The sequence below is a fragment of the Salmo salar genome, chromosome 28 (assembly GCF_965601325.2).
Source record: "Salmo salar chromosome 28, fSalSal1, whole genome shotgun sequence".
Classification (NCBI taxonomy): Eukaryota; Metazoa; Chordata; class Actinopteri; order Salmoniformes; family Salmonidae; genus Salmo; species Salmo salar.
This window is the reverse complement of record NC_138318.1, coordinates 9,362,697-9,434,785: the sequence shown is the minus strand read 5'-3', so window position 1 is coordinate 9,434,785 and position 72,089 is coordinate 9,362,697. Positions and strand designations below refer to the sequence as shown.

Here is a 72,089-nt window from a genome sequence, read left to right as displayed (position 1 = left end):
CATGACACCTACTGCACCCGATGTCACAGGAAGGCCAAAAAGATCATCAAGGACAACAACCACCCGAGCCACTGCCTGTTCACATCGCTACCATCCAGAAGGCGAGGTCAGTACAGGTCCATCAAAGCTGGGACCGAGAGACTGAAAAACAGCTTCTATCTCAAGGCCATCAGACTGCTAAACAGCAATCACTAACTCAGAGAGGCTTCTGCCTACATTGAAACCCAATCACTGGCCACTTTAATAAATGGATCACTAGTCATTTTAAGCAATGCCACTTTAAATAATGCCACTTTAATAATGTTTACATATCTTACATTACTCATATCATATGTATATACTGTATTTTATACCATCTATTGCACCTTGCCTATGCCACTCGGCCATCGCTCATCCATATATTTATATGTATATATTCTCATTCACCCCTTTAGATTTATGTGTATTAGGTAGTTGGGAAATTGTTAGATTACTTGTTAGATATTACTGCACTGTCAGAAAACAAGAAGCATCAGCATTTCGCTACACTTGCATTAACATCTGCTAACCATGTGTATGTGACTAATAACATTTGATTTGATTTGATCTTGGTTTTGATGAGCAAAACTCAGTAACACAAGATGCCCTTTCGACTGTGGCTGAACTGAGTGAACTCCAAACCCAGTGAACTTCCAACCCAGCACCCCTCTGGGAATACCACCCATCTCCCTCCTCCAGATGTGGGGCTCAAAGTTCAGAAACCACACCACAGTTTAGAAAAATGGTTTGTGTGTGTGTGTTGCAATTTTGCGACTAAGTGTGCAACAGAGACCATTCACAAAACAAGACCAACAGGATTCTTACAGAAACCTCTTGAGGTTTTCGCAAAACAACCTCATTGTCTTAAGTTCTTATGAGGGAGAGCCAAACACGAAGGAAATAAAAAATGTCCCTCAGAAGATCTAAGATCTGCAGCTGTCCATTTTACAGCTTCTTTACACATCTTCGAGTAAACCACCCTAAGTGATGAAGTAAAAAAAAAAGGCCCATCGCATCAAGGGCAACACTGTCAAGAGGTCATGCGTTTGACATCTCTACCTAATAATAGTTAACGTTCCAAGAATGTCAAGGACTCAAGGTTCACATACTCCTAATGAAAATGGACATTTATGGACCTCTATTTGACTCTGGGTCATCATCTGATCACTCAGCACACCCAAATAAAAGCCTTCTATATATGACTGCCCAATGGTGCACTCAGTCTGGCCCCTGGCCCTGAACAGACATACATAGATGAGAGCCATCCACCCAGAAGAGTGCACACAACACCTTCACCAATAAACCTGTGAACCCACACAGAAACCCCATACATATGAGATAGCCTGCCCTATGTCACCACTCATCATGGATTTAAAAGCTGTTTATTTATTTTAAGTTGGTAAAAAAAAACGAAGTAATAATCATATCTGTGAATGTCTTTGGTGGCCCACTTCATTATAATAGATTATAAGGCAACAAACAAAGGCCACTTTCTTTTGAAGTTAACGTTCTATTTAGTTACAGCTAAAGGACTGAGACTTGAGAATCAAGACAAGTTGCCTCAGAAGAAGACGGGCTGGCCATTTTAACAATGAATATGTGTCTGTGTGTGAGGCCAGGCCAGAATAATCTGCCTCGTGGTCAAGAGTCAAGGTCCCTTACCCGGTCTTCTCCCCTCTTTCCCTTAAGTCCCCATTCCATCAGTACTGCCTCCCCTCATTATTCAGGAGCCATTATCTCTTCACAAGGTCACAGCCATGCCAAAGGGCCTGCTATATATTGGCCCCTATTCTCTTTTGTCAAACCCATATGTGTTACAGCGGGGCCAGCGTTTTCATTCTGCCACAGAATTCCCTTTCACTATGTCCTGATTACTCGGGCTTTCTGACATAACACAACTAAGTGCATGGTATTACAAATCTGGATTGATCACTCAGGACTCTATAGCCAAATCCCACTGGGAACAGATGTAATTTCAACGTAAAGTTTTGATTTAAATTTGGTTGAGTTGTCAACTAATGTGAATTCAACGTGAAATCAACAAAAATGTCACCATGTCAAGTTGGGTGAAAAAAAAATACAATGTCCTTACGTTGATGACAAATCCAATCAGTTGTCCGCGTTGATCCAACGTCATCACGTAGAATTAACAACGTTAATTCAACCATATTTTGCACAGTGGGATATGTACATGTAGGTCTATATAGGGATGGGTTTCTGGAGCAGAATTAGGACTAAGCACAGGGGATATAGCTATGTACAGTGCCTTCAGAAAGTATTCACACCCCCTGACTTATTCCAAATGTTGTTGTGTTCCAGCCTGAATTCAAAATATTTTTTTTCTTACCCATCTACACAAAATACCCCATAATGACAGTGAAACATGTTTTTATAAATAGTGCCAAATGTAATGAAAAATAAATACAGAACGATTTATATAATTTATATATACTGAATAAAAATATAAACGCAACATGTAAAGTGCTGGTCCCATGTTTCCTGAGCTGAAATAAAAGATCACAAACATTTTCCATACTCATAAAAATCTTATTTCTCTCAAATGTTTTGCACAAGTTTGTTTACATCCCTGTTAGTGAGCATTTTATGCTTTGTCAATATAATCCATCCACCTGACAGGTGTGGCATTTCAAGAAGCTGATTAAACAGCATGATGCTTACACAGGTGCACCTTGTGCTGGGGACAATAAAAGACCACTCTAAAATGTGCAGTTTTGTCACACAACACAATGCCACAGATGTCTCAAGTTTTGAGGGAGTGTACAATTGGCATGCTGACTGTAGGAATGTCCACCAGAGCTGTTATCAGAGAATTGAATGTTTATTTCTCTAACATAAGCGGTTTCCATTGTCGTTTTAGAGAACTTAGCAGTACGTCCAACCTGCCTCACAACTGCAGACCACGTGTAACCACGCAAGCCCAGGACCTCCACATCCGGCTTCCTTACCTGCAGGAAATCGATTGATTTCCTTATATGAACTGTAACTCAGCAAAATATTTGAAATTGTTGCATGTTGCATTTATATTTTTGTTCAGTATGTATATTTATTCACATCCCTGAGTCAATACTTTGTATAAGCACCTTTGGCAGCATTTACAGGTGTGAGTCTTTGTGGGTAAGTCTCTAAGAGCTTTCCATGCCTGGATTGTGCAATATTTGCCCATTATTCTTCTCAAAATTCTTCAAGCTCTGTCAAGTTGGTTGTTGATGATTGCTAGACAACCCTTTTCAGGTCTTGCCATAGATTTTCAAGTAGATTTAAGTCAAAACTGTAACTCGGACACTCAGGAACATTCATTGTCTCTTGGTAAGCAACTCCAGTGTAGATCTGGCCTTGTGATTTAGATAATTGTCCTACTGAAAGGTGAATTAATCGCTCAGTGTCTGGTGGAAGCAGACTGAACCAGGTTTCATTGGATTTGCCCCAAACATAACACTTTGTATTCAGGACAAAAGTGAATTGCTTTGCAACATTTTGATCAGTATTACTTTAGTGCCTTGTTGCTATAAGGACGCTAGTTTTGAAATGTTTTTATTTTTGTACAGGCTTCCTATGTCAATTAGGTTAGTATTGTGGAGTAACTACGATGTTGTTGATCAATCCTCAGTTTTTTCCTATCACAGCCATTAAACTCTGTAACTGTTTTAAAGTCACCATTGGCCTCATGGTGAAATCCCTGAGTGGTTTCCTTTCTCTTCGGCAACTAAGTATGGAAGAAAGCCTGTATCTTTGTAGTGACTGGGTGTATTGATACACCATCCAAAGTGTAATTAATAACTTCACCATGCTCAGAGGCATATTCAATATCTGCTTTTTTTTTCTTCTTCCCATCACCATTTAGGGGTCCTTCTTTGTGAGGCATTGGAAAACCTCCCTGGTCTTTGTGGTTGAATCTGTGTTTGAAATTCACTGCTCGACTTTGGGACCTTACAGATAATCATAAAAAAAGAATGTTAAACACTATTATTGCAACTTATTGTGTGACTTATTAAAGCACCATTTGTACTCTTGAAATTATTTAGGCTTGCCATAACAAAGGGGTTGAATACTTATTGACCCAAAACACTTCAGCTTTTCATTTTTAATTCATTTGTAAAAAATAAAAAAATAAAATTCCACTTTGAGATTATGGGGTATTGTGCGTAGGCCAGTGACACAAAAATCTACATTTAATCAGTTTTATATTCAGGTTGCAACACAACAACATTTGGAAATATTCAAGGGGTGTGAATACTTTCTGAAGGCACTGTATGTCCTGAGTTAGGGTTAACCCTAACCCTAACCACACATTGGTTTTACTATCCTTGTGGCGACCAAACCACTGATTTCCATTCAAATTCCTATTTTCACTAACCCTAAACTTAACCCTAACCCTTAACCTAGCCCCAAACTCCTAACTCCTAACCCTAATTCCAACCCTAATTGTAACCCTAACCCTAAACCTAACTCCTAAGCCTAAAATAGTATTTTTTCCTGTGGTGGCCGGCTAAATGTTTTTTTCTGGTCCCCAAAAGGACAGTAATAAAAAAACACACACAAACACACACACACATTAATAAAAAGCAATCACATGGATGTTGGAGTCCCATATCTTAAATCACATTGACAAGTCTGGTTGGTTAATAATGAAAGAGCTGGTTTGGACTCAGTGAGAACGAAAATAGTTAAAAGGTTTTCATCAGAGATGCCAAACCCCAGCTTAAACTGTCTTTAGCACAATAAACCGGATTGAGATCAGATAACCCACAGCGGTGGAGATAAAGCATTTTAGCCTAACAACAGAGTAATAAGTATCTTTACAACCAGCCTATTAAACTCCATCTGGTCTTCTGGCGTGAGTTGACCACAGTCGCCTGCCCTGGTTGAAGGCACCATGTCATCTCAGACTGGCGTATGTAGAGGTCCTGTGTTCCAGTTCCACACTGTGGTCAACTGTTACATAAAAACAACGACACAGAGTGCTCTGGGCATGTGTTTAGAGGTTTCTCCAAACTTGACATTTCTTGGAGTTCCCTCTCTGTTATGTTAAAGCATACCGCTGATAATCAAGTCACTTAGGGAAAAGGATGTCTTTATATGGTCACAAAGAGAAGTCCCAGTCAGACTAGAAGTCACTCCACTCCATTACTGCAGGTCTGAGAACAGACGGCCCGCTCAGGCCCGGGGACAAGAGGGGAACAATGTATGCATTTAGCCCTCTGCCCTCGTATGCGAACCACTCTCTACTCTCGGCTGTTGAGTTAGCACGGAGAGGTCAGAGGAGGATAAACAATCCTAGTAGTGACGTTGCGGGGACCGTCACTAACCCCAATCCCCTCTACAAGAGAATGGGTAAGGGAAATGAGGGAGCATGGGGGCTTGGGGTGTGTGGAGTCACGTGACCGGTGGTCCCAATCCAGGAGTCCCGAGGGAAGGACTCCTCCCTACTGTTCAGTTACAGAGAGAATCTCAAAGAAGAGTCCCAATCCGCCTCTACCCAATGTCTCCTCGTACAAACCCCAAATAAGTGTAGCATTGTTCTGAAACAAAAAAAATGGAGATCATTGTCTAAATTACGAAAAGAATCACTGTATCAAGCTTTCAGAGTAAGCTAAACATATTGATGTGTGTGTGGATGACGTCTCCCCATGCTGCCTGGCAGGCTGCAGCTGAGGCGATCTCTTAAGGGTTAACCCACTCCTCCGGACACCCCATTGCGGCTGCCTTCCTCCCCCCTCCTCTCTCTCCACCCCCCCCCCCCCCCCCCCACCCACCCACCCCGCCTCTGCAGTTTAACTTCCCTAATCCATGTCTGCATCACTCCCACTGCATCCCCCGTCTCCCCTCCTCCACCCATCCCCCCAAAATCAACTCTTGTCTTCAGGTTACTCTCACTCCTCCATCAGGTGTTGTGGATATTGGAGAGGACACTTGGATGAACTGCTGGGGGTGGAGGAGAGGGATAGCATTTGGTTGCAGTGGAGATGAGGATGGGGAACATCTGTGGAACAGATAAAGGAGATGCTTTGCTCGTTTTCTCACGAGCCCTGGGTAGAACAAGGCCAAGCACAGTTCATCTCCCCATCTCAGCTCTCCCTCCTCAATGGCTGGTGTTTGCCTAAAGCCTTCAGGGGCTTCGGACCAGCCCCCAGCAGCCCCCACCAGCCCTCGACACACAGGACAAGAGCACAAGGAGGAAGTCAGCCCAGAGGTCTCATGTGTGATCAAAGTTAGCCCTTGTAAGCCTCATATTTGTACCAAACCTCAGTTATTTTCAAATGGCTTTCATTTCAGCTAGGTAAACAATATCCCGGCGTTCTCCTTTTTCAATCTCCCTCTCCAACCCTCCTGCAGTATTTCCAACCCCCTCACACTTTCCCCTATTACCATGGAGGGAAAGGGAAAGTTGAGAATCTAGATTCCTCCACAGGATAATTAATTTTCTGGGTATTAATGCTGATTTCAAAGGAGAGTGTGTTAGGAGAGTGTCCCCTCAGGGGACCTCACATCAAAACCTTGAATACTTCATGATGACAAGAAAGTCAGCCATATGGAGTGAGGGGGCTCCGCTCTTTGATTCTCTCTCCTTCCATGTTACCACATGTCAACCACATTGTTATTCCGGACTTATCTCATTGCTAATGAGATTTCCAGTCTGCTAAAAGCCATGTTTTTCTTTTCCTGTCTTATGAAACCCAACACCTTTTCCCTTTTCACTATGAAGGCCGTGAGATCAAGTGACCAAGAGTCCCTCTTTATCCCATCATTACGACGCCGACGCCATCAGAGGGAAACAGTAGAGGCTTTTCTCATATGAAACATATATGATATATTTTTGTTACAACCACAAAGAATGTATTAACACCCCTTGACTTTTTCCACATTTTGTTGTGTTACAGCCTGAATTTAGAATAGATGCAATGTAGATTTTTTTGTCACTGGCCTACATACTATACCCCATTATCTTGAAGTGGAATTATGTTTTTGAAAAATGTTACAAATTAATACATTAAAGCTGAAATGTCTTAAGTCAATAAGTATTCAACCACTTTGCTATGGCAAGCCTAAATAAGTTCAGGAATAAAAATTTACTTAACAAGCCACATAATAAGTTGCATGGACTCACTCTGTGTGCAATAATAGTGTTTAACGTGATATTTGAATGACTACCTCATCTCTGTACCCAACGCATACAATTATCTGTAAGGTCCCTCAGTCGAGCAGTGAATTTCAAACGAATTTCAAACACAGATTCAACCACAAAGACCAGGGAGGCTTTCCAATGCCTTGCGAAGAAGGGCACCTATTGGTAGATGGGTATAAATAAAAAAGCAGACATTGAATATCCCTTTGAGCATGGTGAAGTTATTAATTAGACTTTGGATGGTGTATCAATACACCCAGTCACTACAACGATACGTGTCCTCAGGGGATTTCGCCATGATGCCAATGGTGACTTTAAAACAGTTACAGAGTTTAATGGCTGTGATAGGAGGAAACTGAGGATGGATCAACAACATTGTAGTTACTCCACAACACTAACCTAATTGACAGAGTGAAAAGAAGGAAGTGCTATGCTTGGTGCAAATCCAATACAACACATTACTGAGTCCCACTCTCCATATTTTCAAGCACAGCGGTGGCTGCATCATGATATGGGTTTGCTTGTAATCGTTAAGGAAAACCCCAGAATGGAGCTAAGCACATGTAAAATCCTAGAGGGAAACCTTGTTCAGTCTCCTTTCCAACAGACACTGGGAGATGAATTCACCTTTCAGCAGGACAATAACTTAAAACACAAGGCCAAATCTACACCGGAGTTGATTACCAAGAAGACAGTGAATGTTTAGTGAATGAAAGTGGCAAAGTTAAACTTTTGACTTACATCTAATGAAAATCTATGGGAAGATGGGTGTCTAGCAAAGATCAACAACTAATTTGACAGAGCTTGAAGAATTTTGAAAATAATAATGTGCAAATGTTACACAATCCAGGTGTGGAAAGCTGTTCGAGGCTTACCCATAGACATACCCAGAAAGACTGCCAAAGGTGATTCTACCATGTATTGACTCAGGGGCTTGAATACTTATTAAATCAAGATATATTAGTGTTTTACAGTGCCTTCGGAAAGTATTCAGACCCTTTGACTTTTTCCACATTTTGTTACGTTACAGCCTTATTCTAAAATGTAGTAAAACATATTTTTTTGCACATTTATTACAAATAAAAAACAGAAATACCTTATTTACATAAGTATTCAGACCCTTTGATACTCGATATTGAGCTCAGGTGCATCCTGTTTCCATTGATCATCCTGTTTCTACAACTTGATTGGAGTCCAACCTGTGGTAAATTCAATTGATTGGAAATTACTTGGAAAGGCACACACCTGTCTATATAAGGTCTCACAGTTGACAGTGCATGTCAGAGCAAAAACCAAGTCATGAGGTCGAAGGAATTGTCCGTGGATCTCCGAGACAGGATTGTGTCAAGGCACAGATCTGGGGAAGGGTACCAAAACATGTCTGCAGCATTGAAGGTCCCCAAGAACAGTGTCCTCCATCATTCTTAAATGGAAGAAGTTTGGAACCACCAAAACTCTTCCTAGAGCTGGCCGGCCGCCCGGCCAAACTGAGCAATCGGGGGAGAGCTCCAGAGTCCCTCTGTTGAGATGGAAGAACCTTTCAGAAGGACAACCATCTCTGTAGCTCTCCACCAATCAGGCCTTTATGGTAGTGGGCAGATGGAAGGCACTCCTCAGTAAAAGGCACATGACAACCCACTTGGAGTTTGCTAAATGGCACCTAAAGTCTCTTAGACCATGAGAAACAAGATTCTCTTGTATGATGAAATCAAGATTGAACTCTTTGGCCTGAATGCCAAGTGTCAGGTCTGGAGGAAATCTGGCACCATCCATACGGTGAAGCATGGTGGTGGCAGAATCATGCTGTTGGGGATGTCTTTCAGTGGCAGGGACTGGGAGACAAGTCAGGATCGAGGCAAAGATGAACGGGGCAAAGTACAGAGAGATCCTTGATGAAAACCTGCTGCAGAGCACTCAGGACCTCAGACTGGGGCGAAGGTTCACCTTCCAACAGGACAACAACCCTAAGCACACAGCCAAAACAAAGCAGGAGTGGCTTTGGGACAAGTTTCTGAATGTCCTTGAGTGGCCCAGCAAGATCCCGGACTTGAACCCGATCGAACATCTCTGGAGAGCTCTGAAAATAGCTGTGTAGCAACACACCCCATCCAACCTGACAGAGCTTGAGATGATCTGTAGAGAGGAATGAGAGAAACTCCCCAAATACAGGTGTGCCAAGCTTGTAGCGTCATACCCAAGAAGACAGAGGCTGTAATCGCTGCACAAGGTGCTTCAACAAAGTACTGAGTAAAGGGTCTGAATACATATGTAAATGTGATTTTTCAGTTTTTTTAATTTTTTTATTAATTAGCAAACATTTTTTAAAACCTGTTTTTGCTTTGTCATTATGGGGTAATGTGTGTTGATTGATAAGGGAAAAAACGATTTAATCAATTTTAGAATAAGGTTGTAACGTAACAAAATGTGGAAAAAGTCAAGAGGTCTGAATACTTTCCGAATGCACTGTATTTTTCAATTTTTTCTTTACAAATAGTAGAATTGTTTTATTTCCACTTTGACATTACGAACTATTTTGTGTAGATCATTGACAAAAAATTACAATTCAATACATTTTGATCACACTTTGTAACACAACAAATTGTGGGAAATGTCAAGGGGTATGAATACTTTCTGAAGGCACTGTATGTGTCCATTATCCTATATGGAGGCAGTGATAGAGCAATCATGGGATCTGGCTCTTCATATAATCCTACACACCACCATCTCTCCTCCAGTTCTGACAGAGATGTTTGGGAGATAATCTGGGTAAGAATGGAGATTGTATGTTCTCCCTGGACCACAGAGGAGCCACACACTGGCGCCGGAGGGGATGGCTGCTCCCAACCAACTGTGCTATTTTCGTTTTTTCACAACTCATTTTGTACATAATGTTGCTTCTACCATCTCTTATGACAGAACATAGCTTCTAGACATCAGAACAGCGATTACTCACCTCGAACTGGACAAAGATTTTTTATTTAATGAGTCCGACGCGAAGGATATACTGCTTTGTCAAGACAAGGCCCAAATCCCCGTCATCAGCGTGAAGAAAAGACAGTATTATTGGCCAACGTGCAATCAATACAGGAAACCAAACTGGACGATCTACGATTAAGACTATACTACCAATGGGACATTGGCTTAACGACAACACGGATAATATAAAGCTGCCTGGCTTCTCCGTGCATCGGCAGGACAGAGCAGCTACGTCTGGTAAGACGAGGGGTGGGAGTGTGTGTCTATTTGTCAATAACTGCTGGTGCGCGATGTCTAATATTAAAGAAGTCTCAAGGTATTGCTCGCCTGAGGTAGAATATACTAGACCACACTATTTACCAAGATAATTTTTATCTATATTATTCGTAGCCGTCTATTTATCACCACAAAACGATGCTGACACTAAGACCGCACTCAATGAGCTGTATAAGGCCATAAGCAAACAAGAAAATGCTCATCTAGAAGCAGCGCTCCTAGTGGTCGGGGACTTTAATGCAGGCAAACTTAAATCCATTTGACCTAATTTCTACCAGCATGTCACATGTGCAACCAGAGGGAAAAAAACTCTAGACCACCTTTACTCCACACACAGAGATGCATACAAAGCTTCGCCCTCCATTTGTCAAATCTGAACATAATTATATCCTCCTGATTCCTGCTTACCAGCAAAAACTAAAGCAGGAAGTACCAGTGACTCGCTCAATACTGAAGTGGTCAGATGATGGGGATGCTACGCTACAGGACTGTTTTACTAGCACAGACTGAAATATGCTCCGGGATTCATCCAATGGCATTGAGGAGTATACCACCTAAGTCACCAGCTTCATCAATAAGTGCATCGATGACGTCGTCCTCACAGTGACCGTACGTACATATCCCAACCAGAAGCCATGGATTACAGTCAACAACTGCACCGAGCTAAAGGCTAGAGCTGCCGCTTTCAAGGAGTGGGACACTAATCCGGACACTTATAAAAACTCCCTCTATGCCCTCAGACGAACCATCAAACAGGCAAAGCATCAATACAGGACTAAGATTGAATCCTACTACGTCGGCTCCTACTACATTTTATGCTCGCTTCGAGGCAAGCAACACTGAAGCATGCATGAAAGCACCAGCTGTTCCAGACTGTGATTACGCTCTCCGTAGACAATGTGAGCAAGACCTTTAAACAGGTCAACATTCGCAAAGCCGAAGGGGCCAGATGGATTACCAGGACGTGTACTCAAAGCATACATGGACCAACTGGCAAGTGTCTTCACTGACCAAGTCTGTAATACCTACATGTTTCAAACAGACCACCATAGTCCCTGTGCCCAAGAAAGCGAAGGTAACCTGCCTAAATTATTACCGCCCCGTAGCACTCACGTCGGTAACCATGAAGTGCTTTGAAAGGCTGGTCATGGCTCACATCAATACCATCATGCCAGAAACTCTAGACCCACTCCAATTTGCATACCACCCCAACAGATCCAAAGATTAATAGATCTCAATCGCACTCCACACTGCTCTTTCCCACTTGGACAAAAGGAACACCTACGTGAGAATGCTGTTCATTGACTACAGCTCAGCATTCAACACCATAGTGCCCACAAAGCTCATCACTAAGCTAAGGACCCTGGGACTTAACCTCTAGAGGACCCCTTCCCGCTCTGATCCCGGTAACGGGATTTATTGACAAGATACCATGGCGGGAAATTCAAAACTGCAAGAATCTAATAATTTCAATTTCTCAAACAAACAACTATTTTTCACCATTTGAAAGATAAACATCTCCTAAATCCAACCACATTGTCCGATTTCAAAGAGGCTTTACGGCGAAAGCATAAAGTTAGGTTATGTTAGGAGAGTACATTGAAAATAGCTGTGTGTAATGTTTTGTCAATTCAAAGACAGGTGTCACCAAAAGCAGAAAACCAGCTACAATTATGCACTAACCTTTGACAATCTTCATCAGATGACACTCCTAGGACATTATGTTATACAATACATGCATTTTTTGTTCCATCAAGTTCCTATTTATATCCAAAAACAGCATTTTACAGTGGCGATGAAATTCAGAAATTTTTTTCCCTCAAATGCTTCCGGTGAATGAGCGTTACAATTTACAAAATTACTATTCGAAAACATTGGTAAATTATAATATTGTCATTCAAAGAATTATAGATTAACATCTCGTAAATGCTACCCATTGCCAGATTTCAAAATAACTTTACTGGGAAATCACACTTTGCAATAAACGGGGTGCTATGCTAAGAACAATAGGCTAGGATATACAGGTTAGCACCATCTTGTAACCATCTAATATCAATAATACTATTGTAAATAATCCCTTACCTTTGATTATCTTCATCAGAAGGCCCTTCCAGGAATCCCAGGTCCACAACAAATGTGGTTTCTTTCGACAAAGTTCATAATTTATGTCCAAATAACTCCAAGTTGTTCCATGTTGTTAGCACGTTCAGTAGGCTCTTCAAAATGTAGGGCGGGGGGGGGGGGGGGGGGGGGGAAAGCCACGACGAAAAGTTAAAAAAAATCTATTTATGTTCATTCAAACATGTCAAACGTTGTTTAGCATCAATCTTTAGGGCCATTTTTAACGTGAAACATCAGTAATATTTCAACCCGACCTCTCCTGTGTCTTGAAAAACGTTTTGAAAAATGTCTCGCCTCTCATGAACGCGGAGGTGCGCGCAATAATGAAGTGACGACATCCCAGGGACGTCAACTTCTCTTCCTTGTCATCCGGTATCTGTTCATCATAGACGCTTCAAACAACTTTATAAAAGATCGTTGACATCTAGTGGAAGCCGTAGGAAGTGCGAAATGAATCCTTTGTCACTGTGTGATCTATTAGCAATGACTCTAAAATAGTACAGCCACAAAATTCTCATTTCCTGCTTGTATTTTTCTCAGGTTTTTGCCTGCCATATGAGTTTTGTTATACTTACAGACACCATTCAAACAGTTTTAGAGAATTCAGAGTGTTTTCTATCCAAATCTGTTAATAATATGCATATCCTAGCTTCTGAGTTGGTGTGGAGGCAGTTAAAAATGGGCACATATTTTTTTCAAAATTCTCAATACTGCCCCCTAGCCCCACCTCCCTCTGAAACTGGATCCTGGACTTCCTGATGGGCCACCCCCAGGTGGTAAGGGTAGGCAACAACACATCTGCCACGCTGATCCTCAACACTGGGGGCCCACAGGGGTGCGTGCTTAGTCCCCTCCTGTACTCCCTGTTCACCCACAACTGCATGGCCAAGCACGACTCCAACACCATCATTACGTTTTCTGACGACACAACAGCCTGATCACAGACAATGATGAGACAGCCTATAGGGAGGAGGTCAGAGACCTGGATCGTGAACTATAGGAAAAAGAGGGCTGAACAGGCCCCCATTAACATCAACGGGGCTGAAGTGGAGCGGATCGAGAGTTTCAAGTTCATTGGTGTCCACATCACCAACAAACTATCATGGTCCAAACACACCAAGACAGTTGTGAAGAGTGCACGACAACACATTTTCCCCCTCAGGAAACTGAAAAGATTTGGAATGGGTCCCAGATCCCAAAAGTTCTACAGCTGCACCATCGAGAGCATCCTGACCGGTTGCATCACCGCATGGTATGGCAACTGCTCGGCATCTAACCGTAAGGCGCAACAGAGGGTAGTGCGTACGGCCAAGTACATCACTGGGGCCAAGCTTCCTCACATCCAGGTCCTACAGTTGAAGTCGGAAGTTTACATACACTTAGGTTGGAGTCAATAAAACTCGTTTTTTTCAACCACTCCACAAATTTCTTGTTAACAAACTATAGTTTTGGCAAGTCGGTTAAGACATCTACTTTGTGCATGACACAAGTAATTTTTTCAACAATTGTTTACAGACAGATTATTTCACTTATAACTCACTGTATCACAAGACCAGTGGGTCAGAAGTTTACATACACTAAGTTGACTGAGCCTTTAAACAGCTTGGAAAATTCCAGAAAATTATGTCATGGCTTTAGAAGCTTCTGATAGGCTAATTGACATCATTTGAGTCAATTGGAGGTGTACCTGTGGATGTATTTCGAGACCTACCTTCAAACTCAGTGGCTCTTTGCTTGATATCATAGGTAAATCAAAAGAAATCAGCCAAGACGTCAGAAAAAACATTGTAGACCTCCACAAGTCTGGTTCATCCTTGGGAGCAATTTCCAAATGCCTGAAAGTACCATATTCATTTGTACAAACAATAGCACGCAAGTATAAACACCATGGGACCACGCAGCCGTCATACCGCTCCGGAAGGAGACGCGTTCCGTCTTCTAGAGATGAACATACTTTGGTGCGAAAAGTGTAAATCAATCCCAGAACAACAGCAAAGGACCTTCTGACGATGCTGGAGGAAACGGGTACAAAAGTATCTGTATCCAGAGTAAAACGAGTCCTATATCAACATAACCTGAAAGGCCGCTCAGCAAGAAAGAAGCCACTGCTCCAAAACCGTCATAAAAAATACAGACTATGGTTTGCAACTGCACATGGGGACAAAGATCATACTTTTTGGAGAAATGCCCTCTGGTCTGATGAAACAAAAATAGAACTGTTTGGCCATAATGACCATCGTTATGTTTGGAGGAAAAAGGGGGAGGCTTGCAAGCCGAAGAACACCATCCCAACCGTGAAGCACGGGGGTGGCAGCATCATGTTGTGGGGGTGCTTTGCTGCAGGAGGGACTGGTGCACTTCACAAAATAGATGGCATCAGGAGGGATGAAAATGATGTGGATATATTGAAGCAACGTCTCAAGACATCAGTCAGGAAGTTAAAGCTTGGTCGCAAATGGGTCTTCCAAATGGACAATGACCCCAAGCATACTTCCAAAGTTCTGGCAAAATGGCCTAAGGACAACAAAGTCAAGGTATTGGAGTGGCCATCACAAAGCCCTGACCTCAATCCTATAGAAAATGTGTGGGCAGAACTAAAAAAGCGTGTGCAAGCAAGGAGGCCTAGAAACCTGACTCAGTTACACCAGCTCTGTCAGGAGGAATGGGCCAAAATTCACCCAACTTATTGTGGGAAGCTTGTGGAAGGCTACCCGAAACATTTGACCCAAGTTAAACAATTTAAAGGCAATGCTACCAAATACTAATTGAGTTTATGTAAACTTCTGACCCACTGGGAATGTGATGAAAGAAATAAAAGCTGAAATAAATCATTCCTCTCTACTATTATTCTGACATTTCACATTCTTTCAATAAAGTGGTGATCCTAACTGACCTAAAACAGGGATTTTTTACTAGGATTAAATGTCAGGAATTGTGAAAAACTGAGTTTAAATGTAGTTGGCTAAGGTGTATGTAAACTTCCGATTTCAACTGTATATACTTGGCGGTGTCAGAGGAAGGGCCAAAAAAAGAATCCAGTCACCCAAGTCATAGACTGTTCTCTCTGTTACCACATGGCAAGTGGTACCGGAGCGTCAAGTCTAGGTCCAAAAGGCTCCTTAACAGCTTCTACCACCAAGCCATAACACTGCTGCTACTCACTGTTTATTATCTATGCATAGTCACTTTACAAATTACCTTGACTAACCTGTACCCCCGCATATTGACTCTGTACCAGTACACCCTGTATATAGCCTCTTTACTGTTATATAATTTTCTTGTGTTGCTTTTTATTTTGTTTTTATTTCTTACTTTAGTTTATTTAGTAAATATTTTCTTAACTCTACTTCTTGAACTGCATTGTTGGTTAAGAGCTTGTAAGTAAGCATTTCACGGTAAGGTCTACACCTGTTGTATTCGACGCGTGACAAATAACATTTGATTTGAAGATAACAGTAAACAAGGCAAGGCTGAAAAAAATAAGATGCTGAAATCTGTTTTAGAAAAACTGGTCGGTCTGATGAAATTTGTGTGACCTCCTGGCCTTTCCCACAGATATAAAACCCCTAGAGTCTGAAGGCTGGAGAGGGCCACTGTGGTGGGCAGACAGACTGCTCTACCTCCTCTCTCCATCCATCACTATATTATACTCTGTCTCTCTCTTGTAGGTTCCAATGGTAAAGTACAGTACCAAAGTGCCTGATTGGTAGCGAGTGGCAAGGTGTGTCTCTCATTTGGTGCTGGGAACACCAGGGTGGATAATTCATCCAGTTTACTGTTTCAGACATCACATTGAGCTAGGCCAGCTTACCACAAAACACTTGTTATCAGTAAGGCATAAGTCAGATGATACAGGGTGCAAAAAATAAGACATTTGTAGAGATTTTTTGTTGTTGAAAGATGAGAGGCAGAAGGGTGGCAGGAAGGAAGGGAGAGAATAAGAGAGACAGTTAATTGTATTAACATCACTGTATCAAACTGGTTGCAACAGCAAAGCTCTTAAAACGTTCTTTATATAGTTTGTGACTTGCTAGCTTGTCTACGCAAACATTATACCTTTAAAGTTTTTATATACACTATGTTAATTTATACTTTTTGTCCCATGGATATGGACCGAACAATATAAATTAATCAAAGAAGAAGGCTGTTGCAAGATCATGAAGTTTAGAAAGATTTTTTTTTAGAGATGAGAGTTCCGCAGTGAGCTTTACTGTAACCTGAGCTGTTTCACATGCAGCCTTTAAAGGGTTAATCTCTTCACAGGTTCGCCTCTTATCTTCTCACCTCAGAACAGAGATTGTGGTTGAACAAGAACACATGCCAGATGACAGAAAGAGTTTCCTGTCTTTGTGGGAAGGTGGCAAGTGAGTGTGTGTACGTGCATGTGTGTACGTGCATGCCTACGTGCATTTCTTAACGTGGGTGTGTGCAAGAGAGAAAGAGAGGGGAATACTGTATAGTCAGTGGACTAAATCATTCTTCATAGCCGTGAAAGATGCTCATTCTCATGGACTCACAGACTTGAGGGAGTTGATAAATAACCCGTTTGAAACAGTCCGGAACTGTTTCAAACCACATTTGAGCGATCACATATCCCACTTTTTTCCATTGGTGTCACAATTTAATAAGAGGAAGGTTGAAAATGTACTTTCAATAGATGTTATAATTACTTAGCCTATTCAGTTTTATATAGAAAGTATAGCTGTGATGAGATGAGCAAAATGGTGAGCAAAATGTCTCATTACACATTCAGTTTGTGTATCAACAACCCTGCTTATTTGCAAAGATTAAATTATGTCCTTGACCCATCTTTGTCACTTTTCAACCACAATGGCCAGATTGTAAATTGATGTGACGATGCCAACTCGAGCAACTAGCACTGCCAAAAGTGCACAACAACAAACTCATGATCACAAACTGAATTTACAAGCAAACAAGTCTGTAAACTTCCACTGATGGTCTTCTTCTCAATAGAATAGCAGCAACTTGTCTTTCCCTCAGACAGAAAATGTGTATGATCTTACTAGTACAACCAACATATGGAATCGTGAATCCCTTAATGAGTTGAGATGAAATAAAACGTGAAATAAGGATAAATTGTTAATGTATTAAATAAATTAATCATGAAGAAGGAATATTAATGCAGCAATAGAAAAGTCACAATCATTTAAAAAACTGTCCCAGTCAGAAGTATGAGTGATTTAACTGGACTGTGTAGCTATCAGCTCTATCCCCTCCCCCACTCCTTATCTCCCTCTCTAATCGAATATCAATGCAGGGCAGCTTTCACAGATTTTGTCCCCTTTTTTTTCTCTCTCTCCCAAAGTCTAAAGTCTAAAGCTGTTACAGATGTACAACCCAGGGAAGGCTGTTGTGGGTGTATTATACGGCGTGTGAGTTTAATCTGTGCTGAAAGGCTTAGTATCACAACAGACTACCCTGGCCTGCGAGCACTGCGAGCAGCTGGGCTTGACCAGTGTGTGTGTGTGTGTGTGTGTGTGTGTGTGTGTGTGTGTCTGTGTGTGTGTGTAGGGAGCTGTCCAGTCAGAGGCTGCATTTATCAAGTCCCTTGATTAATTATCTGACCCACTCTATTGGCACAGCTGAGGGAGATCCAATAACAGTGTAGGGTTAAGAGCATTTCCTTCACAAGCAGTCAGACAGAGAGGGAATACTGCTACAATACACTATAATACTACAGAACACTACAATACTACACTATAGTACACTATAATACTACAGTACACTATAATACTACACAATAGCACACTATAATACTACAGTACAGTATAAGACTACAGTACACTATAACACTACAGCCCACTACAATTCTACAGAACACTATAATACTGCAATACACTACAACACTACAGTAAACTATAACACTATGTTGATCTGAGACTGGGCAGAAAGAACATTGGCAGTCCCAAAGATATGTCACAAAAATATAAAAAAATATAAATAAAACTGAAATACAGTACTACAACAGCCGAGACTATGTAACAACAGTATAACTTTGTAATAATTGAAGACTATTGTTAACAGTGTGTGTGGTGTGTGTGTATTGTGTTCGTGAAGGTCTATGAGTACAATATGGCTATTTTGGGAGTAGATAGAGGTGATACCTAACCCCTGGCGTAGGTTCACCCCTCTAGTCAACTTCTAGATTGAAAGTGTTCTTACATTCAACATTGCCTTCTGGTTTGGGAACCTCTCAGTCAAGAGCAGAGATGTTTTTGAAATGTGATATTCTACTCTCTTGTGTTTGGTGTCAGTCATATGAATTTGTATTTAGCTACGGTATTCAAATTCAATTTTGAATTAACGAAAATTCGCTACTTACTAAAAAGCCTATAGGGAACACGAGGATAATGCGATAGATATAATATATTTTTATAACACATTCAAATGCCACAAAAGCGAAAGCAAAAAACAAAACAAATGCAACAGCATGCAATGAAAGGTTAGTTGAGATCAGTTGACATCAGTTCAGTTGATGATCAGACCCTCTGTCTCTTCTGATTGGTTCCTTCAGACACTGAACTTCCTGGTCAAACGGCTGATTCCAGTGTCCTCTTCCGGGTGACCCCGGTCACACTTGAGACGATCACACTGTCACTGACCTTATCTGACCTAATAATACAAATATAAATAAAACGTTTAATTTTAAGCACTTTCCAAGTCACCCAAGTACACTTGTACATATGGGAGAGATAACACAAAAGCAAGAAAATTACAAGATAAAAAATGTAAAAAAACACCTTTTGAGTTTCTTTCAGGATGTGCTTGATGGGTGGCACTGGCTCATTCTCTTACAGGGAACCCATGGTGGCATCATAGGGATGAGAAAACTGTCACAGTCCTCCAATCTTCTCTTCTTCTTGGAGAGCTGGCCCTCTGGCTGAAAGTCTCCTGGGTGACTAATGGCTGATTCTTGAAACCATAGAGGTGTTCTCCTTTGGTGAGTGGCTGGGGACTGCCTGGTCGGGTTGCTGCTGTGGCTGACTCCACATATGTTGGCACCACCACAGGGGCAACAAGGACGTAGTCAGGCCCTGGTGATCTCAAGGCTGGAGCTCCGGGGGGGTTCTCATGTTGCTCTCCCACTACGACCTCCAGGACCTCCAGGCCCAAAGGGGCCATAGCTTCAGCCACTGCATGTTCCAGCTCACCACTGAGGCTTCATGATCCTGGTCTTGGCCAGAGGGACCAAGCAGATGATGGCTGGGAGGGTGTGGTTTGGTATAGGGATATTGGTCCATACTGACATGATGGCATCACGCAGTTGCTGCATATTGGACAGCAGTACATTCATGCTGTACTGCCATTCCATTCTGTACTGCCCAAGCCCGTTCCATAACATCCCAAAGATGCTCTATTGGATTGAGGACAGGGTCCTGCGCAGGCCACTCAAGTAAACTGAACTCGCTGTCATGTTCCACTCCGCAATTGTCCAGTGTTCGTAATCGTGTGCCCACTGGAGCTGCATCTTCTTGATTTATCTGATAGGAGTGGAACCCGGTGTGGTCGTCTGCTGCAATAGCCCATCTGTGACAAGGATCGAGTTGTGCGTTCCGAGATACCGTTCTGCACACCACTGTTGTACTGCGCCGTTATTTGTCTGTTTGTGGCCCGCCAGTTAGCTTGCGTGATTATTGTTGTTCTCCTTCGACCTCTCTCATCAACAAGCTGTTTTCACCTACAGGACTGCTGCTGACCGGATGTTTTTTGTTTGTCGCACCATTCTCGGTAAACTCTAGACACTGTCATGTGTGAAAGCCCGGGAGGGGCAGCTGTTTGAGATACTTGATTCGAGACGCCTGGCACCGACGATCTGTCTTTAGAATGTTGACGTAGCATGCTATTAATGGTTTCCATGGCAAACCAAGCTGATTTCCTTGTGATGCACTAGATCCATGCAGGTGTTGTCATAATGGTGGTTACTGTATGTGGCCAGGGAAAGATGGAGATTTAAAACATTTTTTAATAATAATTGTCCAATTCAGATAACTATTTTTCAGGAACTTCTTGTGTGTAGTGGTTCATACAACAAAGCAGTACAGGCAATAGAGGACATGATATACATTGCCGAACAATACTTCAAAAAGGCAGTCAGTGTGTGTATACAGGGTATTCTGGTCTCCTTCCCCAGAGAGCTTGACTGTGCACACTTCCTTTACTCTGCAAAGTGGGTGTGATGCTGCTATATGCTCTCTCCCTCTCTTTTTTCATTTGCCATTTTTTTAAATAATAACCTATATAATAACCCCCTCCCTGTCCCTGTATTTAACAGTAATGATTGTAGGAGCCCCCTTCTGTCCTTTCCTCCTGTCTGAGGCTGAACCACTCTCTGATCACTTCCTGAGGGCCCCGGGGCCTCTCATCATAATTCTCCCATCTCTGACCACCTACACACAGCTCAACGACTACCCCTCTCCTCTACCATGTTTTACGACTTAACACACAGCTCAATAACTACCCGTCTCCTTACACACAGCTAAATGACAACTCTTCTCTCCTCTCTCTCCCCCCCTCACATCGCAGCTGAGTTTGGGTGTCTACACACATGTAACCAGTTCAAATGAATAATGAGAACTCAGCTATGATGTTGCAATCAAAAGCTGCATGTTATGCAAAAAAAGAGACATTCTTCAGTATTATTCATGTGCAGCAAGACACATTTTTTGGAGGGTTGTTTTCTTTGGGCCAATTGGGGTAGAGAGAGAGTAGAAACAGAGGATAATGCCTTAAAAGTGTTGTGTGACTTGGTGTCAGGCCGAGACATGGATTGTCCTGACAGAGAGCAGTGAGCACTTTGTGGGGTGGAATCAGTTCACCATCCCCGCTGCGGAGAGCTTGGCACAGAGCCTACTAACGTCACACGTGGCAGGAGACAGACAGGGCTGTCATTCACTGTCAAAACAGTTCCTGCAAAGCGGAAGGCCCACACTGGTCAGACGAGTTGGGCTCGACTCACCTTGGCGGCTCTGCAGATTCCAGGTCTGTAGTAGCTTGCTTGGCTGACTGGGGCGCAGCATAGTAATGACAGGCAGCAGTAGCTCTGTGGAACTAGCCGAGGAATCATAATCGACGCAACATTAGGTGCATGTCATTTTTTTGGGCTGCTATAGACACCACCTCCTGGGCTTTAGTGTTAATACCCCAGTGTGTCCTATATGTGCAGTGGCACTATGTATTATATTATAGAGATGTCTATTAAGGTGATGCTATAGGTACCCCTGGTGTTGTGGTAGCATGCAATATTCACCCTCTTGCGACCCGGATTTGATTCCCAAGCGGCACCCCCCTAGAAACCAGTCATGGTGAATGGTTGTGCATGGGGATAGCAACCCCATCCTATAAACAGCAACAAATATACACGAACATTCAAAAGTTTGGGGTGACTTAGAAATGTCCTTGTTTTTGATAGAAAATCAAATTTTTTGTCTTTTAAAATAACATTAATTGATTACAAATACGGTGTAGACATAGTTAAGGTTGTTAATGACTATTGTAGCTTGAAACTGCAGATTCTTTATGGAACATCTACTGCGGCTTGTGAATGGATTCGCCCCCCTTGGCATTTTTCCTAATTTGTTGTCTTACAACCTGGAAATAAAAAATGTTGGGGGGGGGGGGGGGGGGGGGTTGTATCATTTGATTTACACAACATGCCTACCACTTTGAAGATGCAAAATATTTTTTCCTTGTGAAACTAACAAGAAATAAGACAAAACAGAAAACTTGAGCATGCATAACTATTCACCCCCCCAAAGTCAATACTTTGTAGAGCCACCTTTTGCAGCATTTTCAGCTGCAAGTCTCTTGGGGTATGTCTCTATAAGCTTGGCACATCTAGCCATTCTTCAAGGCAAAACTGCTTCAGCTCCTTCAACTTGGATGGGTTCCGCTGGTGTACAGCAATTTTTAAGTCATACCACAGATTCTCAATTGGATTGAGGTCTGGGCTTTGACTAGGCCATTCCAAGACATTTAATGTTTCCCTTTAAACCACTCGAGTGTTGCTTTAGCAGTATGCTTAGGGTCATTGTCCTGCTGGAAGGTGAACCTCCGTCCCAGTCTCAAATCTCAGGTTTCCCTCAAGAATTTCCCTGTATTTAGCGCCATCCATCATTCCTTCAATTCTGACCAGTTTCCCGGTCCCTGCCGATGAAAAACTTCCCCACAGCATGATGCTGCCACCACCATGCTTCACTGTGGGGATGGTGTTGGGTTTGCGCCAGACATAGCATTTTCCTTGATGGCCAAAAAGCAACATTTTAGTCTCATCTGACCAGAGTACCTTCTTCCATATGTTTGGGGATTGTCCCACATGCCTTTTGGCGAACACCAAACGTGTTTGCTTATTTTTTTCTGGCTACTCTTCCATAAAGCCCAACTCTGTGGAGTGTACGGCTTAAAGTGGTCCTATGGACAGATACTCCAATCTCCGCTGTGGAGCTTTGCAGGGTTATCTTTGGTCTCTTTGTTGCCTCTCTGATTAATGCCCTCCTTGCCTAGTCTGTGAACTTTGGTGGGTGGCACTCTCTTGGCAGGTTTGTTGTGGTGCCATATTCTTTCAATTGTTTAATAATGGATTTAATGGTGCTCTGTGGGATGTTCAAAGTTTCAGATATTTTTTATAACCCAACCCTGATCTGTACTTCTCCACAACTTTGTCCCTGACCTGTTTGGAGAGCTCCTTGGTCTTTGTGATGCCGCTTGCTTGGTGGTGCCCCTTGCTTAGTGGTGTTGCAGACTCTGGGGCATTTCAGAACAGGTATATATATACTGAGATAATTTGACATTTAAATAAATTCCACCTGTGTGCAATCTAACTAATTATGTGACTTCTGAAGGTAATTGGTTGCACCAGATCTTATTTAGGGGCTTCATAACAAAGGGGGTGAATACATATGTACACACCATTTTTCCGTTTTTTTGAATTTTTTGAAACAAGTTATTTTTTTCATTTCACTTCACTTCACCAATTTGGACTATTTTGTGTATGTCTGTTACATGAAATCCAAATAAATATCAATTTAAATTACAGGTTGTAATGCAACAAAATAGGAAAAACACCAAGGGGGATGAATACTTTTGCAAGGCACAGTACATAGGAGTACAGAGGCCCATTATCAGCAACCATCACTCCTGTGTTCCAATGGCATATTGCGTTAGCTAATCTAAGTTTATAATTTTAAAAGGCTAATTGATCATTAGAAAACCCTTTTGCAAGTATCTTAGCACAGCTAAAAACTGTTGTGCTGATTAAAGAAGCAATAAAACTGGCCTTCTTTACACTAGTTGAGTATCTGGAGCATCAGCATTTGTGGGTTCGATTACAGGCTCAAAATGGCTAGAAACAAAGAACTTTCTTCTGAAACTCGTCAGTCTATTCTTATTCTGAGAAATGAAGGCTATTCCATGTGAGAAATTGCCAAGAAACTGAAGATCTGGTACAACGCTCTGTACTACTCCCTTCACAGAAAGCGCAAACTGGCTCTAACCAGAATAGAAAGAGGAGTGGGAGCAAGAGGACAAGTACATTAGAGTGTCTTGTTTGAGAAACAGACACCTCACAAGTCCTCAACTAGCAGCTTCATTAAATAGTACCCGCAAAACACCAGTCTCAACGTCAACAGTGAAGATGCGACTCCGGGATGCTGGCCTTAAGTAGAACAAGGCTGTCTGTATGGGCCTGACTGACTGACTGTCCCTCCCTCCAGAATCAATAGTGAGCTCTTAGGCGATCGACTGACTGTGCTCAGAGGGCTGTGCCTGCCTACCTGCCACAGAAAGAGAGAGGGAGCCGACTGCTGTTGGTGACGTCACCTCCCATGGGGCTGTGCACCGCCTCTCTCGTTATCCCAGCTTGGGCTCTCTGGGGAGGCAGAGGAGAAGTCTAAACATCCCAATCTCCTGTCTGACACACACACACACACACACACACACACACACACACACACACACACACACACACACACACACACACACACACACTTGTATGCACACATATGCTCATGCACGTACGCACACACAAACACACTTGCTTGTAGCGTGCACTCACTCACTTACACACCATCGTGCACACAAGAGGCTACAGAGTGGACTCGCTTATCCTGAAAACCCAAGCCTCATTTCTCCTCATTTCCTCCCTGAAAACATCTTTCCCCCTGAGCAAATAGCCCTCCACCAACAGAGTAATCTTATGACAAATGCTCTTGGATCCAAACACAAATACACCCCCCCCCCCCCCCCCCCCCCCAACACTTATCCATCCCCAGTGGGAGCAGAGTAGAGTGAGTGCTCAGAGACTTTTAATCCCACTCCGGGGGTGTCCACCAAAAGTGGAGTCACATGACAAGCCATGACCTGAATCCTGCCCTTGTGGCCCTAAAAGGAGGATGGGGGGATGGAGGTAGAGGGGGGTAGCTGCTATCTCCTCAACCTCTGGTGCCATCTGCCAGTGACTTTGCAAAAATGCAAATCAGCTACCCACAGTGCACAGCAGCCTTGCTCCATCGGAATAGCCTACGAAAATAGGTCAGACGCACCATGAGCCTAGTGTCTCCGGCAGCATGCTTAACTGCTTTGTGTGATGGGGGGATAAGGATGAGTGGGGGGGACTCTTCACAGAGAGAGACACACAGTCTGGATCTGGAGAGGCCCTTTTGTGCATGCATGTACAATGCTGTAAAAAAAGCGAGAGAGAGACAGAGATACAGAGAGAGAGAGAGCGAGAGAGATAGAGGGCGAGAGAGGAGGGTGGATAAAAGAGAAAAGGAGTCGGGGGAACATTTTAAATTAGTTCTGGCAGTGAAACAAAGGCTTCACTTGACTTTGTCATTTACCAAGCCAGCGAGTGCTCTGCCAGCCAGCCAGCCAGCCAGCCAGCCAGCCAGCCAGCCAGCGAGAACGACACAGTGCGTGCCGCTCTTCTCACTGCTCCAAACGCGACACTGCTCTGTTCTGTCCCCCTCTCTCTCTTCCCGCCGAACAATCACCCGGCAGTCCCCTATCCAACCAACAACACACAAGCCCGCTGGCAGTACCGGGTTTATTCTACCAGCACCCCGCATCCTACACACCCTCCTCAACAACCCAAATACAAATCCCCAGTATTCTTCTCCCCTCCGCCGCCTAGCTCTCTTCAACCTTAACCAATTATTTCTTGTCGGATGCTAAAAAAAGATCAAAGACCCCCAGCTGAGGATGGGCATGTTAATGAGAGTCAGACAGGCAGGCAGAGCAGAGATGCAGGCAGGCAGAACAGAGAAGCAGGCAGCTGATGCAACGCCGTGGCAAGGCTAGTGCAATCCAGGCAGCTGACTTCTATTTCTCGCAGGATGACTGCGATGAATTATGCATCCCCTTGGAGCAAAAAGCTAGTCTCTCCCCACCCCCATCTATCCGTCTCTCTCCTGCTGCATTTGGGTTCTGTTCCAACCAGTCTCTGTGCCCTGGATGAGCATTAACATGTAATCCGAGGAGGCTCCATCTCTCTCCTCCTGCCCCTAACACATGTGAAGCTCAGTGTGGCACAAGGGGTACAGTCCACTGACTGATGTAATCTACTGTCCGTGTGCTTTGTGAATGTCATCGCGACCTGAGTGCATATGTTACAAGATATCAAACACATGTATAGTATTGTATTGTACACAAGCATGCACTCACACCCATTGGGCCTTTACAATTATGTACTGGTGCGAGTTGTGGAAAGTTGGTTTCATATCATACTCCCATTGGAAAGCAGACAGTCCTGCACTGCAGTACAACTGGAGAAACTGGAAATGAAACACTTCCATTTTATTCTAACATTGTGTTTGTATTCTGTTTTCATATACTCACATATAAGATGACCCTGAGCGAAATGTGCTTGTGTCTGACCTTGAATTCACCCATTCAGTTAAGTGGAGGAGAGAACACTAGTCATTTAACGCACTGTTCAGTGACTGCAGGGGGAAAGAAGTGTTAGATCGATAATAAAAAGAAATCCAAAAACAGGGCAAACCCTTTAATAAGGACAATAGCGAACCTGTCATGCATGAAGAACAATACCCAAACCCCAAGAACAGTGATGATGCAATCAGCTAAGATAGTGTCCTAAAACCACTCTGGCTCTCTTTTGTTTCTCTGGATGGTTTTGGCCTCTTCAAGCCAGTGTGTGAAGTCTGTGCAGTGGGCTGTTCATAATTCAGCATTCTGGGCTTTCTGTGGCTCACTGTGTTGATAGTGCTAGCACGCGAGAGGGCATAGCCTAATCACACACAGGCCTTTTCCCACTGCCAGTGTGGAGGCAGAGCCTGGTGCCATTGCGGGTGGTACTGCATGGGGCCTAAGAGCGATCAGGGTCCTGCAGCTGCAGGCTGGGTATGTGTGTGTGTGCATGTATGTGTGCATGTGTGTGTATGGGTTCTATATGTGTATGTGTTTTAACCCTTACCTGGGTGCTGCTTGTTACTGCAGACTGTAAGTAGAGTGGAGTGGGCCTACTACTACCCCAGCTGCAACAGCCTGGATCTCCGGCCCAAAACGCTGTAATTATGTCGGATTAGCGGGGGCTCTTTCTCCAGACCGGCTGCCAAACATTTTGTCCCAGATTACTGTTCCGCCACTAAGCTGCTGAACTCGGTCAGTGTCGGGAGGCTGCCCCGGGTGGAATTACACCGCCACGGGCGCCATGAGGGGGGGGGGGGGGGTTAGGGTTGGCAGGGCCACAGGGCTCTCACTGGGACACTTGACCTTCATGAGCACAGGGCAGACCTGGTGTTAGCCATACCAGGCAGTCATACCCGGAGTCCTCTGGCTACATCAATGGTGGGTGAGATATGGTATTAGTCAAACAGCACATAGTGTTCCTACTTTGCCTAATGCATTTAGAAGTCATTAAGGGATCTTGATTACTTTCTAATTGCTTTTTGACTACCCACATCCATTTTGTACGACTTTGCTCTGAGCTCTGTGCTGATTGGTTCCCATACCACCTGCCATCTTTCTGAGAAAAAAAAAGAAAGTGGAATTACAGACACAAAGGGAGAGATATAGTTTTCAACTTTTTTATTCAATCTGAACCAAAATCAGATGTTTAGAGAGAAATCCTGAGTAACAACACCATATTTACTTTGAGTAAAGTACTTCATTGGAACGGAATCATGGTCCACCTTGTTGTATTAGTGGGTCATATAAACACCGGTTCCACATCTAACCACAAGTGAACACAGCATAGCATCAACATGTTAAAAAAACATATCAAGTACTTCGGTGGACAGGGGGGGGGGGGTAATGGATCAATGGCAGTACCCCCCTCTCTGGGCTAGCATACTGTACACATAGAGGCCCCCACACTATACTCCCATCCCCCCTACCGAGGACTTCAGAACGTCAAACACCTTCAGGGCAGACTCGATACAGCCGTCGAAATTGGAATGTGTGAAGCCGTCGCCCCCACACACCAACAGAGGCTGGGACAGCGGCGTCATCTGCCCTGGGCAGTCGGCCACCGAGCTCGTCACCTAATTAGTTGAGAAAGAGAGAGGGGGTGGTGGGGTAGAGAGGGGGGGAGGGGGTGGAGAGAGAAGGGCCATACAGCAGCAGGTGGAGTGGCCCTAACGGTCTCTAGACCCAATAGAGAGGGCTGATTAGTCCTTCATGCTGCTGCTGAGCTATTGAGTGGAATCGGCAGCTCACTGTCCTTCACTGATAAATGATGCATTGATTGTATACTACACTACTGAAGCCCAATTGTTGTCATGGCCACAGATGTATCTATTTCTACAGCTACAGTAGAACGTGTATTGAGACAATGATTTGTTTGTGCTACAGTTATCCTGCAATCCAAAAAAACTGTCTGTGCTCAAGTTACCTCTGGATGAACGTGGTGGGATACCACAGATCAAGCCATAAAATGCACTGCCTTTGGCTAGACAGGCAGATAGCGAATCAGCCTCGCAGCCAACTGTCTTCCTCATGTTTAAATCCTGAATGCTGAGAGTTAAGTGTGTTAATGACTTGGGAGTGTAAACACACAAGCCGGTGTACGTGTCGTAACTTCTGTCAGAGGCTTCTGCTGGCCTGTACTAAGAGGAGAGGCAGCAGATGGATAAACATCGAGGTACGCTGCCCTGCACCGCTAAGGGTAAGGAAATAGGATCCATTTCCTGCTGGGGCTTTTAATAGGCATCGTTATAGGCTACTATGTGCTGCTATCATAACCCCCAACCTCCACCTCCCTCCATCCCCACTCCTCCCCCAAAACATAATTGTTTGTTTGCTCATGCATCCTTGAAAAGGTCATCACCATGTAAATCAATTGATGATAAGCATTTTTGTTGAAATGTGGCCATGGACAAATTGTTTGGTTCACTCTAGTGGTACGTTGATAAAGTGGCCCTGGGCCCTGCCGTCTCCATATACAGTGTGAGGCTGACTTCCCAGGGCAAAGAGCACGGAGCGCCAAGGAGGAGGGTTTGGGACCTTAAGATAAACGCCCCAATATAAACACGTTTTATCTCAAGGAAAGCAAGAGATTTCGACAGCTGAGAATACGTCTGCTTCATAAGAGAAGTAATCTAAAGAGCACGCAACTTATAACCTTTATTTTAGCAACAGTTAAACTGCTATAACTGTTAGGATCAATCATGCATTTGTGTCTCTCTGTCACAAGGGTCTTTGTTAGAATGACTGCTAGTGCATTTGACAGGGAGCTGATGTGTGTACAGTGTGAGTGAGTGTGCATATGTATGTGTGTGTGTCTGCGCATTCCATTATGAATGTGTGTGTGTCTATATTATAATACAAATGTGCTTGTGTGTGTTACAGTACAAATGTGTGTGTGTGTGTGCGTTCTATCATGGCCCATCCAGTTCCAGTGGGCCTTGGCCCATGCTCTGGCACTCCCAGTGATGTGGCCTCCCACACAGATGTTCTGTGGCCTCTGACCCCCAGCCCAGCCTAGCTTAGCAGAGTGTGTGTGGGTGTGTGTTGGAGCGAGAGAGAGAGAGAGAGAGAGAGAGAGGAGAGAGGAGAGAGGAGAGAGAGAGCACATTTAAGAGATTGAGTGATGCAATCGCCGAGTGTGTACTTCAATCACTACAGAAGAGTGATGAACAGCTACGAGAGCCCTTGGAGGACATATTCTTGCTGGACATAAGTAGTGTAAATAAAGTCACAGTATCTGGTCCAAGAAGAACATAGAGATTCAGGGAAACATCACAGTAAACAGGACATTGGAGCTACTTGAAAAAGGAACACCATGTCCAGGCAGTCTCCGTACACTACACTCATGTGGTATACAGAAGCAGAAAACCGTAATATATTTAAGTTTAGTACGGCGTGATCATGATAGACACAGCATGTCACTCATCAATGTTCTTTACACAGACGATGAGTTTTACTGAACCGAGTCTAACCCTCTGACCTTCTTTCCATGTATCTTGACAGGACTGTGAAGTAGCAACAGTTATTATCTCTTAAAGTATCTATGAAGAAAAAAAATAACTCTTCCTCTTCTCTCAATGAGTGAATGAAATAAAACTCCTGGTATTATCTCTCCTCACTCGATGAAGTAATACAGTAAAACCCCTGGTATTTTCTCTCCTCACTCGATGAAGTAATACAGTAAAACTCCTGTCTGAGTAACCCCTCTCACCTGTGAGTATCTCCACTTCTGGCACTTGATACTGTCGGGCTGTGGCAAGCCAGGCAGCAGCTTGTTCAGCTTCACCAGGATGATAGGCTCCACCTGCTCCTTGGCCTCCTCCAGGTGTTTGACACCAAATGGAACACTGGTGTGGACCACCATGGAGGGACCGTACTCTGGGGATTCTGCACAGGCAAGCACATACAGCACAGTTCAGAACCATACCACCATAGACGGACTGCACTCTGCAGACTTTGCACATCACAGGGACACACAGGAATACGGCACAGCTAAGAACACAGTTCAGTTCACAATTCAGTTCAGTTCACAATTCAGAATTCTGGTTTGTGAATAGAATTTTTGATTCAATTTGTTTTTTTAAGACATTTATGTTTTGGCCATACTGACCTTCATCAGAATCGACTTCTAAGTCAGTGAAAGCGCAATTGTACAGTTGAACAGTAAACACTATGAAATATATACTACCGTTCAAAAGTCTGGGGTCACTTAGAAATGTCCTTGTTGTTGAAAGAAAAGCATATTTTTTGTCCATTAAAATAAGATCAAATTGATCAGAAATACAGTGTAGACATTGTTAATGTTGTAAATTACTATTGTAGCTGGAATATCTACATAGGAGTACAGAGGCCCAATATCAGCAACCATCACTCCTGTGTTCCAATGGCACGTTGTGTTAGCTAATCAAGTTTATAATTTTAAAAGGCTAATTGATCATTAGAAAACCCTTTTGCAATTATGTTAGCACAGCTTAAAACTGTCGTGCTGATTAAAGAAGCAATAAAACTGTCCTTCTTTAGACTAGTTGAGTATCTGGAGCATCAGTATTTGTGGGTTCGATTACAGGCTCAAAATAGCCCGAAACAAAGACTTTCTTCTGAAACTTTTTTTCTACTCTTCTGAGAAATGAAGGATATTCCATGCGAGAAATTGCCAAGAAATTGAAGATCTGGTACAACGCTGTGTACTACTCCCTTCACAGAACAGCAAAAACTGGGAATAACCAGAATAGAAAGAGGAGTGGGAGGCCCCGGTGCACAACTGAGCAAGAGGACAAGTACCTTAGAGTGTCTAGTTTGAGAAGCAGACGCCTCAAGTCCTCTGGAGCTCTGTCAGAGTGACCATCGGGTTCTTGGTCAATTCCCTGACCAAGGCCCTTGCTCAGTTTGGCCGGGCGACCGGCCAGCTCTAGAAAGAGTCTTGGTGGTTCCAAACTTCTTCCATTTAGAAATGATGGAGGCCACTGTGTTTTTGGGGACCTTTCAATGCTGCAGAATTTTTTTGGTACCCTTCCCCAGATCTGTGCCTTGACATAATCCTGTCCCGGAGCTCTACGGACAATTCCTTTGACCTCATGGCTTGTTTTTTTCTCTGACATGCCCTGCCAACTGTGGGACCTTAGATAGACAGGTGTGTGCCCTTCCAAATCATGTCCAATCAATTGAATTTACCACAGGTGGCCTCCAATCAAATTGTATAAACATCTCATGGATGATCAATGGAAACAGGATGCAACTGAGCTCAATTTCGAGTCTCATAGCAAAGGGTCTGAATACTTATTTCTGTTTTGAATTTTTTTATACATATGCAAAAATATCATTATGGGGTATTGTGTGTAGATTGATGAGGATTATATTTAATACATTTTAGAATAAGGCTGTAACGTAACAAAATGTGGAAAAAGTCAAGGGGTCTGAATACTTTCCGAATGCACTGTTTGTTGAGTGTTTGGTAACTGTACACACAACAGAAAGGCTTGGAGCCCTGTCTGCTGAGGATCCGGTTGTGTGGCGGTGACATCATGCGGGGAGTGGACACAGTGAGATCCTGTTTCTAATGACAGACAGACAGACAGACAGACAGACAGACAGACAGACAGACAGACAGACAGACAGACAGACAGACAGACAGACAGACAGACAGACAGACAGACAGACAGACAGACAGACAGACAGACAGACAGACAGACAGACAGACAGACAGACAGACAGACAGCGCTCTGAACCATACAGGATGTTTTGCATTGATTTATCGAGGCTGTACGTCATGAAGTTATCTCTCTAATGACATCGTCTTAAAACCATATTTAAACTGATTGTGGAGAATAATGGTTTACTGCCGCCAATAAACATGTCCCGCAATTGACCTGCTGGAGCGGGAAACAGAGTTACTACGAGGTCAATCATTTCCTCCAGCTTGGCTCGTTTTTTTTTTAAAGCGGCAGACGGGACAACGTTGCGTGAGGGAGTGCACACACATCAAACACAGCCGGTTGTTTTGTTCAGAGCCTAGCTGGAGATGCTGAATTCCCTTGTAGGGAACTAGGGAGGGTCACAGTGTGGACAGTGTAGGGACAGGGAGACTCCAGTTTGGTGACAGTGACTATAGCACACAGACAGGCTACAGCACCCATTCGCTGGGGTCTGTCCAACGTCTGTCCAGTGGGCCATTCTGGTTTGGCTCATTGGTTAGAGAGCCACCCTAACCAGTTTTTGACATCATAGTCCCCGGCCATAGGGCCTGACAGAGAGAGAAAATGAGAGAGGGAGAGAAAGAAAGAGGAGGAAGACAAAGATGAGAGAAGTATGAGGAAAGAGTTGAAGATAAAGAGATAAGACAGATGGAGGTGGGGAAACAGTGTGTATGTTGGTAGCAAGGTAGGCAAGTAGGCGAGAGGCTGGCACAAACTCGGCTTCTGAAGGAGAAGTAAGAAAAAAAACACACAGGTTACTAGGTTCACTAGGTAGACAGGCACAACTCAGAGCAAGTTGGCACCAAATGATGTGTTGTGCAATTTGCACGAGTTGTTAACTCACTTGCATATTTCATTCCAATCGGAGTACAGATGAAACTCTGAACATGAAGCTGTTTACTCTTAAATCTTCCTCAGGGGGCCGTCCTGTCTTGGTGACGCAGGAGGGCCATTGTCCTGTCCTGTGTGCTCTGTGACCTGACACCTGTTCCCCTGGTCACAACAAGCTCCCTGTTTTAGACCACTAGAGAGTTGGGGAGACGCTCCACAGCTATTCTTACAGCACCTCTCCTGCTCTCTGCATTCCCAGGCTTTCAAAGGGCCAGTCAGAAATCATCTGTGCTTGCACCCTGCTTACTTGAGCTACAAGCAAAATACATTACACAAAGGAACAATAAGATTAAAGCGTAGCGGGGGAGGGCGAGAGGAGGAGCGCGAGAGGAGGAGCGCAGTAGCATAACCGGGGCAGAGGAGCCTTGTAGAATGAAACATTTACCAGCTCCTCTAATTAGGATGTTGCCTTCTGAACACTGGAGTGGATGAGAGGTGACAGGTGCGTGAACACTTTCAAAAGAGTATCTATCGCTCTCAGTTTTTCCTCGCACTCTTTCTCACACATACACAAGTGACGTGCAAACATGCGCTTGTGCGCGCGCACACACACACACACACATCGTTTTTCACTGAAGCACACACGCACATATTTGTCTCTCTGTGAAACACACACACACCCCCCTCCAGGTCTGATATAAGATGATGTTGCTCCTTCTCATAGAAGCCGAGAGGCAGTGGTTTTCTAGCAGAGCTGATAATGAAGGCTGGTGTGTGTAGAAGCCTGATCTTAGGGTGTTGTGCTCTCCTGCTCAGTATCTGCTGCATCTCCCTTCTGTGTTCAAATCAGCAATGAAGTCTGACTACCAAATGGACAAGCCTAGCCCAGCACTCACAGAGCCAATCAAACACTAAGGTCTACGGAGGCTCTCAACAGCACGGCAGCGCCGTCAAATAAGTGAATGATGTGAGGTTGAATGAAAACGTCAGAACTTAAACACTGGGATTTTTTGTTGTTGTTGACATTTACATTTGTACACCAAATGCAGCTTGACAAAGTCAAGAAAGAATCCAGTGGACTGGAGGTATAAGCTAGCGAGGAAAGTTAAAGGCCTGCTGAACAGTGGCACTCAATCAGGGAGCAATTCTGATGTATGCCTTCCAGAGAGGGCGAGGGGGGGGGGGGGGGGGGGGTGCAGAAAAGGAAACAGAAAAAGAGAGTGGAAAATAAAGAGACAGAGAAAAAGAGAGTGGAAAATAAAGAGACAGACAGACAAACGCACACAGAGAAAGAGAATGGCGGCACTGACCTAAATTGCGCTTTTGATCGTCGATGGCAATGAAGCGAATGCAGGGATTATTGGAGACGTACTTGGCGGCCCAGGGGACATCGATGTGAGCCTGGGCCTTTGTAGAAGAGGCCCAGCGCATAGCGCTGACGAGTAGCTTACCGCCCCAAGCTGCTGCCGCTGACTCTCCTCTAGCACTGTCGCATAGGGAAACAGAGGGACAATGTCAGGGAGTTTAAGCCTGTTACCAGGTCGGCATCAGTTAGCCGAGCCTGGATACACAGAACCTACAGTATGCTTACAATGGATACCACTATGAGGTGATGGGACTGCGCCCCGAAGTCTAGGAATCTGTCATGCTTTCAGGTACCAGTGTCAGGCTTCACTCATTCATCCCCACTGAGCCCTCAACGATGAGACATTAAATGACATGGATTGCATTTTCTTGAAGGATTGGATCCAAGCAGGCTTACGGCAGTAACATTAATGCATTACTGAAAAAAGGGACATATCATTCATGTCAAAACTGGAGTATCATATCAAATGATGTTTGTGTGCTCACAGTATAATTAACGAGCAAGCATTCAGTCTACTGAGGCAAGATAGCTACTGCCTACCAGACCACATGCATTCACCCTGAAAGCTTGGGCGCAACTAAATAACTAAACTAATGTCCATATTGCATACGGTAGAAGAGATGTTCTCTCCTTAGTTTATTTATAAGGGTTTTGGAGTTGTTTTTTCAAAGCAACGCTGTCCTTGTTTCCAGTCTGAAACATCTGTTGTTTATTGGCCTCTGAAGCGCTAGCTTGGCCGTGCTTTAGTTATTTAGGGCCCCAGAGTATGGAGCATACACAGGTCAGAGGTCAACGCTGTGGATTCTAATACATATTTCTACTAGAACACGTTGAACAGAAAAATAACTATTTTAATCTAGGCCAACAGTGAGTCCTAAGAGAAGCAGCAAGTAAGCTAACCTGGCGGTCGTCTCTGGACGGCCCTAAAAAATACATGACTGAGGCGGATTCTTGGAGCGCAGAGCTGAAATGTGGGTAGATAAACTTTAGTTAAACTTAACCTATGCATGCAGGACAAATGGACTGGTTGTGCGACAGCCATTTCTGAATCTGAACAACAACTCACAGCAGGGTCAGTAGAATATATTTGGAAATAATTGCAAACAAAATAACCATAAAGTAAAACAGGGGCAGAGAGGCAAAGAGATAAAAATGTGTGAGGCTTACGAACACAGAAATAGTCCCTGAGCACAAGCCATCTTAACATGTTGCACAGTACAAACAACTATAAGCACCACAGCTGTATGCCTAACGTCCCAGTGACCAAAGCTATTAAAACAACAGAATTAAAAGTGACCCCACCTATATTCCCGGTGCTGTAGTTATACTAACAAGCAAATGTTCATCTAATTAGCTGCACAACGGGCTGACGACGGGGGAATATGACAGCGCCAGTCACAAGGTCACATGACTTTCCCAGGGTATTGGGCCTTTTATAATTTTCTGTGTCATCCTGGAACATCTGGCCCAGATTAGGCCCATGTAAATGTGGACCTCGGTATGGCCGGACAATCTGCTGCGGCATCGCACAAATACATGGGCGCACACACATGCACGGGTGCACACACACGCTCGCGCGGACGGACAAACACAGACAGACAGACACACACACACAGGGCCTGTCTGACGCATCCACAAAGAGGCTTTCTGTTTCTCATGAAAACGGAGCAAGCCCATTGTTGATGCCGTTTAAAGATCTCAGACATGGGCAGGGGGGAAGCTTATCTCGTCTCAGAGTACCATTTTAAAACAGAGTACAGTCCCGCACCAACTGTGGATTTAGTACTCTTACTAAATGCATTCAACGTAAACACAGTCGGTCAGAACCTCGGCGAACATCTGGTAATGGAAAAGATTCTAATGATCTGAATAGAGACAAATCTTTTAGAAGACTTTGTTCAATTTAACGGTCAGCACTGGGGTCCACCCACCATACTTTACCTAGACCTCATTCATGGAGCTGTTCAAGGTATAGCCCTAGTAGATGTGAGGAGAATGTTTACTCAGGATCAAAACTAGCCTGAGTAATGTGGCTTGTCCCAATGCGTTGTTAATGGAATCCTCACAGTCCTCCCGCCTCAAATGAAGGCATGCTCCATTTCATCTCCTCTGCATGTTTCTACTAATTGTGTCCTGATGAAGGCTTATTGAAGGCTCATTCATCAGTTCAGTGCCTTCTCTGCTCATTCTCTGCTCTCTTCAGTGGTTTGCACTCCAGTGTTTTGTTGTGGGTGGGTGAGAGAGATGCCTTGCGTTTTTCCAGATTACTGTCCAATGTGGCAATCTGGGGGAGTTATTGGATCCGGTGCCCAATTCTAGCACAGATGTTTAACAGGTGGTGGATAGTGTTGCATTAAATGTTTTGGTATGAATAAACATGGAACAGGTGTGTGTGTGTGTGTGTGTGTGTGTGTGTGTGTGTGTGTGTGTGTGTGTGTGTGTGTGTGTGTGTGTGTGTGTGTGTGTGTGTGTGAAATACAGTACCTTGTGTTCAGGTCTCTAAATATACATTGCATTACTGTACATTATATTGCATAAAGATCTATTAGTTAAAGTCGTTAAGACATTAGGAACCATTCAATTCTATTAGGGCTGACCCCATTTAGTCGACTGGTCAATAAATGGAAAAAATCATGGTGTACAAGACTGTCTGATTCGTGTCTGTCTGAGTGGACTGATCTATCATGGAGGGAATGGGAATAGCACAGTCCATCAGTCTAAGACATTTGCTATTAAAATTGTATATGGTTATATTATGGCACCTTTTCCTAGACCATGTTTCTGTGTATATAATAGAAAAGTGAATCGCATTTTGGTGTTGAGAAGAATGCGGCGGAGGCAGAAGCGGAGAGAAAAAAGCCCTTGCCTTAATTAATTGTCTAAGAAAAGTGAGAAGAGAGGAAAGCCCAACTTAATTAGGTCTATAATCAATAGCAGGGGTGCCACTTTGGTTGTAGAAGTGGGGGGGACATAACCTGATGGGAGGTCTGGGGTTCCTCTCCTTGAATTTTTGGGCCATCTAAAGCTCATTTCCTGCATTTTTACACAATCCAATATGCAGTCTCTATTTAGAACAAAAAGTAAGCAAAAATACCCACAGTCATCTATGTAAGAGATCATTATTAAACATGTTTAAGTGATTAATAAGACTGAACTAGATCAAAGGTAATTCAATAATAAAATATTGTGTTGCTCCTTTAACCAATAAACTAACAAATGAGCAACTCTTGAAAAAATACAAATAAATAAAATGCAGCCTGACCGACCAGCAGCCCGAGACGCCTGCACGCCCGACCCCCACCAGTAGTCAATAACTCAACTCGCACCCAACACAATTTCCTTCCCCGTTCACACCTTTCACCTTTTTAATTTAAAGGGAAAGGTTTGAAATAAATAAAACACATACACTTCAAATATACATTAACACACAGAAACAGCAAATCCTCCATATAATTATTCTCATACTACTAATAGTACTGAAGAGCTCTTTTTACTTGCACACAATATATTTGGGTCGCCCCGTCCTGTCCCTAACGGTCCACCACCCTACAGCCCGCCAACCCAACACACCCAACTTAGCTTTAGGATTTTAGTGAAACATTCATTATTGGTATCAGGTGAGTTAGGCCAAGGCCAGAGAGACAATCCACAGGACGGCAGACCCCCATGGCCAGGACTGAGCAGCCAAGCAGCTAGGGATTGCCTAGATAGGTATCTCCCCCTGGCGTGGGCATGTTTTCAATACAGACTCCTTTAGTCCTACTGTATTTCATACAAGTCATCCAGACCTTATGATATTTGCCCAGTATAGCCTTCATTGTGTAATAAATCAAATCTAGTGATACATAACTTGACATTGTGGGAGGAAAACCAACTTTCAATTAATGGCAATGCATTTCTCAGCCACTATAAATTCTTGGTTACACCGTTTCTTCAGAAAACAGTCTCCAGTTTCAACATTTCTAAGCAAACAAAAACAGGGAGAAGGGAGAATCTGTAGACATGCTGAGATAAAAAGAAGATACTCTTTGCCAGAAATCAGCTAGCCTTCACAAGACCAAAACATATGCAAATATGTCCCCTTTCGTGTTTTACACCTCCAGCAGAGGAATGACATTTCTGAGTGCATGTAATCCAGTTTCACTGGCATACAGTACATTCTATGGATGGTCTTACACTGCAGTAGTTTATGTCTGAGATGATAGGAACATGACTGGGCATTCAAACTTATCTGTATCCATTCATCATCATCAATAGCTTCTACTGGGTCTTCCTCCCATTTTTGTTTGACATATTTTTTGTCATTGGGGAAAGCCTCTATCAACCCTTGATACAGTTTGGAAGTCAACTTTGGAGGTTTGTCAGACTGCCTTAAAATAGCATCTGGCTTGTCCAGTGTTTTCTGAACAGAGAGAATAAAGTGCTGTATCTGCAAAAATTCCCTCACCTCTGTCACAGATTGGTCTTCCCTGGTTGCCTGACCCTGCTGAGACCCCTGTCACCATCTGATCCTCCTAAAATGAGGCATGACAAAGAATTACCTTGGTGTACATTTATACATTATACTATCCAAGAACAGAATAAATGGTTCAATAATTGAAATGACTATTATTCTCAGATCCCAGACTGTAGCTTTAAGCTTCAGCTGCTGTCATGTAACTACTGTAGGTCTACCCATCAATTCAAGATGGAACTTTGTATAATTCACTGATATACCTGCAGGTCCCGACTGAGATCATTGTGGCGCGGTCTGCATTTTTCAAGCTAAGGGACGGGAGGGGGCGGTCAGGAGCAAAAGCTAGCCAAGTTCATTAACTTCTGAAACAAGACAAAATAAAGGCTGCAAAACATTTCCATAGAAACAACATCTGTTAGATAGTAATAATAGCCACCTCATATCACTATCTGACAGATAACTAGAGGCTAGAGGTGACATGGTTGTGGTAGTTACTAGTTAGTGTAGCTTATATATTCACCTCAGTTGAGAGGGGATGAAACATTAGCTAACATTACTGTACATGTCAGTTACAATACTAGCTCAGCACTGTGAATAAACACTAGTTTAGTTTTCTGTTAAGTTACACAGCAGTTACCTTGCCAGCTATATTCAGTCAACTAAAGAGTAGCCAGTTTCTGCTCTGCTTGCTTTTACAACTCGGTGAAAGAGCGCAACACACATTTCTTTACATTTACATTTTAGTCATTTAGCAGACATTCTTATCCAGAACGACCTGCAGTAGTGAATGCATACATTTCATACATTTTTTTTTCTTCTCCGTACTGGTCCCCCGTGGGAAAACACACACTGAACTATGCTCAACTCTCCCGTGCTGGTTCAGCCAGCCTGCCAGAAGCTTTGTCTTCACACAGCCTGTCAGCCTGCTCTGTGGTGTCCGTGCGGTCCTAAATCCAGCCGGCTGAACACTCCAAGCAGGCTACCCGAGCGCTCGGAGTCCAATGGTCCTAAAGCACAACGTGTCGCATTATGTATCACATTGTAATGATAAAACTGGGGGGGACAAAAATGCCATTTTTGAATTTGGGGGGGACAAGGCCCCCCCCCCACCCCAGTGAATGTTGCGCCCCTGATCAATAGCCTAACTATTAAATGTGCCTGGCTTTATAAAATCAGCCATATATATCTGCAAACATAAGACAGATCCTGCTTCTGTTGCCTGTTTGAGTGATGGTTTAATAGCCTACTAATTCCGTGAGCACCAAGTCTCAGGCAACCACAACATGTTGGATAAACAATTTCACAAATTCAGCCGTTTTAAATCTTTTCTATGCTGTAATAAAGGCTTTACACTTTTTTTTCCGTTAGACCAGCTTCTCTGGTATTATTTATAATAATAACAACAACCCTCCTTTTTCCTTGAGCTCCTTCTTATTGTTATTATTATGATGATCATTATAATAATAAGTAATGTCATTATCATAAGTAGGCTTAGTATAGCAGCCTTGTATAACCACCATCGAGCTGTAGGCCTAAGAGCGCATCCTGTTAAGTCTTAATACTTACTCAAGCCTATATTCCAATACTTACATAGGCTACTGTATCAATCAATCATTTATTTGTTCATGTCATCACACAGCATAAAAGTCATTCGTGACTTGAAATGCAATCAAGCATTTTAGTTTTAAAATAAAATAACAAAGCGACCATTGACTAATTGGCGTAAACAATAAATAGGCCTAAAGCGTTCCATTTTGGAAATTGCATTCATGAATGAATGCGACTGTTTTTAGTCTTTGCTGTAATAAAGGATTTACAAAAAACAGACTCTCTGGTACGCTTATAATGTATTTAGTGTTGTTTACATTGTTCCAAACAGTCGGAAAATACATAGTAAAAAAAGTATATTGTAATCTAACAACACCTGTTTGGCACATATAATATGCATGTAGCACTTGCTCCTTACCTTCTTTTTCTTGATTTCCAGTATTTTCCACTTTATTACACACATCTGACTTCCCCTTTACCTCCTGAGCAACCAGTAAACAATCCACCATTTCAAGTTTATTTGTCACGTTCTCTGCATCCATTTTGCTGTCACGTGTTACGGTGTTCAGAGTTTGATATAATACATTTATTGATGTGATTATGATATGTTATAGGTCAGGCCCTATTGTCTCATGTGTAGAGAGCAAGGGTTGAGGGAATAGGGATAGCCTCAGACAACAACATTGATGTATACGCTGATTCGTTGAGCAAGTTTATTAGGAAGTGCATCGGTGATGTTGTACCCTTGGTGACGATGAAAACCTTTCCCAACCAGAAACCGTGGATTGATGGCAGCATTCGCGCAAAACTGAAAGCGCGAACCACTGCTTTCAATCATGGCAAGGCGACCGGAAACATGACCGAATACAGTGCAGCTATTCCCTCTGCAAGGCAATCAAACAAGCAAAGCGTCAGTATAGAGACAAAGTAGAGTCGCAATTCAACGGCTCAGACACGAGACGTAGGGTCTACAGTCAATCACGGATTACAAAAAGAAAACCAGCCCCGTCGTGGACACCGACGTCTTGCTCCCAGATAAATTAAACAACTTCTTTGCTCGCTTTGAGGACAATACAGTACCACTGACACGGCCCGCTACCAAAACCTGCGGGCTCTCCTTCACCGCGGCCAACGTGAGTAAAACATTTAAACTTGTTAACCCTCGCAAGGCTGCCGGCCCAGATGGCAACCCTAGCCGCATCCTCAGAGCATGCGCAGACCAGCTGGCTGGTGTGTTTACGGACATATTCAATCAATCCCTATCCCAGTCTGCTGTTCCCACATGCTTCAAGAGGGCCACCATTGCTCCTGTTCCCAAGAAAGCTAAGATAACTGAGCTAAATGACTATCGCCCCGTAGCACTCACTTCCGTCATCATGAAGTGCTTTGAGAGACAAGTCAAGGATCATATCACCTCCAACCTACCTGACACCCTAGACCCACTCCAATTTGCTTACTGCCCCAATAGGTCCACAGACGACGGAATTGCAATCACACTGCCCTAACCCATCTGGTCAAGAGGAATACCTATGTAAGAATGCTGTTCATCGATTACAGCTCAGCATTTAACACCATAGTACCCTCCAAACTCGTCATTAAGCTTGGGGCCCTGGGTCTCAACCCCGCCCCATGCAACTAGGTCCTGGACTTCCTGATGGGCCGCCCCCAGGTGGTGAGGGTAGGAAACAACATCTCCACCCCGCTGATCCTCACCACTGGGGCCCCACAAGGGTGCATTCTCAGCCCTCTCCTGTACTCACTGTTCACCCATGACTGCGTGGCCATGCACGCCTCCAACTCAATCATCAAGTTTTCAGATGACACTACAGTGGTAGGCTTGATTACCAACAACGACAAGACGGCCTACAGGGAGGAGGTGAGGGCCCTTGGAGTGTGGTGTCAGGAAAATAACCTCACACTCAACGTCAACAAAACAAAGGAGATGATCGTGGACTTCAGGAAACAGCAGAGGGAGAACCCCCCCATCCACATCGACGGGACAGTAGTGGAGAAGGTGGAAAGTTTTACGTTCCTCGGCGTACACATCACGAACAAACTGAAATGGTCCACCGACACAGACAGCGTGGTGAAGAAGGCGCAACAGCGCCTCTTCAACCTCAGGAGGCTGAAGAAATTTGGCTTGTCACCGAAAACACTCAAACTTTTACAGATGCACAATCGAGAGCATCCTGTCGGGCTGTATCACGGCCTGGTACGGCAACTGCTCCATCCACAACCGTAAGGCTCTCCAGAGGGTAGTGAGGTCTGCACAACACATCACCGGGGACAAACTACCTGCCCTCCAGGAAACCTACCCCACCTGATGTCACAGGAAGGCCAAAAAGATCATCAAGGACAACAACCACCCGAGCCACTGCCTGTTCACCTCGCTATCATCCAGAAGGTGAGGTCAGTACAGGTGCATCAAAGCTGGGACCGAGAGACTGAAAAACAGCTTCTATCTCAAGGCCATCAGACTGTTAAACAGCCATCACTAACATTGAGTGGCTGCTGCTAACATACTGACTCAATCTCTAGCCACTTTAATAATAAAAAATTGGATGTAATAAATAAATATATCACTAGTCACTTTAAACAATGCCACTTTATATAATGTTTACATACCCTACATTACTCATGTACTCTATACCATCTACTGCATCTTGCCTATGCCGCACGGCCATCACTCATCCATATATTTATATGTGCATATACTTATTCATTCCTTTACACTTGTGTGTATAAGGAAGTTGTTGTGAAATTGTTAGATTACTTGTTGGATATTACTGCACGGTCGGAACTAGAAGCACAAGCATTTCGCTACACTCGCATTAACATCTGCTAACCATGTGTATGTGACCAATAAAATTTGATTTTAATGTTTTCCCTAAACAAATGAGGGATTTTGGTAACGTAACTTTTCAGTCAGAAATGGCTGTAATTACGTTGCAGCTTCAGCAACACGGACAGTGTGATACACACTGTTGATGTTCTGTGTTGGTCGCTGCAGCAGGGAAGGAAGCGAGATAAATGGGTGCTAGTCACACAGTCACTCGCTGTTTATTTTAAACACAGCGCAGCAAGTCTGAGCCCTGGCCCAGCACTATCAAATCAATTGCGGTTGGCCTCCCTCTAGTCATTTGTGTGTCTTAATTATTTCATCAAACAGTTCGTTTAAAGCTCAGTGCATATACTTGTTTTGATTCAAATGTGTCTATATATGGAAAAAATACAAATGTAAAAATGTTGACCAAGCGATTGCTCAACAGAACAGATGACTCTTGGTCGACCAAGATTTTTTTTGGTCGGGGACAGCCCTACTTTTTATGTCTGTTGGTTTACTGACTATGACACTCAATATTCATTCTGCACAAAAAGGAGAAGACAGATACATCTGAAAAAGTCTCTTCTGCAAAAGTGGGGCCTCTTTGGACCTCTCCAACCACCTTCATTCACCAAGAGACAGTACTGCAAAACACACACGTTATCCTCTCACACTTGTCACCACAGAGGCCTCCGGAGTGGGGGTGCCTGCTTTCTGTCTGTCCATACATTATACATTTCCTCGGCATTCCCTCTGCAGAGACTTGGCCAGCTGTGCTTTACGTGCTGAGAGGAGTGGCTCTCTCCAACCCTGGTGGTTTTGAACAAATGCTTTACGGCTCCTATAAAACACATTCGGCGCGTACAGTTCACCACTAAAAAAAGTCCATATGAGCAGAGGCCTTTTCTATACAATCACCTGGATGTGTTGCAGGGATCTACGAAGGTCTTCCGTATGTGTGTGTGCGAACACGTGTATGTGTGTGATTGTGTGTGTGAGCATGGGTGTGCCTGCATGAGTGTGTGAGAAATGAACATAAAGAGAGAACAAATGTGTGTATGTGCACACACCCACATGTGTGTGTGTGTGTGTGTATGTGTCAGCGTACTTGGAGTTCAGTGCAGATGAGAAGGTTAACATTTTCCAGCGGGGTGGTGGTGCAGTGGGGCTGCCGCTGTGTTTTGTGTGTGTGTGTGTGTACCGGTGGCCTCCCTGGTCTTTGATGTGGGAGTGGGCACGCTTGCACTGCACATAAGCACACAGCCAAGACAACGCAGGAGTGGCTTCGGGAGAAGTCTCTGAATGTCCTTGAGTGAACCAGCCAGACCCCGGACTTGAACCCGATCGAACATCTCTGGAGATACCGCAAAATAGACGTTCAGCAATGCTCCCCATCCAACCTGACAGAGCTTGAGAGGATCTGCAGAGAATGGGAGAAACTCCCCAAATACAGGTGTGCCAAGCTTGTAGCATCATACCCATGAAGACTCGAGGCTGTAATCGCTGCCAAAGGTTCTTCAAGAAAGTACTGAGTAAAGGGTCTGAATACTTATGTAAATGTGATATTTCCATTTTTTATTTTTAATACATTTGCAAACATAAAAATATATATATATTTTTTTTTTCATTATGGGGTATTGTGTGTAGATTGATGAGGGAAGAAAACAATTGAATCCATTTTAGAATAAGGCTGTAACATAACAAAATGTTTAAAAAGTCAAAGGGGTCTGAATACTTTCCGAATGCACTGTAAATGCCTATAAAAACGGTGGGACGGTGGGCATAAAAATGCCTCTAACTGATGGGATACACAAGCTACATTACTTGCCCAACGACAACAGTTTTATCAAAATGGACTGGTTGATTGAAGTACGGAAATACGTGTTCCAACAACGAGCTGCAGTTTTGGAATAATTGCATCCCGTCTATTTTCCGCTTAGGCTACTTTGCGAACTGATAGTGCCATTTAGAATTGGTTAGCCTAGGCTATAACCGCCTAAACATAGACAGGTTCCACACTGAAAATATGCAAAAAACATTTGTTTGATAAAGAAAAAGATCATATTTTCATCAGAATCACCAAACCTAGGCCTACTCACCAGACAGATGTCGTGGCTGTAATTTATCACCATGCAGTGTTCAACTTGGAATTGATTAAACCATTAAGAAAATACAAATAACTGGCAAAATAAACAAAATCGAACATCTGTAGGCTGATATTGAAAATAACACATATTTTGGTTTGTAACCCTGAAAATGGTTTATTTCAATGCACCAAACTGAGCCCCTTTTCAAATGATCTCTCTTTGACAATAACTGTTCCAGACGCGTGAGATGTGCACTTTGCACTGCCAACTTTTTTTTCATTTGGAAAAACATTGTTATATTTTATTCTGTTATATTGCATCATGTTTTTGCTATAAAAGAGATGCGTCTTGACTGTATAATAAAACAAGGCTATGCCTTTGCACAGCCATAGGCTTTTACAAGCAAGCGCCACTGCTGAGGTTACTGCCTTTTTGAAGATTGTGTTCCACGATATAATATAACCAGTTGATATTATAGATTCAATAAATGAATCTTAAAGGCAATCGTTTTTTATTGATTGAATATATATATGAGGCAATTTAGCAATTAGGTTTTGTTATCTGTAATGGATATGATAAATTAGGCATTGTTGTGCAGGTTCGCATATTTTTTTCCCATTTCTGGCCCTGCCCTTCTAAAAATGTATAATTTTTCCATTACATGTACTTGAAAAAAATCATGGGAGTAGTCGAACAGTCAAAAAATGTCAAATGCCCATCCCTAGTATAGAAGTTCATACCCTGTCAATATCCATACTAAAATGAATGCACAGCACATATAGTACAGTAGCAAAGGTCAAATGAACAATTCATTTTAAAATGCCCCTCGGGTATGCTTTACAATGTCTATACATCCGAATTGGGACTGTCTATGGTTTACACCCCATACTTTAAGAAGGATTTATTCCAACAGTCAATTACAATGGCCCTTTATATGTGGACCCGCAGGCTTACTGTCTGATGTGCTAGAATTAAACTGCCTATCAATGCCTTAATTAAATGCCATAATTCAAATATTTATGACTATACCACAGCAAGAAGAAAAGAGAAGAGCTTTGTATAGTGAAGTGAAAGGTGGATATGGAAGTCACAGTATCTATTGTCATCACCACAGTAAGGGAGGGAGGAGTACTGTAAAGCATAAATGAAAAAAAAAATGTTTATACTCTAAAATGTGCTCAATGTTAAGGTCATGGTCCATGGCAAACAAATAGCTATCTACCTGTTCTGGGGGTGGTGGTGGTGGGGAAGCCTTCAACACCATTCAAATACACACTATTTTACCTCATTTCAAGATTCACAATGAGGTGCTCTGAAAACACACAACAGTTGCACTGAGGAGGAAATACATTGCCCTTTAAGACATGAATGTATGGTGAAGTGAGACATGTATAGTGCAATGAATGCACATCACAACATTTTCCCTTGTTGAATGACGTAATGTTAAGGAAACAATGCGTCCTTGGGAGAATCTCAATTGCATTTCCTTGATTCCTTGCATCTTCTCTCTTCTGCCTCCTTCTCAAAACCCATTGGATGAGAAGGTCAGAGGAGAGAGGACGTGAGGAATCAAGGAAATGCAATTGAGATTCTCCTCGTGTTCAAATAAAATGGCTGCTCCTCTCCTAGCCCCTCTACTCTCCTGTGTCCACCTGTCCTCTAGTCTGATAGGATACATGCTCCCCTGCACGTCGCCATCCCCGGAGGCAAGCGCTTCGCCCCTTCACACCGCAATGTCTTTTCACTTAATTGCATTTTTGTCAAACCTTGTAAAGGATCTGTGCGGGCGGCGGAGTGGCAGCCATGTGGAGTCGCGCATCACTTGGAAGGCCCGGTTACACATCATAAACGGCAATGCCTCTTCCCCATCTGGCAGGGGCAAGGCTGTAAAAGAGAATGTTATTGTGAAACTCGCTCGACGGCTCACAGCCGATCAATGGGGTGTAAAAGGGAGGGGGAGAGCGAGAGAGAGAGTGAAGGGAGAAACATTCAGGCCAGGCAAGGGCGTTTTCACATAAAATCCCAAAGTTCAGAGTTGGGTATTAAACATTCGGCCCATCACTCCCCTACTTGTGTGGCATGTCCTTAAGGCAACACCAGGAAGACCGACTGTGATGCCCAATACCCTTGCAGACTGTCCACTGTGTGAGTTCGAAGCACAGACCCAAGTGAATCGGTCCAGCCTCTCCTTATACTTCCAGCATCTCACTGCTCTGCTATAGTCCTGTCCCACAATTCACTAATATGCAGACTGTTAGTAGAACTCCGGCAGGTACTCTAGTGGTTAGAGCATTAGGCCAGTAATCGATAGGTTGCTGGCTTGAATCCCTGAGCTGACAGGGTAAAAATCTGTCGTTCTGCCCCTGAACAAGGCAGTTAACCCACTGTTCCCTGGTAGGCCGTCATTGTAAATAAGAATTTGTTCTTAACTGACTTGTCTAGTTAAATAAAGGTTAAAAAATTATAATAATAAAATATACTCTGTGCCAGAAGGGAGGAGGGCCCAGGATATATATGGCATGTTTACTCACCATGTCAGGGTGCTAGACTGCCATTGCTACATAAAGACTGTGCTGGGTTGGATGAGATTTATAGGCCCTGCAGCCTGGGCCAAGGAACTAGGAAGAACCACAGGCCTGCAGTGCTGCTGCTGGACTCCAAATGAGTGGGGAGTGTGAGCAGGGAGTGTGTACTGGCAGGCACTGTTAATCACTGCAGCTCTAGTGGGGGGGGGTCAGGAGTCTTGTTCGCTAAATGTAGGACTACTGTGACACTCAAGGTGCATGTTTCCCTCCTAAAACTACAGGTTTAGGATCAGATTACTTTCCTAAATAATCCTATCTTTAACAATTAGGGGAATGAAATAATATCTGAACCTGGACTGGGGCAATATGGGACTGCAGTGAGCTACCTTAATGGTGCTCTAAGAGGATCCCATCTTTGACCATTAGTAAGGAGGAGAACATCACATCCATTGCATGGGGCGGCAGGTAGCCTAAGTGTCACAGAGGCTCTCCGCGCTGACTCTCACACCTCTGTTTTCATCCTCCTAGATCTATCCGCTGCCTTTGACACTGTGAACCATCGGATCCTCCTCTTCACCGTCACAGTGCTGGGCATCTCAGGCTTTGCACAATGTTGGATTGCATCCTACCGGACAGGCCGCTAGTACCAGGTGATGTGGAGAGGATCTGTGTCTGCACCACGTCCTCTCACCACTGCCTTCGCAGGTCCCTAATAACATTCAAATACAAATGGTGTCCCCCAGGGCTCGATTCTAGGCCCTCTTAGTCACTCGGCTCCGTCAAATCCTCACATGATCTCTCCTATTATTGCTATGCGGATGACACTCAACTACTTTTCTCCTTCCCCCCTTCTGACACCCAGGTAGCGACACAAATCTCTGCATGCCTCGCAGATATCTCAGCTTGGATGTCTGCCCACCACCTCAAGCTCAACCTCGACAAGACGGAGCTCCTCTTCCTCCCATGGAAGGCCTGCCTGCACTAAGACCTCTCTCTCCATCACGGTTGACAACTCCACAGTGTCCACTTCCCAGAATGCAAAGAGCTTTGGTGTGACCCTGGACAACAAACACTCTGTGGTTTTCTGCAAACATCAAAGCAGTGACTCGCTCCTGCAGGGTCATGCACCACAACATCCATAGAGCACGACCCTACCTCACACAGGAAGCTGCACAGGTCCTAATCCAGGCACGCCATCTCCCGCCCGGACTACAAGTTCTCCCATGTCACGCGCTGCTCTGTACACTCCACTGGCATCCAGTCGAAACTTTAAAGTTCTTGAAATTTTCCGAATTGACTGTCATTTCTCTCTGCTTATTTGAGCTGTTCTTGCCATAATATGGACTTGGTCTTTTACCAAATAGGGCTATCTTCTGTATACCACCCCTACCTTGTCACAACACAACTGATTGGCTCAAATGCATTAAGAAGGAAAGAAATTCCACAAATTAACTTTTAACAAGGCACACCTATTAATTGAAATGCATTCCAGGTGACTACCTCATGAAGCTGGTTGAGAGAATGCCAAGAGTGTGGAAAGCTGTCATCAAGGCAAAGGGTGACTACTTTGAAGAATTTCAAATCTAAAATATATTTTTTGGGTTACTACATGATTCCATGTGTTATTTCATAGTTTTGATGTATTCACCATTATTCTACAATGTAGAAAATAGTAAAAAAAAATGTTTAGAAAACTTGAATGAGTAGGTGTCCCCTAATTGTAAAAATATACTTAATTACAAAAAGTAAAAGTAGAAATCATTTCATATTCCATATATTAAGCAAACCAAATGGCACTGTTTTCTTGTTATTTAAATGTATGGATAACCAGGTGCACACCACAACACTCAGACATAATTTACAAACAAAGCATTTGTGTTTAGTGAGTCCGTCAGATCAGAGGCAGTAGGGATGTTATCTTGATTAGTGCATGAATAGGATCATTTTCCTGCCATGCTAAGCATTCGAAATGTATCAAGTACTTTTGGGTGTCAGGGAAAATGTATGAAGTAAAAAGTACATTATTATCTTTAGGAATGTACTGGAGTAAAAGTAAAAGTTGTCAAAAATATAAATAGTAAAGTAAAAGTACAGATACCCCAAAAAACTACTTAAGTAGTGCTTGAAAGTATTTTTTACTGAAGTACTTTACACCACTGCCGTTCTGCTACCCCTGGTTTCTTGGCCCTCCCACCCCTACGGGAGGTCAGCCCAGCCCAGCCAAAGCTCTTTTTCTATCCTTGCACCTCAAATGGTGGAACCAGCTTCCCCTGAAGCTAGGACAGCAGAGTCCCTGCCCATCTTCCGAAAACATCTGAAACCTACCTCTTAAAAGAGAATCTTAAATCATCTTAAATAATCCCCCCCCCCCCCCCCCCGAACAATTATTAAAATAACACCCTTGCTTTTCCTGACCTAACACTTGCACTTGATAATCTGAGAAGATCCTTGTATGTCCCTCTCACTCTAATAAGGATGGTTTGTCCACCAACACCAACTCTATAATAAAAGAGAGTCAACCAGCAAGACAAAATGAGGAAGGCTAACATACAACAGCACGATGAGATGAGAAACACTGCAAATACACTGACCACAACCACAGGCCTGTTAACACAGAAGCCTAGGTGTCAAGTGATGTACACGCTTTCCTTGACATGAATGATAAAGTGTGACAACAGTTAAGAAATAAGATGGTAAAAAAGGAAGTACAAAGTGCAACATCTCAGTGGTCTGCACACACTGTTACTGTAAACGTTCTTGAGTGCCATGTTTCCAAGCGTAATTTAAAAAGCATGGCTGAATGTGATATGCAAAGAATGAACTGTGCCACACAAACCAAGTACTCAATGAAAAAAGCTAAGTCCTGGCACTCTTACCGGCAAGTGTTTATTCACAAAATCATCAGCATCTGTTTATTTTTAAAACGGGGGTGGTAGGAGATTTATTTCACGTTAGTATTGTTTAAACTGGACATTGTTGCGAGTGAACACAAAGGTTTGAATGGGTCAGAACACTACTCCCAGCCATTCTCCATTGTTCCCAGCCAGGACCTTGCCTTTGGCTGCTTCCCTAGGGGGGCTCGGCCCCAGCACCACCGCAGCGCATTCAAAAGTTATTCATAGAGCCAGCACTGCGCGCTCGAGGCGAGCTCTAACTGCACCGTTCCCCCAATTTATGATCTCTTAGCCCTTTAAAGGTTGATTTAATATTTGCCTGAGAGGTTTTGGACGGCATCCCATTAGTTAGAAGGGGAAAAAAAGAAAAAGGAGGTTGTTTTGCTAACCTTTAATGCACTTGTACGTGAACTGTGTCCAACAATAAGTAAAATATGTATTGGGCAGGGTGAGTCATTGGCGTGCGTACTGAGAGGGGAAGAGAGGAGAGGTCAGCGGCTCAGCACTCTGTGTCTGTCAGCGGTCAGAAAGCCCCCACGCAGGAGTGACCGGGCCCCGTCATTAGCCCCGTTTCCCAATGGATCCCATCTGAGAACTAATTTGTTGGAATGACGAATGGCGTAGACAATATATTTTAGGAAGGGGGCTAAATGACTTTTCCAACTGCAGCACGCATCTAGATTTGGGTAGGATTAGAGACGCTCTACAAAGAGAATGAGGTAGTGTGTTGGCCAGACAGAGGAGTCTGGATGAAGTAGCGTACTAGGGCTTTTACCATCAGAACGGGTCAGAATATCTCATTCATGCATTATTTCTCTCTGACTGTTTGGTGTGCTTCGGTTTGTGTATTTTGCATTATTAAAAGATAAAATCTCAGACAAAGCTCTTAGATAGCCACGTCAGTAACCGACTCTGCTGCTCCTCACCACAACAAAGATTCACTTTCAGCTACCACTTTTCCCCGAGCCACAGAGTCAGACTAGAGATATGAGTGGCAAACATATCGACCGGTCTGGACATTCATATATCCCCTCACACATCTCTTTCGCTGCAGCGTGCGTCTTGCTTCTGTAGAAGAAAACTTCTGGCCTCTTTATCTCCGGGGTGATGCATGGAAGACGGCGAGGAAAAGCAGATCTGATTCTGACCAACTCCTCCACAGCTGCAGCAACAGTGTACTTTTAACCCTTTACACTCGTGGGAATTGGCTTAATATTGATAGGGCTACATTGAAATGTTTCTTACAGAAGGAATATGAAAAGCATACGCATGGTAGCAATTGTAAGGGAACAGATTGGAGACGATGGGGAAATTATTAGAGCAAAGTTGAAGACACAACATTTCACCTGACACAAGACTGAATCCAAACATTGCACTGTTGATTTTATGTGCATTTTACATTTACTGTACTTTTCACAGCATTAATTGATAACGGTATCTGAAAATACTCTGGATACATTCAGTAACATGTTCAGAATATTACTGGAAAATGTGGGGTAGGTGCAACATAAGACAAAGAACTTACAAGGATATGAGTGAGAGGACTTAACTGGTGTCTCATGACTCAAAGAATAGTCTTCAACTAGCTGTGGCGTTGAGAAACTAGAGCAAGCACACTTCAAGTTGTTTTGTTTGGAACACAAACCTGCATCCCCACCGTCACACAATTACTGTTGTTGTTGTTAACGAACTTAAAAATATATATTTTTTAAAACGTATAACTCACGATCTAGGTCAGGTGGACATCATTTGAAAGGTTGTTCTATTGCCAACATGACTAGCTAAGTTATAAAATACAATCTTACAGTGTTAGGCTTTCACAAAGGCAATTCAGAGAAACAGATCGTCATTTTGGAGCGCACAGAAAGGAGTCATGAGTGCATTCAGGTGCGTGTTCCACAGCGAATTTTCTTCACAATACAGTGGGTTTTGACCAGAGGCGGCGCCTCCTCTTGACAACGCTTCGCTCTCCCAACGCGTCGCTTGAAATTAGCATGAAACAGAGCGCAACTTTTTCAACCGCTCCGCTAGCAGGGTTTCGCCGCTCACCTTCTCACAATCCCCCGCACATTTCTCCGTGTGCCCTCGTTGAAAATGAATGGGGGCGTAAATTCTCCTGCTGAATTCGTTGTTTGTGAAAACCCTACGACAGACAAGCATAGGCTCAGTCTGTTCAGAACAACCCAAGGTATGACGCCATATCATCTTGTAACTGTGCATCAAACACAGTAGGGCTGGTCGATATGGCCAAAATATCATATCATGGTATTTAAAAAAAACTTGGACGGTATTTATGTTTTTGAATAATAAAAGTTCTGAATTTGCTTTATGAGTAGTGCGTGACCCTAGAGTGACAACACATACATTCTAAGTGATTTCAATGGGGCTTTTTCCATTCTGATTGTTTTATACTGTTCAATTCAACCCAAAATAATTGATCCATTTCTGCATTTCCTGTACTCATTTGAGATCATTTCCAAACTGCCAAGCAGGGCTGCACGATATGGGCAAAACATCTAGGCCTTATTTTTAAATAAATGTTGCAATTGCCATTTTACACTTGGGTGAACTGTTGGAATCATGGAAATATAATGAATATTCTAATTCTATAGTTAGAATATAATAGTGGGCTCTTTGAATACAGTGTTGTTTGACATGACAATGAAATAAAATGCCAGGGAGGAGTTGTGACAAGGTAGGAACCAAAGTGTTGATAAGTTTTTCCTAGGGAACCCTATAATCTACCTAATGTAGCTAACATTCTTGCTTCGTGTATTCCTCTTTGATTTAGAAGATACTGTTTCACAAACAACATGCTGATTTAGGTTTACACTATCACTGGTATTATCAGGCTCTATAGCTAATTACGATTGAGCTGACTCATTAGCTAGCTAGTGATTAGCATTAGCAGCTAACAAGATTTAGGCCCAAGTTGCAGAGAACAAACTAGCTGTTTGCAGATGTAAGAAACACAAACAAATAATGTAATTATAGAACGCTAGTGGATTTATATTTAGAAGCAAAGTGAAAACAGCATCGTTGTCATCGACATTGGTGCATGTGCTGCATTGACCATGCAGACTGAATGCAAGTGTCTCGTAGTCGAGAAACAACAAATGTGCTCCTTGAGTGACAGGTGGCGGGGCTAGGTCTGTGTGGAAAGTTGCGCCGAGAGAGACGACTTAAATAGCGAAGTAAACTATAAAAACGTTGCATACAGCATATCACATTTAATAAGCCAAACATTCAAATAACGTTATAGAAGGTAAAGTAAAAACCCAAACCGGTCCGTGCATCAATACCGGTATATCGTAAAATACGGTATACCGGTAAAATACGGTATACCGGCCCAGCCCTAAAATACAGTGATTATAAATGTTGACACTGTTTATGACATGAGTTTTATGATATGGAAACGTGAAGTGCACATTTGGACTCACAGATGTTTACTTGTATGACATCAAAGTGGTATTTATTATAATCCTCAATGTCTCATCTTTCAAAATACATAGAGTCCTCTTAATATACAGCATTTCCCTCACTCAGACAAACAAAACATTTAGGGAAGGAATGGGAGCAACTACTTGTCGCGTGCGGTGCTCAAGTTCAGAACGGCTGTCAGTCAAAAACCATCCAACGCTGTGAAGTGCGGAGCTCTGACGTAATGTGTAGCATGTTACTGTACAGCCACTGCGTTCCAATTTAGACACTTATCAGTGCCTAAATCTGCCATTTTCAACCCGTATACGGGGTACGAGTATAAAGGGCTACAGCACACATTTTCAGGGGACGTGTATTTGCTGGAGTTTTTTTTCCTTCTCTTTCTGCAAACAACCATAACGGACCCCTTTGTGTAGCCAAGCAAATGAAGCTAGGTTGCTCCGATGTCAGTTAAACCATTTTCTGGGTAGACAGAGGGCAGGGCTTAAATGGCTAGGTGTATTTCAGAGATAGGTTGTGTTTAATTCTGTCCCAAACAGAGACATTTAGAGTGACAACCTGCAGGCTCCAGGACTGACGTCAAGCCAGAGTGGTTATTTTTAGCAGGGAGGGAGTAAAAATGTGCAAGTTCCACTGTCTTTTTATAGGGGGAGCTAAGCACTAGTTCTGACCAGCTAAACCTATTCATACTGACCCAGCTATTCATATTGCTTTGTATCATGCAAACTAAACTAGAAAGGTATCTTTATTTCTGACTTGGAACTGGGTTGATGGATAGCTACCAAATGCATTCATAAAAGTTGCAGTAGTACACCGTTTACCTACAAAATATTAGTTATCTCTAAATCTATGGAACATCCCCTCTTCTCTCCTCTGTAGAAGTGTCACTGCTGCAGTAAGAGTGCTGCAGAACAGAATCGAACAGAATAGGAAATCAATAATCCCCATCTCAAACTACACAACAGTTCTTCTACGAATGAAAGCCGTTGGCACAACTGGAGGAGGGGGGAAAAAATATCTACTTACTCAAATTCAGCCAGTAGAGTAGAGAATTGAAGAATTGCATACCACCCATTTAGTGCAGAGCTTTGGCTGACATCTATGCAACCCCTAAAATGGATGTGTTTGGTGCTTTCAATCGATGACATCATCTGTGCAAACTGGCAGGCCTGTGAATGTGAAGCCACTAGCTGCTATATAAACCCTTCACAGCGCTCTGTGCAGCAGAGACAGAACCGGCGAGACATCTGTGGCCATAGTTTCTATTTTGAATAAAAGTGCTGGTAGGCAGGAGTCTTTACACGTATTTTGGGTACTTACGGGTGAGCTATGTAAATAAGGGGTTCACGCGTTAAGTGGGTGTGAAATACTTGAACCCTAGAGGATAGGGGATGTGCATCACCACATGTTTCCATCTCCTTTATAAAACGTCTCATCAACGTCTCATCAACAACAGTGAGGAACCAATAAACCTTCTACTTGTTTCCTTACCCTTAACAAGCAACATAAAGTCCATTATTCACATGCACTTGCAATGCAAAGCAGCAAGAAACAAGAGGACAGAAAAAGCTGTGAAAACAGGGTTGCTAGTGGAAACAGGAAACAATCTGTAGGTGTGACGTAAAATGAGGAACATACATACAGAACATATACTGTAGCCTACACCCAAGAATCATCAAGTCCTCAACATGTATTTTGGACACATATATTGCACATTTCTGTCCCCTCTATGGTTCGTCTTTGTAAGACGACACAGAGCAGGCAGCAAAAAAAGGCAATGCATCTCTGACAGTAATCAGAGAGAAGGATTACATCATTTTAGGCACACCAGACTGAAGCACTGCTGTAGCTACCCCAGGCAGACAGACATACACACTGTCTGAATAGAGAAGCTGTGCATAACAATACAGTCCAACTATAAACCTGTACCTGTTCAAAGGATACGACCGCATAAATAACTTAAGGTATGAACGTTTCAACAATGAATAAACCAAAATGTGCAATATGGCTGTTCACTAATGAATTTGAGAAGCATACTGTAAGTAAAGGGAGTTCTGGGGAGAAATCCTCGGCGCATACTATTCATCTCAAACTATCAAAGCCACAAATCAAACTCGGCTGCCAAAAACACAAATTGCCACACAAGCGAGGCGTGCCTGCCAAGAACAGTTAGGCATTTCATAAGAACGGAACAAGAATTAGGTTTCTCAATATCAGCCTGGCGTGAGAGCCGACACAGAGAATGAGGGGTCAAATGTAGGAGGTGAGTGACTGCCTGACTGCCCTGGTTGTGGTGCTTCCATCATACTCCCCTCCGCTCCATACTGCAGTACTTATTCTCATTTCTATCCTGCTGTAATTATCTGTGGCTATCTGCTGCTCAGGGAAATCAAAGCAGTGGCCTAAAGGCTCTCAGCACTGTGCTGTGACCGGACAGGACGGATGATGTCATCGGAGAAAGGCAGGCGGTAGGGCAGGCGGTCAGCAGAGGAGAGGAGGCACTGCTATGTGCTGGCCGCCATGGGAAGAGGGTGTGGTCCGGCCAGAGGGACAGATAACGGAGAGATGAACGAAGGGAGGGATATCAGTTCGAGGCCAGGGTCGCAAGTGGTGGTGACACTCTATGGGCAATACAAGTTGAGGAAACCTGAAGGGGTACTTTGGGGAGAGGTGAAAATGCTGTGAACCTGCGAGGATGTAATAAACTACAGTTGAGTGGATCAGGGCTTTATGATTCACAGCTTGGTGGAGGCAGGTTATAATTTCTCAGTAGAAATAGTTGTCTCTTGGCTGAGGGAGAGCTGGGGAGGACCAAGTGCACTTTGATCATGCAGATCTGTGGCTAATGTGTTTGACAGATGATAAAACTAGTGCAAAGGGGATAGGGAGTGGCTACACACTGATAACCTTTGATAGATCCGCTCATTGCTTTTCATTTGACTTCCACCTCTATAAAAAGTGTAACACTTAAGCTTCGACTATGAAAGCGATCACACTCAGATAACACGGAAGATATCTACATTAATTTAGGCAGCAACACTGCATTTACTAAGAAGCCAGTACTTGCAGTATATTATTGTTAATCAATATATCTCAACATATTTAGAGGACAGTGAAAACCATTGATCACCGTTATACTGTACTTGCATGCATATAGGCCTTAGGCCTTAGGCCAAAATAATTGTTTCATAGAAAGACTACTCTTTTCTATGGGTTAGCCTGTAACATTTTTATAAGCAGAGGGTCAACTTACTTCCTCTTTTGTCCTATTCTTTCTTTACCCACAAGAACAGAAACGCAGTGGCGGTTCTAGACCATTTCAACTGGGGGGGCCAAGTTGGGGCCAGTTATACTGTTAGAGGGGCCAGTTACATTAGATGTTATTGTTGTCATATCGTTTTCTTCACTGCATTGCAGGCATTAGCAGGCAAAAGACCATGTTCCGCATTGCCACTGTCTAATAACGGATGTAAAAAAAAGAACGATAGCAAAAATGTGTTATGTAAAAATTATTTCATACTCCACATTTTGGGGGGCCACAATTGTTGTCACAGGGGCACTGGCCCCCCCATGGCCCCTCCCCAGAACCACTAGTGCAGAAACGGTTCCTCTTATGCTTTAAAACGGTGTGTGCCAAAGCGGAAGTGAGTTTATATCGCATTCTAATTTTAAAAATGACCTTACTCAGCCCTTCTGCATTGTTCCAGGACCGGGTTAACCACCTGTTTGTAATACCGATAGTGCTCCACTTCTGGCCTAGATCCAGTCGAATTCGTGGAAAGTGTGGGGAGGAGGAGGATTGTGTCATGTTTTTTTTGTGGGTTGACATGTTTCATGGACGGTTTCCAATGTGGGTACAGCGTGTGTGTGTGTGTGTGGGCTGTGGCTGGCTGTTGGGAACACCCTCCGTACCAATAGGGGCCCTGTGAACACTGCAACAGACACACTGGCCATCAGAAACCATTCAAATGTCTTATGTCATTTAGTGACTTTGCGAACTCTGCCAGCTCTTGCAAAACCAACATTCCTGCTTCTGTTGTTCATTTTTGGCAGCTGGCTTGGGTTGTCAATGAAATCAGACATTTCGCTAGAGTAAAGGGGAAAAAGAGGAGATTCTGCAAAAGCTCCAAACATTAAGACAGGGAATTCACTTCCAAGAACAAAACAAAAAAAAGAGTCATGCAATTGGCTAGGGTAGAATGCAATAAGCCTCTGGCAAAGACGTTGGCAAGCCACCCTGGATGAAAGGACACCTCTCCTCCCTAAAACTAGTGCTCCAGGAACCGTGTCAAACCGCTGACCCCAAATCCTCTGCAATATATTATGGGGAACAAATAAGCCAGGAGACCACAGTGATTTATATCAGGCGTGCCATGTCCCGCCAGTGCTCCCTGAGTTCATTCATCTTTTGCAAACGATACACGGCCGTATTTCCCACTCATTTCCCCTGCAAGGAAAGGAAAAGTGCTGTGAAGGCCAAGACACACCACAAGACGCGCACAAGCTATGACTGAGTATTCAGCCGGATACCAATCATAAAACCAAACACTTCAGACGAGACAACATGAACAATATGTTCAGAACTTGCCCGCTGTACATTTGACAGCTTGGATATGTGATTGATTGAAACCAAGGGCTTTGATTTCTTTCATATTGTTGCAGTTCTAAAGGGATAGTGGCCAGACTGTCGATCGCAAGGCAATAATTCAGAAATCATCAGAATAACATGTACAAATCCAGTCCAATCATCTAATAAAACAACTTTTTAAATGTTTTTATTTAACCTTTATTTATACAAGTTTTTCTCATTGAAATAACATCTCTTTTTTCAAGAGAGACCTGGTCCTACAGCAGCAGGGGGGCGCAAAATTTCAGACAAAACAACTTACATACACTAACGCAACATTGAACAAAACTATAGGCACACACACAGTACAACAATTACATATTACGTAACAAAGGACTCCAGTACCTTTGATAGTACAGACAATTTTGATATGGGTCGATAGTTGTCAAGTAGCGAAGGATCTCCACCTTTCAGGATAGGCAGTACAAAAACAGATTTCCATAACTTGGGGATTTCCTTAATGTCAAGCGTGAGGTTAAAAGTACATGTTAAGGGGGGAGCAATGATGTCAGCAGCTAGGTGTAGGAGGCGGGGGTCTAGATCATCAGGGCCAGGGGATTTCTTTCTATCAATTTCTTTCAGGGCTTTACGCACTTCTGAAACAGAGAAGGATGAGAAGGAGAACCTGGCAAAGGAGTGCACAGGGGTGTCAGGTAAATTCACAGGGGGCTCATTTATACCTTCAACCTTTTCAAATAAACTGCCTGCATCTAGAATATGCTGATTCAAGGCTTTCAGAATGGAGGTTCTCTCAGTTACAATCTCTGTCTCTACCAACAATTGTTTGGGAAGCTGTGTATCTTTTTTGCACTCCAAACCTTTCACTACTTTGCCAAGATTTGGAGGGATTATTTAAATTATCCGAAGTAGATTTAAGGAGGTGGTCTGCTTTCAGTTTTCGGGTCATAGCCACACCCATATTTCAAAGACGTTTAAAAGCCATCCAATCATCCTCTTTCTTTAGCCCACATAATAGCATTTTGTCCCCTTATGATTTTAGTAAGTTCATCAGTAAACCAAGGGTTCTTTCTGCACTTAATCCTGATTTATTTTAAAAGAGGCATGCCTATTGCATACATCCTGAAATGCGTCGTGGAAGTAAGAAGAGGATAGTTTAACATCAGGGACTAATTCAATTATATTCCATTCCATGCTAGATACATCATGTAAAAAACCTTGAATATCAAACCGCTTCCAGTTTCTTTTCGTAATCACACGTGGAGATCGCTTAGGAGTTTTACCATCTCTCACACAGGAAATAGCACAGTGATCACTAATGTCATTTGCAAAAATACCAGAAGCATTAAAACGATGAGGAGTATTGGTTAAGATCAAATCAATCAAAGAGGATACTTTATAATCAACCTAGTTACACTGTTGACAATCTGGGTGAGATTATAGGTATTGCATAGAATTTAGAGATGATCGGAGTTAGATGTTAACCAATCCTGATTCAGATCACCCATCAAGACAAACTCAGAATTGACATGCTGTGATAACAATTCGGAAAAAAATACAATCCAGAGAGCCAGCAGTAGCAGATGGAGGTCTATAAACAACAAGATACAACAATATCTAAAGATGAGCCGAGGTTTAGGTTCAAACACAGATATTCAAATTGCTTAGGTTTAGTAACAGAAGTCAGTACGACCGCCGAGAATTTGTCTTTTACGTATACAGCAACACCACCACCCGTAGATTTATGATCTGCACAAAAAACATTGTAACCATTTATGCCAATATTTTTGTCTCAAATAGATTTTTGGAGCCAGGATTCAGAAAGCATAAATACGTCAGGGTCGGCAGTTTTTATCCATATATTCCCCAAAATCAAGCTTCAGCAGAAGACTTCTTACATTCATATGCAGAAACTTCAGGCCACTCTGACTACTTAATTGGGCAGGGGTAAAAATGTCAGGACCTGGGTTAGATTGCACATTTCTAGACAGTAGAAGCAGCAAGATAATGGCAAGTCTAGATCGGGGGTTTTTACAGACGGGACTTGAACGACAATCCATAGTCACCAGTCTTTAATGCCACACATTTCAGGAGATGTGTAAAGTCCAGAGACATGGTTCAGTACCAAGAGAACAGTCCTGACATGTAAGCGCAAGAGTCAGATTTCTCCCATGTTGTTTGGGAGAAATGTGCACAGTTCTCACGTGCATTTACGGAGCAAGAGGGTGGTTTCTCCCGAAACACGAGGGAGAAACAGTCATGTATTTCCTCATTCACAAAGCAACGGGCTCTAAAAGTATTGCCAACATTGTAAAAGCCAAGGGTAGACAACAGCAAAATGAGCGACAGCAGCATGTTTGTTTATTGCCTTATCAATTACCATGGGAGAAAACACAGTGCTAGGCACATAGAAAGTTTACAGAACAATCTAAGATATGTAGCCAATGCAACGCTAAACCCTCGTTAAATGAGCTACGACTTCAAATGAAAAACGTTCCTAAATAATAATACAAAACACAGCAAGAATCACTAATCAAATAGTCCAACAGCAGATCCGTAAACAAGTCTGCGATGTATGCGTATGATGTAGACGAGCAAAGCTCCGGGGGGGAGAGAGGGAGGGAGAGAGAGTGGCGAGGGCACCTGTAGCAGACTGGGAGAGACAGACCTGGGCAGGCGGGGAGCAGTGCAGCAGGTAACACGAGGTGGCTGAAGAGAGGACCTCAACTAGGCAGAGATCCAGGGCAACGATAAATTATAAAATAACCGTTGGGCAGAAAACAAAACCATGAAGGTGATATAAATCGCTAACCAGAACGGTAATAAAAATGGCTAAAATCATGTAAAAGCAGGGAGCAAAATGTTTGGTGATCAGATCCTATGTGATGCTGTGTGCACACTGCCCACAAAATGGCTAAAGTCATGTAAAAGCAGGGAGCAAAATGTTTGGTGATCAGATCCAATGTGATGCTGTGTGCACACTGCCCACAAAATGAGGTGGAAAAAAAGACATGTACTCTTGCATTCACACTAAATCTATATGTCTAAAAACAGTTAGAGGAACAGGTGCAGATAGGTAAGTCTTCCCATACTGTACTCCTAACCTAGGTTTGCTCAGAGCAACACAAAAGGAATTCTATGGAGGAAATAGTATCACTTTTTGCAAACAAAGCCATGCAATATTGAAATTTTAAGAACAACAGGCCTTTACCTCGACCATCTCTATTATGTTAACCAAACGTAGAACACATGAAACCATTATCTAAAGACTAACTGCACAACAAAGAGCTGGACCTTTCAGATGCTTCAAAAAACACTAGATTCCTGCGGTTTCAGATGCTTCAAGAAACACTAGATCCCTGCGGATTCAGATGCTACAAGAAACACTAGATCCCTGCGGATTCAGATGCTTCAAGAAACACTAGATCCCTGCGGATTCAGATGCTTCAAGAAACACTAGATCCCTGCGGTTTCAGATGCTTCAAGAAACACTAGATTCCTGCGGTTTCAGATGCTTCAAGAAACACTAGATCCCTGCGGTTTCAGATGCTTCAAGAGAGACTAGATCCCTGCGGTTTCAGATACTTAAAAAAATGGATCCCTGCGGAGACTCAGTCAAGGTGGTTCTGAGGGGTTTTACCAATAAACTTGTTCATTTCAAAAAGGGTCTGCAGAGAACAGATAAATCCACATTGACTCTGTTCAGCGAGATCAAAAGTCAAATTCATACAGTAGCTGCCAAAGATGATTTGATATAAAAAAATAAATACTATTCTCTGTATGATTTGGCTTTCTAGACATGTTTTATTAGAATTACTGTTTGGGTAGATTTCTGCACATTATCCGATGACTATTCTTATTCCCCATTTCTCTGTTCAACATAATGACAACACATTTCTCAGTGTCTCATATTTTCTGAATTTTGAGCAACCAGGACAGAGGAGGAAGTGTGAAGCAAGGGTTATTTTGGAGCTTGATTCTGTTTAAATGACTTCCAGACTGCATCCTCATGGGGGCAGGGACTGGCTCCAGCTCACACCTGTTACTGCCCCCCTCTGTCCAGTTCCTCGCACTGCACCACGATCACATTTTTCAGAGGACCATTTTTGCTAAACAAAATGCATAATGAATGAATCTGACAGTCATTACTACCACCCACATCTAGAAAATATATCTTATCTACTGTATATAATTTGCATCTAATATATAAAGGCAAACCAATGTATGGTGGTCTTAAACATGATATATAAATATACACTGAGTGTACAAAACATTAGGAACACCTGTTCTTTCTTGACATAGACTGACCATGTAAATCCAGGTGAAAGCTATGATCCCATATTGATGTCACTTGTTAAATCCTCTTCCATCAGTATAGATGAAAGGGAGGAGACAGGTTAAAGAAGGATTTTTTTAGCCTTAAGACATGGATTGTGTATGTGTGCCATTCAGAGGTTGAATGGGCAAGACAAAATATTTAAGTGCCTTTGAACAGGGTACGGTAGTAGGTGCCAGGGGCACTGGTTTGTGTCAAGAAGTGCAACACTGCTGGGTTTTTCACGCTCAACAGTTTCTTGTGTGTATCAAGAATGGTCCACCACCCAAAAGACGTCCAGCCAAATTGACACAACTGTGGAATGCTTTTGACACCTTGTAGACTTTTGACACCTTGTAGAATTGAGGCTGTTCTGAGGGCAAAAGGGAGGTAGCAACTCAATATTAGGAAGGTGTTCCTACTGTTTGGTATACTCAGTGTATAAGTAGCCTTGTTGCACAAGCCTTGGCTTGGAAGAGCCGGAAGGGCTCATTAGGGGAAGGATGCTATTTCTTGTTTCTGTAGCGTAAGGCAGCTTCATGTGTACCGCTTGGACAGGACGCTAGTCTATTGCCGGGCCTATTCAGAGTGTGACTACAGTATATACACTATATATACAAAAGTATGTGGACACCCCTTCAAATTAGTGGATTTGGCTATCTCAGCCACACTTGTTGCTGACAGGTGTATAAAATCGAGCACACTGCCATGCAATCTCGATAGATACATTTGCAGTAAAATGGCCTTACTGAAGTGCTCAGTGACTTTCAATGTGGCACCGTCATAGGATGCCACCTTTCCAACAAGTCAGTTCATCAAATTTCTTCCCTACTAGAGCTTCCCCGGTCAACTCTAAGTGCTGTTATTGTGAAGTGGAAATATCTAGGAGCAACAATGGCTCAGCCGCAAAGTCGTAGGCCACACAAGCTCACAGAACGAGACCGCCGAGTACTGAAGCGCACCAAAAAAATTTGTCTGTCCTCAGTTGCAACACTCACTACCGAGTTCCAAACTGCCTCTGGAAGCAACGTCAGGACAATAACTGTTCGTCGTGAGCGTCATGAAATTGGTTTCCATAGCCGAGCAGCCGCACACAAGCCTAAGTTCACAATGCCAAGTGTCGGCTGGAGTGGTGTAAAGCTTGCCGTCTTTGGACTCTGGAGCAGTGGAAACACGTTCTCTGGAGTGATTAAATCGCACTTCACCATCTGGCAGTCTGGCTACCTTCCCCAATGCCTAGCACCAACTGTAAAGTTTGGTGGAGGAGGAATAATGGTTCGGGCTAGGCCCCTTAGTTCCAGTAAAAGGAAATCTTAACGCTACAGCATACAGTGACATTCTAGATGATTCTGTGCTTCCAACTTTTTCCTGTTTGTGCCCCTGTGCACAAAGCGAGGTCCATACAGAAGTGGTTTGTCGAGATCGGTGTGGAAGAACTTGACTGGCCTACACAGAGCCCTGACCTCAACCCCATCGAACACCTTTGGGATGAATTGGAACGCCGACTGTGAGCCAGACCTAATCGCCCAAAATCAGTGCCCGACCTCACTAATGCTTGTGGCTGAATGGAAGTAAATCTCCGCTGCAATGTTCGAACATCTAATGTAAAGCCTTCCCAGAAGAGTGGAAGCTGTTATAGCAGCAAAGGGGGGACTAACTCCATATTAATGTCCATGATTTTGGAATGAGATGTTCGATGAGCAGTGTATATTCATACAGTAACAATTGTTTTTCCAATGATGTTGAGTGTTCTAGAATGAACCTACACATTCTAGGGGCATTTGCTGTTACTTACAACACACCCGATGAATACACACTTACAATCAATCCATGATGAGTTCAACACACTACATGCAGACAGATGGTTCGGTTGGGTCAGATTTAATTTGACCGAAAGACTATAGCGAGAAGAAAATATGCATGCAAGTGTCAAAAGATCTGTGTATAAATTACAAACAACAAAGGAGCCGGGGCTCTGAAGAATGCTCCCAAATGACTCCAGCCTGTCTCTGTAAAGCAGAACCATTTGTATGGATAGAGTTTCTCACAGTAAACCTAAGCCCAAAAGGCACAGAGCACATTTCTCAAATGAATCCATAAATCCATTTCTAAGTCATGGGGGCTTTGAAGTCATTTCTATGGCTTTGAATGAAAGCAGTCAAACTGGGCCAACTAACTAGCTTTGGAATTTGTCTATTAAGTGAACTCACTAGCAGCTCATTATGCACTTTTACCCCTACCCACATGTACATACTGTATTATCTCAATTACCTCAACTACTTCCTACCACTGAGCGTTGACTCGGTACTGGTATTCCTTGCATATAGCCTCGTTATTTTTTAAATTGTGTTACTATTTCCTTTTTTATTTAGCAAATATTTGTCTTACTTTTTAACTCTGCGTTGTTGGGAATGTCTACAGTAAGCATTTTACAGTAAAGTCGGTGCATGTGACCAGCATGTGACCAATAAAATTTGATTTGATCCCCAGTAGAGAATTATTTTAAACATTTTCTCGAGACAACTCTGTGAATATTGTAGAGACAGGTTATTCGATACGCAATACTTACTGAGGCTCTGTATTAATTTAAATAACCTATTCCCCATTGTTCCTTAAGATTCAGTGAATCTTGAATTGGACTGATATTTACTGATTGTACAGTACATGTCAGTCATTCAGTATATGGTAACATAGCTGACACCATCACTTCAGCCAGACTATAGTTCCTATCAGGTGTACCTCACAGCTTTAACTGTCATTCACAGTGCAGCACAGTTCAAGAAGATATCCCTCACCAACTCATCCTCTACAGTCGTGGCCAAAAGTTTTGAGAATGACACAAATATTCATTTTCACAAAGTCTGCTGCTTCAGTGGCTTTAGATATGTTTGTCAGATGTTACTATGGAATACTGAAGTATAATTGCAAGCGTTTCATAAGTGTCGAAGGCTTTTATTGACAATTCCATGAAGTTGATGCAAAGAGTCAATATTTGCAGTGTTGACCCTTCTTTTTCAAGACCTCTGCAATCCGCCCTGGCATGCTGTCAATTAAATTCTGGGCCACATCCTGACTGACGGCAGCCCATTCTTGCATAATCAATGCTTGGAGTTTGTCAGAATTTGTGGGTTTTGTTTGTCTACCCGCCTCTTGGGATTAAGGTCTGGGGAGTTTCCTGGCCATGGACCCAAAATATTTATGTTTTGTTCCCTGAGCCACTTAGTTATCACTTTTGCCTTATGGCAAGGTGCTCCATCAGGCTGGAAAAGACTTTAGCCCAGTCCTCAGCAGTCCAATCCCTGTACCTTTTGCAGAATATCAGTCTGTCCCTGATGTTTTTCCTGGAGAGAAGTGGCTTCTTTGCTGCCCTTCTTGACACCAGGCCATCCTCCAAAAGTCTTCGCCTCACTGTGCGTGCAGATGCACTCACACCTGCCTGCTGCCATTCCTGAGCAAGCTCTGTACTGGCGGTGCCCCAATCCCGCAGCTTAATCAACTTTAGGAGACGGTCCTTTCGCTTGCTGGACTTTCTTGGGCGCCCTGAAGTCTTCTTCACAACAATTGAACCGCTCTTCTTGAAGTTCTTGATGATCCGATAAATGGTTGATTTAGGTGCAATCTTACTGGCAGCAAAATCCTTGCCTGTGAAGCCCTTTTTGTGCAAAGCAAATGATGACGGCACGTGTTTCCTTGCAGGTAACCATGGTTGACAGAGGAAGAACAATGATTCCAAGCACCACCCTCCTTTTGAAGCTGCCAGTCTGTTATTCAAACTCAATCAGCATGACAGAGTGATCTCCAGCCTTGTCCTTGTCAACACTCACACCTGTGTTAACGAGAGAATCACTGACATGATGTCAGCTGGTCCTTTTGTGGCATGGCTGAATTGCAGTGGAAATGTTTTTTGGGGATTCAGTTCATTTGCATGGCAAAAAGGGACTTTGCAATTAATTGCAATTCATCTGATCACTCTTCATAACATTCTGGAGTATATGCAAATTGCCATCATACAAACTGAGGCAGTATACTTTCTAAAAAATTTATATTTGTGTCATTCTCAAAACTTTTGGCCATGACTGTACTGCCCTACTTCGACTATCCTCAACCTTCTGTGCGTGATACCAAACTAGTCATTCGGAATTCAGCATCTCAGACCATCTCTTCACCCTAATAGCAATAGGCACTGTTTCCTCCACCGTTTTCACTTGTCTTATTCCCTTTTTCAGTCCAGCGGCTCATTTGGAATGCAGCGACTTCTGCTCACACTCTGCATTATTCACCGTTTCCAAGAAACTCTACGCACCCTGGAGGACTATGCCTTCCTCTCCCATTTCCATATTCGTCCTTTAGGAATCTACACTACACTGCGTTACAGTTTCGAAATCTCACTTGGAGAATACAAATTTGGCTGTGGATGCGAGCCCCTCGCAGCCAGAGAGACAGCTGGAGACTGATTTAACATGCGACTGGAGGGACCCGGTCAGCGGTGTGGCAGCCAAGGACAGGCTCTGTGTTTGTTGGTCTACTGGTGGGGCCTAATCACCCACCGACCAGCCAGTCAGCTGTCTTTCTGTCTGTCTGGAGAGGCCAGAGTGATGCATTCATATATATGTGTTGGTGTGAGTAGCAAATATCAAGTAAGATTTCTCATAACACCCAATTTCTTAAGTCAGAGGAATGATGGGGAGCTTCATCATGAACATCAAATTAAGTAGCAGCTTGTTGTCAGAGCTAAGGTCCAACAATGTCCAGCATACCTGGAGAAATTGGGGTTAAGTGCCTTGCTGAAGGGCACAATGGCAGATTTTTCTACCTTGTCGGCTCTGGGATTTGAACCAGTTACGATTCAGTTACTGGCACAACGCTCTAACCTCGAGGTTACCTTAAGACCTGGCTGTCTCCAGATATGCCAAAACTCACATCTAGCTAGAGGCAGAGGTGAACTAGACAATATCTGAATATCTCACACTGATTAGAAACAAAAACATAGGCTGTATATACACTGAGTTTACCAAACATTTGGAACACCTTCCTAATATTGAGTTGTCCCCCCCTTTGCCCTCAGAACAGCCTCAATTCGTTGGGGCATGGAGTCTACAAGGTGTCGAAAGCGTTTCACAGTGATGCTGGCCCATGTCGACTCCAATGCTTCCCACAGTTGTGTCAAATTGGCTCCTACTACCGTACCCCATTCAAAGGCACTTAAATCTTGTCTTGCCCATTCACCCTCTGAATGGCACATACACAATCCATGTCTCAATTGTCTCAAAGCTTAAAAATCTTTCTTTAACCCTGTCTCCTCCCCTTTATCTACACTGAATGAAGTGGATTTAACAAGTGACATCAATAAGGAATCATAGCTTTCACCTGGATTCACCTGGTCAGTCTGTCATGGAAAGAGTAGGTGTTCTTAATGTTTGTACACTCAGTGTACAGTATATCAGGGGTACACAACTCAGGCCCTCAAGATCCTCAGTCCAGCTGTTTTTTTCCTCCTTGGATCCTAATTGATAAAAGGCCAGGATGAAAAAGGAGCAGCATACAGCACATAGGCCCTCAAAGACTGGAGCTGTGTAGTATTATGACTAACCATGCATATGTCTGTGCTTCAGCGGATGGTGGGTAGATCAATAATCACAGGAGCCCACGTCTCCTTGCAGCTGTAGGATCTGCGGTAAGGCCACGGTGAGGACCACAGCGTCAAACTGCTCCGTGGCCGTGCCCTTCCGACACACCTCCCAGCTCGTGCCCTTCTGGTAGATGTGGGTGACTTGGTGGTTAAAGAACACCTCTGCCTCTGCCTGGGTGCAGAGATGCAGAGTCGACAATGTTGCAGTGAAAGAGAGGGACAGACGGAGGGAGAGAAGGAGAGAAAGAGAGAGGCGGTGAGGAAAAATCCAGAGAGGATGTCAAATACAGAGAACCTGTTTGATTGTGCATCACTGGGGAAATGATTCAAACTTTGTGGTTAATGATACACACAGCCTGGAGATGGTTACACACACACGCTCTGCCGCACATGGCGGTGGCAAGCGACGAGTAGAACAGTATGTTACCTCACCACAAACAGTAATCAAATGATGCACAATGAGGAGGAAACACAGGACGACATAGTGAATAAGGACGCGGAGTTGTACATTCCAGAATTAGACTACAGAATCTCTTTAGAGATGAAGAACCAGGTTAGGCGCACCATAGAGGTCCAGAAAAAATATAGATGGAGCCCTCAACCTCTTTTTTGTGGAGACTGGAAATAAAATAGCTGTTGTTGCACGAGGGTTGTGATTTGATCTGCTAACACTGTACTATTAGGTTTTGAAGGCATCAATTCCTGTGAATGTTTTCTAAAAGGCCTGGACTGGGTAATACTGTAGATATCCCCCTCCTTTATCTGTTGACAGCCCTCTTCTGTCGGGTTGCTAACGACTTGCAACCAAAGGACCTCGTATGACATTAACCTAGTATGACATTCTGCTATCTTATACTCAATAGACAACGATACAAGCAAATCACATCTCCAACAAGGTCCTTGTCAAAGATATTTGAGACAGACATGAAATGTGTGCTCTTCAAATACAAGGTAAAAAGGGTAGGAGACAGGGCTACCTGACTGCTTGAGGAAATGTTTGACGATGGAGGACACTCCTGTTGGAGTGACATAGTTTTAATGGCCTCCATCCATCACCTCTCCTTCCACTGAGGACAACAGGGGCTTCAGAACACCATGGGCCAGCAGCTCTTCATAGAAACTGAAACACACTGTGATGAAGATGAGAGCCATCTTGGAACCCAAAGAATAACTTGCTCAAAGTTGACAGAACAAACAGACACCAATGGATTGACATTTGTTGAGTCCCCTTACAAATATAATTGGTAAAATGTTGTAAAATATGTTCACATTTGATTATGCTAGTAACATATTGCCATAATTAGTCTGGTAGCCAACCTTCAAAAAGGTATTTCGTTTGAGATACCCCTACCCGAGGCACAACAAAACACAACCACGTATTTTCACATCTCTTAACGTCTCCCATACACAGTACCAGTCAAAAGTTGGGACACACCTACTCATTCCAGGGTTTTTCTTTATTTCTACCATTTTCTACATTGAAGAATAATAGTGAAGGCATCAATACTACGAAATAAAACATATGGAATCATGTACAGTTGAAGTCGGAAGTTTACATACACTTAGTTTGGAGTCATTAAAACTCGTTTTTCAACCACTCCACAAATTTCTTGTTAACAAACTATAGTTTTGGCAAGTCGGTTAGGACATCTACTTTGTGCATGACACAAGTAATTTTTCCAACAATTGTTTACAGACAGATTATTTCACTTATAATTCACTGTATCACAATTCCAGTGGATCAGAATTTTACAAACACTAAGTTGACTGTGCCTTTAACCAGCTTGGAAAATTCCAGAAAATGATGTCATAGCTTTAGAAGCTTCTGATAGGCTAATTGACATCATTTGAGTCAATTGGAGGTGTACCTGTGGATGTATTTCAAGGACTACCTTCAAACTCTTTGCTCTTTGCTTGACATCATGGGAAAATCAAAAGAAATCAGCCAAGACCTCAGAAAAAGTTTTGTGGACCTCCACAAGTCTGGCTCTTCCTTGGGAGCAATTTCCAAACACCTGAAGGTACCACGTTCATCTGTATAAACAATAGTACGCAAGTATAAACACCATGGGACCACGGAGCCGTCATACCGCTCAGGAAGGAGACGTGTTCTGTCTCCTAGATATGAACGTACTTTGGTGCGAAAAGTGCAAATCAATCCCAGAACAACAGCAAACCTTGTGAAGATGCTGGAGGAAACGGGTACAAAAGTATCTATATCCACAGTAAAACGAGTCCTATATTGACCTAACCTGAAAGGCAGCTCAGCAAGGAAGAAGCCACTGGTCCAAAACCGTCATATAAAAGCCAGACTATGGTTTGCAACTGCACATGGGGACAAAGATCGTAGTTTTTGGAGAAATGTCCTCTGGTCTGATGAAACAAAAATAGAACTGTTTGGCCATAATGACCATCATTATTATTAGAGGGAAAAGGGGGATGCTTGCAAGCCAAAGAACACCATCCCAACTGTGAAACACGGGGGTGGCAGCATCATGTTGTGGGGGTGCTTTGCTGCAGGAGGGACTGGTGCACTTCACTAAATAGATGGCATCATGAGGGAGGAAAATTATGTGGATATATTGAAGCAACGTCTCAAGACATCAGTCAGGAAGTTAAAGCTTGGTCGCAAACGGGTCTTCCAAATGGACAATGACACCAAGCATACTTGTAGCAAAATGGCTTAAGGACAACACAGTCGAGGTATTGGAGTGGCCATCACAAAGCACTGACCTATATCATATAGAACATTTGTGGGCAGAGCTGAAAAAGCGTGTGCGAGCAAGGAGGCCTACAAACCTGACACAGTTACACCAGCTCTGTCAGGAGGAATGGGCCAAAATTCACCCAACTTATTGTGGGAAGCTTGTGGAAGGCTACCCGATACGTTTGACCCAAGTTAAACAATTTAATTTAATTCTTAAAATAAAGTGGTGATCCTAACTGACCTAAGACATGGACTTTTTACTAGGATTAAATGTCAGGAATTGTAAAAAAATAAAAAGAGTTTAAATGTATTTGGCTAAGGTATGTAAACTTCCGACTTCAACTGTATATATTGTGTCTTGCCCATTCACCCTCTGAATGGCACACATACACAATCCTTGTCTCAATTGTCTCAAGGCTTAAAAAGTATTCTATATTCTATACCTGTCTCCTCCCTCTTACACTGATTGAAGTGGATTTAACAAGTGACATCAATAAGGGATCATACCTTTCACCTGGATTCACCTGGTCAGTCTGTCATGGAAATAGCAGGTGTTCATAATGTTTTGAACAATCAGTGTACGCTTAAACCTTGAAATGATAATAACTCAAACTAGATGGTACCTGTACATGAAGTAAAGTTGTGAGGGTTGCTTTAGCTCTTCAAAAGTATTTTTGTGGTACTGGAAGAAGTTTAAAATGTTTAACCTTACTAT

The 72,089-nt window shown here is 43.2% G+C and overlaps 2 long non-coding RNA genes across 3 annotated transcripts; one reads left to right on the top strand and one right to left on the bottom strand.

Annotated features, from left to right (window-relative positions):
- Positions 1–27,211: 27,211 nt before the first annotated feature.
- LOC106589389 (uncharacterized) lies at positions 27,212–55,403 on the bottom strand. 2 transcript variants are annotated; one of them, XR_006762541.2, is made up of 6 exons: positions 55,165–55,403; positions 39,080–39,181; positions 38,811–38,877; positions 34,308–34,483; positions 30,186–30,361; positions 27,212–29,488 (listed from the first exon to the last, which is right to left on the bottom strand). It is a non-coding gene; the product is annotated as an uncharacterized LOC106589389 (long non-coding RNA). The 2 variants fall into 2 exon arrangements; XR_014383023.1 differs by lacking the exons at positions 38,811–38,877; positions 39,080–39,181 and having other exon boundaries at positions 27,215–29,488.
- LOC123731433 (uncharacterized) lies at positions 44,027–50,332 on the top strand. The gene is made up of 3 exons (XR_006762542.2): positions 44,027–44,644; positions 48,332–48,453; positions 48,666–50,332. It is a non-coding gene; the product is annotated as an uncharacterized LOC123731433 (long non-coding RNA).
- Positions 55,404–72,089: the final 16,686 nt, after the last annotated feature.